At 44.7% G+C, this 63,065-nt stretch overlaps 2 protein-coding genes across 3 annotated transcripts in view; one reads left to right on the forward strand and one right to left on the reverse strand.

The window, feature by feature from the left end:
* Nucleotides 1–19,131, reverse strand: part of LOC124001368 (RING finger protein 150-like) — a 25,160-nt gene extending 6,029 nt beyond the window's left edge. Inside the window, exons 1-7 of one of the 2 annotated variants that reach the window (XM_046308111.1) lie at nt 18,394–19,131; nt 6,841–7,091; nt 5,294–5,365; nt 4,671–4,753; nt 4,309–4,405; nt 3,946–4,171; nt 3,469–3,523 (exon numbers count right to left, since the gene is read on the reverse strand). In XM_046308111.1, coding sequence (XP_046164067.1) covers nt 3,519–3,523; nt 3,946–4,171; nt 4,309–4,405; nt 4,671–4,753; nt 5,294–5,365; nt 6,841–7,091; nt 18,394–18,850 — 1,191 coding nt within the window. In that variant the 5' untranslated portion in view covers nt 18,851–19,131 and the 3' untranslated portion in view covers nt 3,469–3,518. Of the gene's footprint in view, nt 1–3,468; nt 3,524–3,945; nt 4,172–4,308; nt 4,406–4,670; nt 4,754–5,293; nt 5,366–6,840; nt 7,092–18,393 lie in introns of those variants that run through there. The other variant, XM_046308110.1, reaches the window with a different exon arrangement.
* An 11,361-nt stretch (nt 19,132–30,492) lies between these two features.
* On the forward strand, nt 30,493–59,821 carry LOC124001706 (TBC1 domain family member 9-like). Its single transcript, XM_046308708.1, is given in 23 exon segments — nt 30,493–31,380; nt 39,614–39,724; nt 42,832–42,950; nt 43,543–43,771; nt 44,066–44,142; nt 44,256–44,440; nt 45,589–45,796; nt 46,984–47,190; nt 47,549–47,728; nt 48,827–48,977; nt 52,013–52,227; nt 52,956–53,073; nt 53,317–53,602; nt 54,132–54,261; nt 54,514–54,612; nt 54,766–54,834; nt 55,492–55,744; nt 55,887–55,952; nt 56,603–56,686; nt 56,924–56,992; nt 57,585–57,688; nt 57,852–58,222; nt 58,224–59,821. Coding segments are annotated over 23 exon segments (3,699 nt in total). The 5' UTR covers nt 30,493–31,259; the 3' UTR covers nt 58,471–59,821.
* Nucleotides 59,822–63,065: the final 3,244 nt, after the last annotated feature.

Below are 63,065 nucleotides of genomic sequence, written 5' to 3' on the forward strand. Positions count from 1 at the left end.
GAGAGAGAGAGAGTCTGGTGAGGAACAGAGAGAGAGAGAGAGAGTCTGAGACTGGTGAGGAACAGAGAGAGAGAGTCTGGTGAGGAACAGAGAGAGAGAGTCTGGTGAGGAACAGAGAGAGAGAGAGAGAGACTGGTGAGGAACAGAGAGAGAGAGAGAGAGAGAGAGACTGGTGAGGAACAGAGAGAGAGAGATGAGGAACAGAGAGAGAGACTGGTGAGGAAGGAGAGAGAGAGAGAGACTGGTGAGGAGACAGAGAGACTGGTGAGGAAAGAGAGAGAGTCTGGTGAGGAACAGAGAGAGAGAGAGAGTCTGGTGAGGAACAGAGAGAGAGAGAGTCTGGTGAGGAACAGAGAGAGAGAGACTGGTGAGGAACAGAGAGTGAGAGAGAGAGAGAAGAGAGAGTTAGGAGAGAGAGAGAGAGAGGAGAGAGAGAGAGAGAGAGAGAGAGAGAGAGAGAGAGAGAGAGAGAGAGAGAGAGAGAGAGAGAGAGAGAGAGAGAGAGAGAGAGAGAGAGAGAGAGAGAGAGAGAGAGAGAGAGAGAGAGAGAGAGAGAGAGAGAGAGAGAGAGAGAGAGAGAGAGAGAGAGAGAGAGAGAGAGAGAGAGAGAGAGAAAGAAACAGTCAATGTTATTGGGAGAAAGGAAGAAAGTGGAGGGAGGGGAGAAAGGAAGAAAGTGTGTGCCTGCCCCTGTAACCATGACAACCCCATCCAGATGGGTTGATGTGTGTCCAAGGGGGTAAGCTATCACTGGGAGGAGCCAGAACCCTGTCTCAGCACTGCAGACTGGCTCTAGTAGACAGGCAAACACACATCTCATCATCTATTCACACACACACACACACACACACACACACACACACACACACACACACACACACACACACACACACACACACACACACACACACACACACACACACACACACACACACACACACACACACACACACACCTTATCATAATCCTCTTAGAAGCCAGGCTGACAGACCTATGGCTGCCAGGAGCCTCTGTTAGCAGTGCTACCTATCTATTATAACATCACTAGTGTGATCAAACAATTTTATCAGATAGGAAAGACCAGGAGCACTTGGTATGACTCAGGAGGCTTATTTGTCCTGTATGACTCAACATGAACAGCTCTGCTGGTTGTCACTTCAAATCAGAGAGGTATAATGCAAAGCAGGTTCAAGGAGTTAGCCAGCTAACTTGCCTGAATATTCTGAAATATCTTTATAGTTGTTTTTATAAAGATAAACCTGAAATGGGCATGGTCTAACTGAGCCAACAAGCAAAAACACATCTCTAAAAACTTAGCTTTCCTACTGAACCAGAAAATAAACTGTTACTTCTGGTTGTTTATCAAAGTCAGCTGGCTAACTAGTAGTGTACCCCTAAGACATACCTAAGACATACCACTCTTCGAGGGGAGTACTGATCTAGGATCAGTTTAGCAGTTTAGATCGTAGTAAATACCATTATATGTACTGCCTTCCTATTTTGAGACACTGTGAATATGGGCCTGGAGGTTTCTTTCTCCTTACCCCAAATGTCATCCCCCTCAGTGCGCGCCAAGTTTGTTTTACTGCCTATACTGCAGTAAGCTATCGTGCTGGTGACAGCCAGACTACAATAAGGCTAAAGGCCTAGAGTGGCAGTACTGCCGTGCCATTCCATAAGCAATGACTCAGCCCGATTGGGCTCTGCGTTTTGCGCAACCCACAAATCACTCTCCCTGACATCGCAGATCCATCCTGGGGCTTAAAATAAACAGCAGGTGGGGGATTTTGAATACGCTCCGGGATGGAACCGAGAAAGCTAACATTTAACACAAAGGTAGGTGTGACAAGCAATGCCAAGGCTCGAAATGGGGACAAGCTGTGCACAGTTGAAAGACATACAGGCATGTAAACGCAGTGTAAAAAGTGTTCAACTACCTTGAAGGTAGAACATTGACTGTCATTCGTAGGAGCGCAAGAAGTCGGCTTGTGTTATGGGAATGAGGGAGGGATAAATAAAAAAATACAAGGTTCTCCCTAGTTTTCTAATGTTTTAAAGGGGCTTAGCAGGTTGACGCTGTCCAAAGTTTTACCAGGTCTTTAAGGTACAGTAGAGGCCTCGGGAAGCTAATAAGACGCTGTCACAAAGGCAGCATTAATTTGTTCCATTGGCACAAGAGACTCGAGAGGCGAGCGTTTTGGTCGGAGGCCCCGCCAACTGCAGGTGGAATTTCAGCACGGTGGGCAGGACAGGAAGTGGGCCACGCCAGCATCAACACACTCCTGCCCCACTTTCCGGGCCGACTGCAGGCAGACACACACCGCCTAATAAGTTCCATGTGCTAATCAGCTGTTAAACAAACAGGGTAACTCAAAAAACACAATGTGCCTATCAATGGCTCAGTGCTGTAGTGCCTTATGCTAATAAGTTGCTAATAGCAAGCAAGGCAACCTTAAAACATACTCTGATGCTACGTATGTAAACCATGCCAATGCATTTGGGTTAGCTTGTGACTTTGAAAAAAGGGAGCACTATTCCTTCTCTGGCCAGGGACTGGATTCAGGGAACACTAAAGCAGGTGGCTGATGGCTGAGTTCTGGCCCTGGGCTAGCTAAGCCACGCCAGTACAACAGCCCTGGGCTAGCTAAGCCACGTCAGTACAGCAGCCCTGGGCTAGCTAAGCCACGCCAGTACAGCAGCCCTGGGCTAGCTAAGCCACGCCAGTACAGCAGCCCTGGGCTAGCTAAGCCACGCCAGTACAAGGCTGCATTTGAAATGGTACCGTATTACCTATATAGTGCACTACTTTTGACTAGAGCCCTATGACCCCTGGTCAAAAATAGTGCACTATATAGGTAATGAGGTGTTGTGGACGCACGTGTGAAGAACCAGGACATTGTGGTCTGTTAGAGAGAGCAACTGCTCTCTGTTCTGGTGGAGACAGAGAGGACACTGTGGTCTATTTCAGAATACAGTACTCTTATTTCCCACCATAGCACAGCTCTGAACATGACAGGTATGGGGGAGTGTTCTGGTGTGAGTTCACTGGTTTGTGTTGAGGAAGTACAGATTAGTTGAAGAAGTTCTGTTAGTGCTGAGATGGAAACAAAGCATTGGTGTGTGAGAGAGTGTGTTACATGTACAGTGGGGCAAAAAAGTATTCAGACAGCCACCAATTGTGCAAGTTCTCCCACTTAAAAAGATGAGAGAGGCCTGTAATTTTCATCATAGGTACACTTCCACTAGGACAGACAAAATTAGAAAACAAAAATCCAGAAAATCACATTGTATGATTTTTTATTTATTTATTTGCAAATGATGGTGGAAAATAAGTATTTGGTCAATAACAAAAGTTTCTCAATACTTTGTTATATACCCTTAGTTGGCAATGACAGAGGTCAAACGTTTTCTGTAAGTCTTCACAAGGTTTTCACACACTGTTGCTGGTATTTTAGCCCATTCCTCCATGCAGATCTCCTCTAGAGCAGTGATGTTTTGGGGTTGTAGACAGGTGTCTTTTACACTGATAACAAATTCAAACAGGTGCCATTAATACAGGTGACGAGTGGAAGACAGAGGAGCCTCTTAAAGAAGAAGTTACAGGTCTGTGAGAGCCAGAAATCTTGCTTGTTTGTAGGTGACCAAAATACTTATTTTCCACCATAATTTGCAAATAAATTCATTAAAAATCCTACAATGTGATTTTCTGGATTTTTTTCCTAATTTTGTCTGTCATAGTTGAAGTGTACCTATGATGAAAATTACAGGCCTCTCATCTTTTTAAGTGCTAGAACTTGCACAATTGGTGGCTGACTAAATACTTTTTTGCCCCACTGTATATGTGTATGTGTGTGTATGTTGATTCGCATATGTTTGTTTGTGTGTGTGTATGTATGTGTAGGTGTGTGTGTGTGTGTAGGTGCATAGGTGTGTGTCTATACTCACTGCTGGCAATGTGTCGGCTGTCCCCAGCCTGTGGTAGTGTCTCGTGGGCGTCGTGGTAGACCTGAGGCAGCCCTATAGTCCTGTCCATGTCCACCGTGTCCAGCACCACCGAGCTCTCCTCCCCATTCACCGTGATGTCTCTGGCCCCTGTGACTGCGTTGGTGGGCGGGCCTCCCACTGACATCTCATAGTCTGGCGGAGTGTCATCCCCACAGTCAAAGTTGGGCTGAAATCAATCAATCAATCCGATATAAACAAAAACATTTCCAAAAAACAAAACCTTTCCAAAAATAAAATCTCTCCAGGATCAGGGTTGTAAATGAAAGAGAGATGGATAGATGTTGAAAGACAGAACCTCCTTACTGGTATTCCCAGCGCTTTGAGGATGTTCATTTTACACATGGGACAGGTCCGATGGTCCAGAAGCCAGGGGTCCACACAGCTTTTATGGAAGATGTGCCTGAGGACAGAGTCACACACACGAACACGCTCAGCCTTGATGATGTCATCCGTAGTAACAGTCTCCTTGGTAACATAGCATCACTCACCATGCTCTGCATATGCTCTCAGGTACAGAACAGTAAATTATTGTGGCATATTAATGGCTACCAATCATTCCCAATAGACCTACTGCAACACATGATCTATAGGAGACAATGATAGTAATGGGTGTCAATGTGTCTGCTCTCTCTAGTTACACTGACAAATGGGAGAGGCTGTCATACCTGCACGGCAATATCCTAACAACATCATTCGCTTTATAGCCCTCGATGCACACAGCACAGTTGTCAAAGTCAGACTCCGTTTCCTAGAACACCAAACACACAGGAGACATTTGGTTGGTTGTCTAGTCTCCTTTTCATTTCCTGGAAGGTGAATAAAGCAGAGCGGATCAAAAGCCATGCAGCCTGTATAATTCATTCAAATTTAAAACACACACACACACACACTAGCCATGCAGCCTGTATAATTTCATTCAAATTTAAACACACACACACACACTAGCCATGCAGCCTGTATACTTTCATTCAAATTTAAACACACACACAGAAAATAAAAACGAGTCAGTCATTATCATTGGGCTGATGGAAGTTCATTACCAAATGCTGCGCTTAGCAGGAGCGTGAGGAAACGGTTCGCTTCGGTTTAGAACCATATCACTGCTACTTAAATAGGTGCTTTTGGAAACACTTTACTTGAAGAGGGTCTATACATAAGGCATTCATAAACCCTTCATGAAACCAGTCATGAAACCTTTATGAGTGTGGCAGTATCATTCATAACAACCTTCGTAACACATTTATCCAACATCATAGAAGAGGTTCGTAAAGTACGCAGCCAGGTGTACCTTGTCTCCTTTCCTGATGGTTCGTACTTGAAGCTTACTGATGGCCTTCTTGGCTGCATCTCCGAGACGTCTCTGCTCATAGAAGATCAAAGAACAACAAAGAAGGTGGGGGAAAGATAACCTGGCAACCCAACCTGGCAACCCAACCTGGCAACCCAAAAGAGAGAAAAGAATGTCTGGAATTTCCTATATATCCAATAACCGCTGACAAGGCAAGGAATGGACAAGTTTCAAGGTTAGAGAAAGGGCCTGAGATGCACGGTCTCCATCTGAACCATGGTGGACCATATTACTGGTTAATAGATCTGAAGGAGACGTTCTGAGAGGCTGTGTAATGTTTTAACCCGGCAGGATGAACAGTCGCTTAGTGATGTTGACATAGCAGCGTCTCTGAGCTGACAGTTAACCCTTTGTTGCAGACCAGAGCAGAAAACACAGGCCGAGTCAGGTCACAGAGTTGTGCAAGGTACGAAAAAAGGGAAAGAGAGAAAAAGAGGGAGGGAGCGATAGAGAGCTAAATGCACGAGTAAGGGAGAGATTGAGTGGATGATAAATACTAAGAGACATTGAGAGAAAGGTAGGCTGTTAACCCTCGCTATCTAGGTCTACTCACTGTGGAAAAGAACAGCCTCAGACCAGGCCACTGCCCACAGCTGCTCTCAATCAATCATCAAGGAAAGTCATTGTGACATCAACAGAAAACAAATTTGTGGTTTCAGGCCTGGCGAGTTCTTGGAGTGAATCGGAATTCAACTCCAGCAGGTATGAAAAAAATAAAACAATTGTCACCATGGTGCCCATTCCCCTTGAAAACCCATGTGGTTGTCTGTAACATCTGTGTCAACATCGGACAATCTTAGAAAAAGGTTTCTTCAGCTGTCCCCATAGGAAAACCCTTTGAAGAACCCTTTTTAGTTCCATGTAGAACCCTCTGTAGAAAGGGTTCCACATGTAACCCAAATGGGTTTACCTGGAACCAAAATAATTCTCCCTGCAACCAAAAAGGCTTCTTCAAAGGGTTCTCCTATGGGGACAGCTGAAGAACCCTTTAATGTTCTAGATTGCACCTTTTTTTGTAAGAGTGTGGGCCACGGTGTGTGCATTGACTACACAGTCCAACAGGACTACACGGTTGACGGTCCAAAAGGTTTCCGCTAGCAAACCCAGAGTAGACAAATCACCTCAGAGAAAAGCAACTGCTCTACATATAGATATAGAAAAAGTATGTTCATACTGTGGTCAAACTGCTAGTTTACGCTGTCATTACGGTCATACCTTACCTGGTTGCGGTCACGAGTGTTGGCATATCTGAACCGCTGTATATAGTAGCAGACAACCTGTGTGTGATCAGACACACTGAAATACAGTAGGATGACATTACCAACCATGTCTTAATGTTATAATCCCTTCAGACGGTTGGTTACAATGCTACACTCACTATGTTCCTCACATTGACCCAGTACCCCCTGTATATAGCCTCGTTATTGTTATTTGGGGGGGGGGGTGTACAAATGACTATATTCATGTGTCTGTATAGTGAACCGTACCTGATTGCGGTCGCGAGCGTTGGCGTATCTGAACCGCTGTATATAGTAGAAGATGAGCCATGCCAGGGAGATGATCATCAGGACGATGAAGGAGATGGAGACAAACACCACCGACGTTCTGCTCACATACTTCTGAAGGTTCCTCGTCCCTATGGTGATGTGCATGGTCACCGTGACGTTGCGTTCTAGTAGAGCAGCGATCTCCCGACCCTTGGGTTCCGGAATCATGATCGCCACGATATCCCCCGTACCTGTTGGAATAGGAATTTCCAGGTGAACAAAAAGAAGAGCAGTCGTTGGTAAAGTCATTCAAATTCTTATCCGGTTTTTTAAAAGTTGCAAACGGGAGACATTTCTAGAGCAGAGCAGAGAAAATGTCTAAACGGGCCTCTTGGAGATGGGCACTGTATTTTCTAAATCACACAACACCAAAGGTTGTGTGAACACCAGGCTGGTAGGAAGTCAAGAAGTCAGCTGCTACAAAATGTATCCAACCAGGCCTCCCGGGTGGCGCAGTGGTTAAGGGCGCTGTAATGCAGCGCCAGCTGTGCCATCAGAGACTCTGGGTTCGTGCCCAGGCAACGCACAATTAGCCTAGTGTCATCCGGGTTAGGGAGGGTTTGGCCGGTAGGGATATCCTTGTCTCATCATTCACCAGCGACTCCTGTGGCGGGCCGGGCGCAGTGCGTGCTAACCAAGGTTGCCAGGTGCTTCCTCCGACACATTGGTGCGGCTGGCTTCCGGGTTGGATGTGCGCTGTGTTAAGAAGCAGTGCGGCTTGGTTGGGTTGTGTATCGGAGGACGCATGACTTTCAACCTTTGTCTCTCCCGAGCCCGTACGGAAGTTGTAGCGATGAGACAAGATTGTAGCTACTAAAACAATTGGATACCACGAAATTGGGGAGAAAAAGGGGTAAAAAAAATCATAGTAAAAAAACAATGTATCCAACTACTGTAAATATGTTGTAGTTCATTGGAAATAAACTTAATAAAGGATCTTTTGAGACAGCCTACACATCCATATTCATGTGCCAAATTTATTTTGTGTATAGGACAGAGATCTGCAACATGTGGCTGTGGGAGAGCATGTGGCTCTTTAATTGCTCCTTTGTGGCTTCATTAGATCCCATTCATTTGTATGGGATTTGAAATGTCTCTGTGGAGGTATCAGACCCCTATTGTGTATCAGGGTTGAGCTAAACTATAAATAACCTGTATTCACAGAACACTGTCTGTAGAACACAGTGAGTAATTAGCATTAGGCTAGCCTACTGGGAGTTCATTCAGGCAGACACAGGACGCAGAGCTAACAAAACAAATCCCTGACTATCCATGTCTGGGTCAGAGCCCTGTGGTCCTGTTCAGAAGGGAGAAAACGTTACAGATTTAGAACAAGTCTGTATCTGTCGAACAGAAATTATTTGTCTGTCACAGAGTAAGGAATCATATTAGCTGACATTTCTATCAGCAACGTTTTGAACATTTCACGTCACTGGTGTCACAATACCAGACCGCTTTGATAACACAGTCCAATTGACAATTAGGTCAGTCCCAGCTGCCACTAAAAAGGTTTGATCGGTAGCTCATTTAGGGTCAAACAAAGTACAACACACACCCCCCAGACACTCTACAAGGGAACATAATTTCATAGCAAAGCCATTAGTTCACACCACCAGATAGTCAACAGAGTGGACAATTGTAGGTTATTTTAACACTTTCACAACTGAGTTGAAGGTTGTTGAGTTGAATGTTATCAAGGTCATGGACAACAGAAGTGCCACTTTAACACGTTGTGTTTTAAAACTTCAGTTAACTCCTTTCAGAGTTGAAACTAGCAAGTTCTGACAGGGCCTCCCACCAGACATTATTCTCATCCTCACCTCTCATCTAGCCCCTCTCCCTATGGCCTGTGACCTGACACTTCACACAATCCTCAACCGTCACACCAAGATACTAGAGCTTCAATATACCCTTTCTACACACAAAAAATTATAATTACAGTGATAAAATATCCTTCAAGTAGGCTAAGTCCTAAGCTAACACACTAGATAAACACAATCGACACCCCTCAAGATTTCAAAATGGTTGCCATTCACGTTCATAAGGAGCAGGCCAAAAAGCTTCAGCGAGGCAAGACTCCGAGTGCCTTAACTTTCAGCTACAGTATGTACTGCCTACCTGTCTATCAGACACGGACACACTTTAACCACTGACTGAAGCATTGGGAGGTGAGGTGAGAGTGATAGATAGGCTACACTTCCTATCAGAGGTGTCGGAGTGGTTTAAAATCCCAGACAAGAGATTACACTTCATGGTCACTCCATCTGCAGCCACACATTGATGTGGGATGATGTCTGTGTCGTCAAGGGCCTAAGTGACTCATTAGCCTTTGGAACTCGGTGACATCATTTCCTCTAGTACTCTGCGGCCTTGTTACCGTGGCGTCTGTGCGGAGCCACAGGAACACAGAAGCCCCAGGGTGCTTCACTTCCTCACTCCATCTATCAGTAATTTCTAAAGGAGATGCTCGTTCACTCGGCCACCACCGCCGCCCAGGCAGCCCGGCCAGTCACAGGGCATTGTGGGATACCCTCGGCACCCGGCGGAGGTCTGAAAGTGGCCAAGGCCATTATATCACCATACCCTGGGGATGGATAGAGAGAGAAAGAAAAAAAGAGAGAGAGGAAAGTTGGCACCTAGCAACACCATATTATCACTGCAGAACAGACAAAAACAGGTTGGAAAAAGCTGTGACTGAATAAATAAAAGTAGCTGCAAAACTTTTAGCCCAAGAAAGACACAAAGCAAGCACCAAGGCATTCAAAAATGGATGACTACGTCAACCCACTCACTAATGAATTCCGGATTAGAAAAGGAACATTGGACTTTACTCCAGAGACTGAAATATATTCACTAACAAATGCGGATTTAAAACCGCCAAAAAATTGGCAGACGACAGTCGGCGCGTCCATAAGGCTAAGAGCTAAGCTTCCCCTAAAGTAAATTAGCAAAATTATATAGCCTAATTATCTTACTCCTGTCGATACAGAAATTCATTTAAAAAAATCAAAATAAGCTACTACTACACCAGAAAGCATGATTTGGCCACAGAGGATCATTAGCTTCTTTAAAAACATATAAGCTGTGGATCCTCGTAAAACTGACCATCCTACCGATCCTCGACTTCAGCGATGTCATTTACAAAATAGCCTCCAACACTCTACTCAGCAAATTGGATGCAGTCTATCACAGTGCCATCAGTTTTGTCACCAAAGCCCCATATACTTCCCACCACTGCGACCTGTATGCTCTCGATGGCTGGCCCTCGCTTCATATTCGTCACCAAACCCACTGGCTCCAGGTCATCTATAACTCTTTGCTAAGTAAATCCCTGCTTTATCTCAGCTCACTGGTCACCATAGCATCACCCACCCGTAGCATGCACTCCAGCAGGTATATTTCACTGGGCACCCCCAAAGCCAATTCCTCCTTTGGCCACCTTTCCTTCCAGTTCTCTGCTGCCAATGACTGGAACGAATTGCAAAAAAAAAATCACTGAAACTTAAGATTCATATCTCCCTCTCTAACTTTAAGCACCAGCTGTCAAATTAGCTCACAGGTCATTGCACCTGAACATAGCCCATCTGTAAATAGCCCATCCAACTACCTCATCCCCATACTGTTATTATTAATATTATTATTTGCTCCTTTGCACCCCAGTATCTCTACTTGCGCATTCATCTTCTGCACATCTATCACTCCAGTGTTTAATTGCTAAATTGTAATTATTTCACCACTATGCCCTATTTATTGCCTTACCTCACCTAATTTGCACACACTGTATAGACGTTTCTATTGTGTTATTGACTGCATGTTTGTTGATGTGTAACTCTGTTGTTGTTGCTTGTGTCGCCCTGCTTTGCTTTATCTTGGCCAGGTTGCAGTTGTAAATGAGAACTTGGCATCAACTGTCCTGCCTGGTTAAATAAAATGTAAAAAACGCATTGCCTACAGTCAGAAGGCGCCGCAATTTGGGCAGCGCCTGGCAAATAGCCACATAGATGATTGTTGAGTTGCGAATGTCAGTGAAAAGTAGAAGCCCAGTCAGGCATATCGCAATATTTCAAAATCCAATTGAAGGAAAACATAACTTGGAATGCAAATGTCTATTGCTGTAAAGAAAAGACAATGAAAAGACTAATCTGTCTTTTAGTTACCAAAATGCTCAATTTAATTGAGTGAACAGTATAGCCTTTCTTATTAGCACCAGCCAAAAGTTTGTCATATTCCCGGTGAGTGCACATATTCACTCTTTCATGGTTGGGTATGTGCTAGTTGAAAGTTATTTTTGGAGTGAGAATAGGTCAAATTAGAGAGTGGGTGAAAGAGGGTGGTCAAACGACAGAGGGAAGAGATGGAGGAGACAGAAGACAACTCGTTTCTCTGTACTCTCGGTCGGTCGCCATAGCGCCCGGTTTCATGACGCGGTCCTGGAAATAAACAGAGGTATGTGTGTGTGACGCAGGGACTGATCCCCCATGGACAGCACACATTTCTTATGGGAAAGGCGCAATGCATTATTATGCTCATAAATCTCCATATGTAACTAGTTTGTCGTAAGAGACATACAGCCAAAGGTTTATGGGGAGAAAAGAGAGCAGATCAACAGATTATTATTATGTAGATTATCTTTATTAGACCAACTCTTCGTATGGGTCCAATAGCTGCCGTTTTGGAGCTTTTTCTCATAGGCTTAAAGGGCTACTAGCAGTGTGCTTTTTTTCGGCTTCAGATTGCCTAATTGTTTCCAAAAAACTACAACGAGTAGACTAAATCTAATAATACATAGTAGTCTAACGAAATAAGCGCATCAGGAACGAAGAGCTCTGGAGCCAATGTCCTGGCATAGACGAGGCCTAAATCACATTGTGACGTAACAGTGCACAATGGGTAGTAGGCCGGAGGCTACTGCGTTATCCTGCAAATAGGGTTTACACACAGCAAGGCACAATGTATTAGGTCCAAGGACGTCACATATAGGCTTATATGCAAACAAGCGCACACACACACACTCACACAAGTTGGCTGAATTAGCAAAGAGCATTGCAGCAGCACCGTGGTTTGTTCATACATAACGGTAGCCACTCTTAATGCAATCAGCGGCACAATCACCGACTGAAAAACAAGGCTGTGTGTTCACGGTAAACAGATCTCACGGCTGCTAATACTATTATGTTAACACTGAGCCCTACACCCTGACAAATGCTACACAGCTTCAAAAAAACATCATGGGCTTGCTAACCTAACCAGATAACCCTCAACTGATATGCATAAAAAAACTGATATGCATAAAAAAAAAACTCTGGACATGAGGGCACAATCCAACATGGATGACAAAAGATTAGTAGCAACACATGGCCTCAAGGAGTGGATTCACTTCTTCACCTCTATGAGCCTCAAGAACAATATGGCCATGGTAAGGGAACACATTGACAAAGTTCTACGTCTGCAAAGCTGCTTTTGCACACTGGCCATGCTTCAGCTGTTAAGTATGAGATCTAAAGTAGGTAGTGCAGAGTAGACTCAAGGTTTTAGCCATCTTTACCATCTGGGTGGGATTTTGGATTACATAGACTGGTCCCTGATCTGTTTGTGCTGTCTTGCCAACTCCTATGGTCATAGTCACGTCAATAACCATAGGAGTTGGCAAGACACAACAAACAGATCTTGGACCAGGCTAGAAATTACAACCCAGATGAAGGAGACAAGAATACAGACACAAAGATATTCCACAAGGGGCAAGATGTCATACACATGTTATCACCACTGTCTGCAAGTAGTTGGCGAATCCATTTAATTTATTTAGAGAGAAAGAACAAGAAAACCGAAATAGCTGCTTCTAAAAATCAAAGCAGTGTGTAATATCAACCGATGGCCCGACAGAGGCTGAACTGGTCCAAAATCTCTCCTCTTTGTGGACACCCTTTAGCAAGAATGGTGCATAATCAGCCACAATGGTGCATAATAAGCCACGATGGTGCATAATCAGCCACGATGGTGCATAATCAGCCACGATGGTGCATAATAAGGCAAGCCAGGTGGAATAGAGAGCGAGTGAGCAGTTGATTTTTAGAGGAAGGGCGCTAACCTTTTTCAGTGCTGCTGAGGATTAGCTTTTGCTAGCAGTCTTGAGGGCAGCATAACCTGCTGTGTAGTGGATAATAGTATTTGGTTAGCTGTAATTAAACAGCACAAATCCTCATTCAATATATAAAATATAAAATAATTAATACATGTAGCCCCCGAAATTTGCATAGCCAAGATGGCCGACAAAATAACTGCCTAAAAAACCATGGTCAGGAAAGAAAAACTGAAAGGATCTGTCAGAGGAAGGGAGCCACGTCATACAGAAATCTAGTGATTCATTCCAGCTCTCAGAAAATGTCTTCCACGTCGCTCTCCATGTCTACTCTTTCATAAAGATCAGCCCTGATAGGATTCATATGTGTCCTGTCCACACAGAGGTCTGAGTGTTCTCATACAAAAAGGCCTTGTATGCGTTCTTTGTCACAGGTGGGGCCAACGAGAGAGAGAGAGAGAGAGAGAGAGAGAGAGAGAGAGAGAGAGAGAGAGAGAGAGAGAGAGAGAGAGAGAGAGAGAGAGAGAGAGAGAGAGAGAGAGAGAGAGAGAGAGAGAGAGAGAGAGAGAGAGAGAGAGAGAGAGAGACGATACAGTCCACTTCTGTTGGCTCACCGAGAGGAGGACTGTTCTCTCTTGCGCTTTCTTTTAGTCCCCCTTTCCCTCATCATTGCTCCCTCTCTCTCTCCCCCATCTCTGTCTGTTCGTCTCAGGGCTGGGAGTATGAGTCTTAGCAGCCCCAGAAATAGCACAGTCTCCTCTTTTCCGTAGGTACCCAGGGACTTCCGGCCCAATGTACCCTCTCAGCAGGAAGGGTATGTGTGTGTGTGTGTGTGGTGTGGCTCGTATCCACATGCTTCCCAGACAAAATAGTTTGGAAGAGTTAGTGCGTATATAATGTCAACTTTTTGTGACGTTTTTGTTCACTTCAGTTGTTCAGGCATACAACAATTTCTTTGGAGGCAAGCCAAAGTCAGTAGCCGAAGCGTACGCCCCTTTGTCGGTGATTGGTCAATAATAGGGATTCTTCAATAAAGTCTTTGTTGTCATTCAACGAGAGATGACTCATTTTCATGCAAAAAATAAAGAAATAAGAGACAACATCTAACATCTTAGTTAGATGTAAAATTGCGAGACTAAGATCCCCTCAGCAAAATCTTCAAAATGAATAACAGATTTCTTGAGTTCTCTTAGATTAATTTGGACTATTTTGAAGAAGTGCATACTGGCTCTGGCGTCTCAAAATTGACAAACAATACTTGTGCCGCTTTTTTCAAATTTTTCAAACGAGGATCTTTTAAGGTAATATACAAACAAGCACACTCGTTCGGTTCACCTAGCCGAGCTCGGCGCCAGCCAAGCTGAAGAATGCTGACGCCTTAACAGACACATCTCCTGGGCTGTGCCAGCCAAGCAGGGAGGGACCCAACGGGGGTCTCAGAGAGCTCGCCAGGGGTGGCCACCCACCCCTGAAACCCCTCTCCTCGGCTGGCCCCATGTGTCTGAGGCATCTGGTAGGGCCTTCCATCATCTCTCCTCACTTCCCCATTAGGAGCCAGCATGCAGGCACGCCACTGTCCAGTCCAGGAGATGATGCAGATAGGGCTTGGAATCTGTCAGACTGCCAGTGAACGTGAACAAAGGGGTTTATATGAATGTAATGACCCGTTTTGGTCCACATGGCGTAATCCTCAGTTAAAAGAAGGCAAAACGTCAGCAATGGTAACCATTCCATTGATGCCAACCATCATGCAACCCGATCACCTGCACAGCTTGGATGCCCATACAGACAGACACCACTCTGTATTGGTTGGAGGAGGTGTCTCAGTGCTTTTGCAGCAGGCTAATGCAGTTTGGCAGCGTGCTAACAGGGTGATAGGTTATGCACTACCTGTCAGCCCATTGTGAAGTAGGGTGCTACATTTTACAGCACGTCGTCAAACCAGTCGCGCAGTCAGGTTGTGTTAAGACACAGACATGGTTTGTTTAGTTTCAATCCATTAACATGATCCGTCTCAGTAAACAGAGCTACAGTAAAGACAAAGGAGTGTAGCCAAGCTCAAAACGCATGTGGGCAACCATACACACACACACACACACACACACACACACACACACACACACACACACACACACACACACACACACACACACACACACGTCAGTCATACAGTGCTTTCGAAAAGTATTCAGACCCCTTGACTTTTTCAAAATGTTGATACATTACAGCCTTATTCTAAAACGGATTAAATCGTTTTTTCCCCCTCAATCTAAACACAATACACCAAAATGACAAAGCGAAAACAGGTTTACTCAGTACTTTATGAAGCATCTTTGGCAGCGATTAAAGCCTCAAGTGTTCTTGGGTTTGACGCTACATGTTCGGCACACCTGTATTTGGGGAGTTTTTCCCCTCTTCCTCTCTGGAGATCCTCTCAAGCTCTGTCAGGTTGGATGGGGAGCGTCGCTGCACAGTTATTTTCAGGTATCTCCAGAGATGTTCAGTCAGGTTAAAGTCCGGGCCCTGGCTGGGCCACTCAGGGACATTCAGAGACTTGTCCTGAAGTCACTCCTGCATTGTATTGGCTGTGTGCTTAGGGTCATTGTCCTGATGGAAGGTGAACCTTCACCCCAGGCTGAGGTGCTTAGCAGGTTTTCATGAACCATGTCATTTGCCTTTTATTGAGGAGTGGCTTCCGTCTGGCCACTCTACCATAAAGGCTTGATTGGTGGAGTGCTGCAGAGATGGTTGTCCTTCTGGAAGGTTCTCCCATCTCCACAGAGGAACTCTAGAGCCCTGTCAAGGCCCTTCTCCCCCGATTGCTGTTTGGCCAGGTGGCCAGCACGAGGAAGAGTCTTGGTGTTTCCAAACTTCTTCCATTTAAGAATTATGGAGGCCACTGTGTTCTCGGGGACCTTCAATGCTGCAGACATTTTTTGGTACCCTTCCCGAGATCTGTGCCTCAACACAATCCTGTCTTGGAGCTCTACGGAAAATTCATTCGACCTCATGGCTTGGTTTTTGCTCTGACATGCACTGAATTTACAACAGGTGGACTCCAATGAAGTTGTAGAAACATCTCAAGGATGATCAATGGAAACAGGATGCACCTGAGCTCAATTGAGTCTCATAGCAAAGAGTCTGAATACTTATGTAAATAAGGTGTTTTTTTATTTGTAATACATTTGCCAAAAAAAATCTAAAAACCTAAGTTTCGCTTTGTCATTATGGGGTATTGTGTGTAGATTGCTTAGGAAAACAAAATATTTAATACATTTTAGAATAAGGCTGTAATGTAATAAAATGTCGCTCTGGATAAGAGCGTCTGCTAAATGACTTAAATGTAAATGTGGGAAAAGTGAAGGGGTCTGAATACTTTCCAAGGTACTGTATATGAAGACTAGACTGCATGTGAAAAGATAAGGAATGTGGAGAGAAGGTATGGATCATGGATGATCAGGGATAGAGAGGAGAGGAGGGTGTTGCGTGTAGGACGGACTCATAAGATGCCTGAACCCTAGGTTTCTCCTAAGATCTTTTCCTTTGCAGCGATGGTGAAAGAGTTTAGAGTGGCCAGAGCCCACCACCACCAAACTGTCACTTGCAGAGCTATGGGGGCCTACCCAGCCTAGATATGAAAGAGAACGGTCGACAGTGGAAACTTGGCAGCCAGTTAACACCAGTTCTCTCTGTTAAAGCTTTCACTGCTGGCTCCACTATTGGACCCGGACCAGACGGAAACACCTTTGACTGAGGGATAACATACCCAACTGATTAAAATGTCCATTGGATGTGCTTAGGTGGAAACAGCTGACTCAGATATTCCCATGGACAGACTCTCCAAGCTGGCTCGTCTTAAACATGTCCACCCATCACTACGCTGTGATAGTTCAATTAAACGCACGCCACGAAATCAGATGTCTAAGAAAAGTTGTCATAGTAACCGCCGCTTTCTGTAGATGTTCAAGCAAAGGCTAAACAGAGATGACTCAGTAAGTTTGAATTAGTCTGTCAACCCCATTAATACACAAAGTGTATTTATGGTACTTCAGTGTCACCATTGAATTGGGTAGGTTTTACGAAAACAAACAAACACTCTTCTACATGCACACACACTAAGTTGACAGAAGCTGTACCAATATGGATTGCCATTTGAATCTCTTGCAAAGCAGGACTCAGATTTACAACCCAAAAATGTAAATAATTTTGGGTTGAAATCGTAACTGTGCTAAATCCATCTTCCCTTAATATTTATGTCCACCCAAAACTAAAATCCTCCTACTTCCTGTCCCCTCTGCTCCTCTTTGTCCTTGATTCTTTCCTACATGGCTCAGGGTGAGAGCAGGAGAGACAGGCTCTAAATTGTATTTAAAAAAAAAAATTTTTTTAAATCTCTCTCTTCATCTCCCTTCATCTGCACTGATTGGAACATAACTGACAAGTGAAAACAATAATGGTGGAAGCTCATCATGAGGCTGGCTTTCACCTGGTCAGTTGTCAGTGCTGAAGAAGGACAGGGAGCGAAGTGAGGTCAGATTTTGATGCGGTCAAGAATGAGCCGGACAGAGAAATTACAGGAGAACTCTTTAGCTTACACAACAGCCTCAGCCTGATCTGAGCCAGTATCATGCCAATCCCTGACTCAACATTTGGCCCAGTTCAGAATCAGCCAGATTTAGATATGCATTACAAATAGATATAGGCTAAAATGTATAGGGAATGTGTAGGATATCAGAGCTTGACTGATGATCTATCCCAATGCAGTCGGAAACATGCATCAATAGTCTATACGAGCTGGGTGGATACAACTCCCAAAGGGTCATGGTAAGTTCATGCATGGGCTATGCAGCATAATATCAACATTTATATTTTACACAATGGGCCCATTCCCTTAAAATGGTAGGCCTGCAATCCAAAATCTAGTTTTGTGGAGAAAAGTTGATCATTGATCATTATCACACAGCTAGGAGGAAGGAAGAGGGATGCCGGTTTACTGTTGAAAAATAAACAGCTGCAATACATTACCAGTTCACCAAACAATTGTCTTGAGAGACAATGACACATCAAAATGGTTTAGGGTTTGAGGACTGCATTGAGCTTACATCTTGTTCTGATTTGCACTTGTAGGCACAACTCGCAGCAAATGGACAATGTGCTTCTTTGTTGATTAGTTCAATATATAATAGTGGGTTTGACAGTTTTGAGCTTGTAGCTTACATACATGAATGCCTTGCCAGTATTCAACAGCCTAAAACAGTGTGCCATTGCCATAACGACATGATAACAGGGCAGAGCACTTGTAAACTGTCACCAAGTCACAACAGTGACAAGTACAGTGTCTCATACAAGTGATACAGTGCATTGCATACAGTCATGAAAGCTTGATGAATTGCTCCCCCGAAAGTGTAGTTTACCTTGATGAGGCATTGTTATGGTATCGTTGACATTAGTGGAGCCCACGTTATAAATTATGACTGCAGATGCGTTGTGGAGTGCAGCGACGTTGCGAATTTTATCTCTGAATGTACAATTCCCCGCAGCTATCAACGCCATCCAAGCATTGTTTTGATAAGGCAGGGGATACTTAGCGTTCGGGTCGCAAGCTTGTCTCTCTTGCAAAAGCAAAGGCATCAACACTTGCCCTCTTGCTTCTTTCTTGGGGGAGTGCTCGCCATATCTTCCACACTCAGTCTTCTCTGTTTTGATTTCTGAAGTCACGGGATCCACATAAGTAACGTTGACAAACGCGGTGTACCATTCTTCTTTCTCCGCCACCGTAAAGTCCAGACACAGCAAATGCACGAAGCAAAAGGATAGCAGCCATGTTGATAGAGCTAGACTGCGGCAGGCTTGGATGAGGGACATTGCCATGTTCAGTCCGAGGATATAGCGAATGTTTCCCTCTCCACCAAGCCTCAAAGCTGCCTCTCGCTGGTAGCCTCCCCCCTTTCCAAGCTCGACGACTACGATTTCGGACTACCCTGAAGTTGAAATACTTGAAAAGTGATGTAGCAAACCAACTGGTTAAAGGTAGCTTCTGTTTGTTGACATAATTTTTTTTAAACAGTTGGTTGTAGGCGTGCTTCTCCACCCTGCCTACTGCTACCTAAGCGACCGGCCTGCAATGTTGTTATCAGTCAGCTGGACAAGCTTTCTAAACATGTGACCTGGGCGGGGATCACGAAGATAGTCGAACCTGTCCCCCATAATAAAGGCTAGTGCTCGCGGATACAGAGATCGGCAATAGTTCCTCGTGAGAGCCAGTTTCATCATAGCCCTTGATGATGGTTTTTGCGATTGTACTTGAAGAAACTTTCACAATTCTTGAGATTTTCTGGATTGACTGATTTTTATGTCTTAAAGTAATGATGGACTGTCATTTCTCTTTGCTTATTTGAGCTGTTCCTTCTATAATATGGACTGTTTGTTGTTGTACCAAATAGGGCTATCTTCTGTATAACCCCCCCCCCGTATAACCCCCCCCCCACACACACACACACACATACACACACTACATGAGTCAATATGTGTTATTTTATCGTTTTGACGTCTTCACTATTATTCTACAGTGTAGAAAATAGTCAAAATAATGAAAAACCCTTGAATGAGTAGGTTTTGAACTTTTGACCTGCATATATGTATGTATGTATGCATGTATGTATGTATGTATTTCTGTATGTATGTATGAAATATATATATATATATATATATATATATATATATATATATATATATATATATATATATAGGTAATTACAATATTTACCCAGCAGAAGGCAATGTTGTTTACTTGATTACAGGTCACAGATCCCCCCCACACACACAATTTACATTGGGGGTGTCGAATTACAGGTTAATATTGTCAGGTCACGTTGCAGAAAAATAACATGATCATAGCCGTGGGTCTGTGACCTGTAATCGAGTAAACATTGCCCTCTGCTGGGTAAATATTGTGATTACATATTGCAAGCAGTTCTTCAAATTGACCTTAAGAGAGCACTGTATCCTACTACATGTCTATCATCATGCTAGCCTTTGGAAGAGAGAATACAGGATGAGTGCGTCATAGGCCCTATATACGTCCCAATTAATCACATTCTTTCCAATGAATGGATGTCTAGATAAATGCAGTCTAATAATAGTTTCACATAAACTCAAATCAAATGTTATTTGTCACACGCTTTGTAAACAACAGATGTAGACCAACAGTGAAGCGCTTACTTACGGGCCCTTCACTTAGCAGCAATGCAGAAAGAAAGAAAATAGAGGAATAATAGAAAGTAAAACACATAATAATAAAACAAATAATACACAATGAGTAATGATATACCCGGGGTACTAGTACCAAGTCAATGTGCAGGGGTACGAGGTAATTGAGGTAGATATGTACATATAACTAGGAATAAAGTGACATATAATGAACAATACTATATACTACATGTACATACAGTTTGTGTGATAACCAGGTATAATTAGACCCAGGAACATGTACGATACATGACGAGGGATAACAGATATCACACACACACAAACTGTGAATAAGAAACCATGCTCTATGTATTTTAGTGTAAACAGCAACCCCATGAACAGAGACAGTATATTATTATATGCATTGAACTGTATTCTGGAAGGTTCAATAAGTATTTCTAAGTGTCAATCTTATTGTTAGGGCATCTGACCTGCCGGTGGGTCTACAGTGTTGAGGTGGCTCTGGGTAAATCCACACTAGCATACCACCTGAATGCATGCCGAATAGGGCTTCATACTAAGAGATATGTTAGTGTGGATATTGGAACCGAGCCATACAGTCTCAGGCTTGTTGCGTTGCCACTATTGATGTGTAATTATTCTGAACGCCCAAAATACAGCAAGTTATCAATATGGAGTTAGATTTGAACACAAGACTCGTAACAAATGTTTTATGAACCATGGAGAAATGTAGCCATAAAACAACATGTGCTTCTGTGAAAAATCTGATTGACCACATATTTCGTGAACAACGTTTCTGGGCGAGGCTGGATACCAGGAGGATCTGAGAATGACAGACTGTTGTTTAGTACAGTAGCCTACACACACACACCATTGTGTTCATATGGACAGATGGAGATAGATACAGTAAACCTACATGTGGTCAGATGAGAGGGTATATTTCCTCTAGAGAGTATTTTTGTACAGTAGTAAGGTGACAGGTCATTGCATTTCCACAGCACAGCCTTGGGAAGGGAGATTTCACTGGAAATAACTAGGCCATGTCTCCATCTAATCACTTTCCTTACCGTTTTGAAGTAGGAAACCTAGAAGTATTTTATGCCATTGCCACCACATATGAAATTACCAAATCTATTCCATTTGATCTGGATTTGCCAAGACATAAAACTATTGATGTAATACTTTTGGAGTCAATTCAATCAAACGCACAGTGCAGTATTTGTACAAGACCGTATGAATTTGGCCCTCAGTCAGTGGTCAGGTGCCTTGGTAATAGTAAACAAATTGTGAAATATATATCTCTTGCAGTAGCTGACAGCTAGCTGACTGTCAGAGTCCTTTAAGAACAGTGGGTTTGGTGTCCGACGCAGAGAGCAGAGGGTTTGAATACATGTATATTTTATTACCGGAAAAAACGGTCACGCCAAAAACACAAGGCACATCAACTGACCAGCCCATACACAGGACCCAAAATCCCAGAAAAATACAATACAATACAATACAACTAACAGTAAAACAATCCCGCACAAACCTAGGCGGGCCTAACCGGCTTAAATAGGCAAAAATTAAGTAACACAACGAACAGAAAAGGAAAAAGGGATCGGTGGCGGCTAGTAGACCAGCGACGACGACCACCAAGCACCGCCGGAACAGGCAGGGGAGCCACCTTCTGTGGGAGTCGTGACAGTACCCCCCCTCCCTGATGCACGGCCCGCAGCGCTCCACCACCGGCCTCGAGGGCGACCCGGGGATCGAGGCGTTGGGCGATCCGGGTGGAGGCGGTGGAAGTCCCTCAGTAGTGACAGGTCCAAAATGTCCCCCACCGGTACCCAGCACCTCTCCTCCGGACCGTATCCCTCCCAGTCCACGAGCAACTGTAGGCTCCTCACCAGGCGTCTCGAGTCCAGAATAGCACGTACTGTGTACGCCGGGGACCCCTCGATGTCCAGAGGGGGCGGAGGGACCTTACCTTCCTGCAGGGGACCAGCCACAACCGGCCTGAGGAGAGACACATTAAAAGAGGGGTTAATATGATAGTAAGTAGGAAGCTGTAACCTATAACACACCTCGTTTATCCTCCTCAGGACTTTAAATGTCCCAACACACTGCGGCCCCAGCTTCCGGCAGGGCAGACAGAGTGGCAGGTTTCGGGTCGAGAGCCAGACCCGGTTCCCCGGTGTGAACACGGGGGCCTCACTGCGGTGCTGGTCAGCGCTCCTCTTCTTCTGTCCACTAGCATATTTTAATGATTCCTGGACGGCTCTCCAGGTGTCCCTCGAGCGCTGCACCCATTCCTCCACCACAGGAGCTTCGGTCTGGCTCTGATGCCATGGAGCCAGGACCGGCTGGTAGCCCAACACGCACTGGAACTGAGACATGTTAGTAGAGGAGTGGCGGAGGGAGTTCTGGCCTAGATCTGCCCATGGGACGTACCTCGCCCACTCACCAGGCCGGTCCCGGCAATACGACCGCAGAAACCTACCCACATCCTGGTTTACTCTCTCCACCTGCCCATTACTCTCGGGGTGGAAACCAGAGGTCAGGCTGACCAAGACCCGCCGCCGTTCCATGAACGCCCTCCAAACTCTGGACGTGAACTGGGGACCCCGATCAGAAACGATGTCCTCAGGCACCCCGTAGTGCCGGAAGACATGGGTAAACAGAGCCTCCGCAGTCTGTAGGGCCGTAGGGAGACCGGGCAATGAGACGGCAGGACTTAGAAAACCGATCCACAACGACCAGGATCGTGGTGTTTCCCTAAGACGGGGGAAGGTCGGTGAGAAAGTCCACCGACAAGTGTGACCACGGCCGTTGTGGAATGGGGAGGGGCTGTAACTCTAGGCAGGCCCTCTAGGCAGGTGTCGAGGAGCCTTGCTCTGAGCGCACACCGAGCAGGAGGAGACATAAAACCTCACATCCTTTACCAACGTGGTTCACCAGTACCTCCCCCTATGAGTCCGCACTGTCCTCTCGATCCCAGGAAGAACCAAAGAGGGTAGTGTATGGGCCCATCGAATCAACTTATCACGGACACCAAGCCGCACGTACTGAACACCTGCTGGACACTGAGGGCGTAACGCCTGCTCGATCTCCGCGTCCACCTCCCATACCACCGGTGCCATCAGACATGAAGCTGGGAGGATGGGAGTCGGCTCGATGGACCACTCATCGGTGTCATAGAGGCGGGACAGCGCGTCGGCCTTCTTATTTTGGGAGCTTGGCCTATGTGAAATCGTAAAACAAAAACGGGTAAAGAACATGGCCCACCTGACATGGATTCAATCTCCTCGCTGCTCACATTACAATGGTCAGTCCAGATGAGGAAAGGGTGCTTAGCCCCCTCAAGCCAATGTCTCCACACCTTCAGAGCCTTGACTACAGCTAACAACTCCCGGTCCCCCAAGTCATAGTTCCGCTCCGCCGAACTGAGCTTCTTTGGCGTGCTGAGGGCTATGATAGCACGGCTCCCACCCCAGCCTCGGATGGGTCCACCTCCACTATGAATACCATAGAGGGGTCCGGATGAGTCAGCACGGGAGCGTTGGTGAACAGCTCCTTCAGGCGACTGAAAGATCTGCCCGCCTCAGCTGACCAGCGCAAGCGTGCCGGGTCCCCCCTTCAGCCACCTGACCAAAATCCCTGATAAACCTCCAGTAGTAATGGGCAAACCCTAAAAACTGCTGCACCTTCTTTACCGTGGTCGGAGTCGGCCAATTACGCACAGCTGTAACGAGGTCACACTCCATCAACACCCCAGAGGTGGAAATGCGGTAACCCAGGAACTTGACGTACAGGTCATGCTCCAGCAGTCGCCCATGTACCTTGCGCACCAGAGACACGTGTGCGGCGGGTGTGGCAAAATAGATCAGTATGTCATCAATGTACACTACCACTCCCTGCCCGTGTAGGTCTCTGTGAATCTCGTCTACAAAAGATTGGAAAACAGCTGGAGCATTCTTCAACCCATACTGCATGACGAGGTACTCATAATGGCCAGACACAGTCTTCCACTCATCTCCCTCCCGGATACGCACCGGATTATACGCACTCCTAAGGTCCAGTTTTGTGGAGAAACGCGCCCAGTAAAATGATTCCACCGCTGTGGCGATGAGAGGTAGTGGGTAACTAAACCCCACTGTGATGGAATTTAGACCTCTATAATCAATGCACGGACGCAGACCTCCCTCCTTCTTCACAAAAAGGAAGCTCAAGGTGACGGGTGACGTGGAGGGCTGAATGTACCCCTGTCCCAGAGATTCAGTGACATACAGTATGTCTCCATAGCCACTGTCTCCTCCTGGGACAACGGGTACAAGTGACTTTTGGGAAGTGCAGCATTTGCCAGGAGGTTTATCGCGCAATCCTCTCGTTGATGAGGTGGTAATTGGGTCGCCCTCTTCTTACAGAAGGCGATAGCCAAATCGGCATATTCAGAGGAAATGCGCACAGTGGAAACCAGGTCTGGACTCTCCACCGTCATCGCACCGATGGAAACTCCTATGCACCTGTCTGAACACTCCTCTGACCCCCGTCGGAGAGCCCCCTGTCTCCATGAAATCTCCGGATTGTGATTAGCCAGCCAGGGAATTCCCAGCACCACTGGAAACAAGGGTGAATCAATAAGGAAGAGACTAACCCGCTCCTTATGATTCCCCTGTGTTACCATGTCCAGTGGAACCGTGGCCTCCCTGACCAGCCCTGACCCTAATGGTCGGCTATCTAATGAGTGCACGGGGAAAGGTTGGTCTAACGACACCAGGGGAATCCCTAGCCTTAATGCTAGCCCATGATCCATAAAGTTCCCAGCTGCGCCTGAATCGACTAGCGCCTTATACTGTAGAGAGGGAGAAAAACCTGAAAAATAAATTAGTAAGAACATATGGCCAACAGGTAGCTCTGGGTGAGTCTGGTGCTGACTCACCTGGGGTGAACGAGGAGTGCTCTGCCTGACTTCCCTACTCCCAGACGAGCTCCTCCAGCACCGATCGACAGTGTGTCCTCTCCGACCACACCTGGAGCAGGAGGAGCCTCCTCCTCTGGTCCCCCTCGATGCGGCCCCCCCCCGAACTCCATGGGGATTGGAGCGGGAGGGCCTGGAGGTGGAATCAACAGGGCCCGTTCTGGACACCCGCGGGCAGCCAACAGGTTGTCCAGTCTGATGGACATGTCAATCAGTTCGTCGAGGGAGAGGGTGGTGTCCCGACAAGCTAGCTCCCTGCGGACGTCCTCCCAGAGACTACAGCGATAGTGGTCCATCAAGGCCCTGTCGTTCCATCCCGCCCCGGCAGCCAAGGTCCGGAACTCTAGTGCAAAGTCCTGCGCTCTCCTCGTCTCCTGTCGCAGGTGAAACAGCCGTTCACCCGCCGCTCGGCCCTCTGGTGGGTGGTCGAACATGGCCCGGAACCGGCGGGTGAACTCGGGGTAGTGATCCCTCACCGAGTCTGGGCCATTCCACACTGCGTTGGCCCACTCCAGGGCTCGACCTGTCAGACAGGAGACGAGGACGCTCACACTCTCCTCCCCCGAGGGAGTCTGATGAACGGAATCCAGGTACAGCTCCAGCTGTAGTAGGAACCCCTGGCACCAGCCGCCGTTCCATCGTACTCCCTGGGGAGCGCCAGACGCAGGGCACGGATCCGGACGCTGAAGGAGGGGTAGGTGGTGCTGGCAGAAGCGGAGCTGGGGGTGAGGTAGGGAGTCCACTCCTCTCCCATCGGTCCATCCTCTCCATCATCTGGTCCATTGCCGCCCGATCCGGTGGAGAATGGACGTATGATGGAGTATTCGCTCCTCCATCGATGGGAGAGGAGGTGCAGCTGCTCCTGCTGACTCCATTTAAACGGTGCGTGATTCTGTCAGAGTCCTTTAAGAACAGTGGGTTTGGAGTCAGGCGCAGAGAGCAGAGGGTTCGAATACACAGGACCCAAAATGTCCAGAAAAATAAAATACAATCGAACATCCACAACTAACAGTAAAACAATCCCGCACAAACCTAGGCGGGGCTAACTGGCTTAAATAGACAAAAATCAAGAAACACAATAAGGAACAGGGGCAACTAATAAGACCAAACTAACAGAAAAGGAAAAAGGGATTGGTGGCGGCTAGTAGACTGGCGACGATGACCACCGAGCACCGCCCGAACAGGCAGGGGAGCCACCTTCGGTGGGAGTCGTGACACTGACATTCATTATGTTGGTATCAGAGACATGGGGGAACTTTAAGGAAATGACTCAGAACACAGAATGACACAGAACACATCAACAACAGCACAGTTTCTGTTTGAGCCATCTCATGATACTTTGTGGTGGTTACAGCACCTACACAAAATAACCCCATAATGTCAAAGGGGAATTATATTTGTATTTTTTCTACAAATCAATTAAATATGAAAAGCTGAAATGTCTTGAGTCAATAAGTATTCAACCCCTTTGTTATGGTAAGCCTAAATAAGTTCAGGAATAAGAATGTGCTTAAAGTCACAGAAACGGTAGGTTGCATGGACTCACTATGTGCAATAATAGTGTTTTAATACTGTAGTGGGCTAAATCAGGGTCACCGTGATTATTGGTAGTCTTAAACAAATCTACATTGAAACAAAGTATATACCTCACACCCATGGTTGACCTTAAAAAAAGACACCTATACCATGTCAGATATAGAGTTGATGTATTACATTTTGATTTTCCATCCCAATATTACACTTTATATACATCACAGAATACTTTTAAAATATATATATTTTAATTTTACCCCCTTTTTCTCCCCAATTTTGTGGTATCCAATTGTTAGTAGCTACTATCTTGTCTCATCTCTACAACTCCCGTATGGGCTTGGGAGAGATGAAGGTCGAAAGTCATGCATCCTCCGATACACAACCCAACCAAGCCGCACTGCTTCTTAACACAGTGCGTATCCAACCCGGAAGCCAGCCGCACCAATGTGTCGGAGGAAACACCTTGCACCTGACAACCTTGGTTAGTGCGCACTGCGCCCGGCCAGCCACAGGAGTCGCTGGTGTGCGATGAGACAAGGATATCCCTGGGTGGGAGGCCCCGGTGCACAACTGAGCAAGAGAACTAGTAAATTAGAGTGTCTAGTTTGAGAAACAGACACCTCACAAGTCCTCAACTACCCGCAAAACACCAGTCTCAACGTCAACAGTGAAGAGGTGACTCCGGGATGCTGGCCTTCTAGGCAGAGTTCCTCTGTCCAGTGTCTTTGTTCTTTTGCCTATCTTAATCTTTCCTTTTTATTGGCCAGTCTGCCTAGAAGACCAGGAATTTTAATTAGGAATTTTCTATTACTGTATCTGTACTTTTACAGAATTATGACAATTGGATACCCTTTCCACCACTGGTTAGAGGTAATAATACAGACAACAACAATAACACATCATCTTCAAGCAGGCCGACTGTTCTCTTTCTTCAAGGCTTCACTATTCGACCCGTTTCATCTGCATGTGGTCTTTTCCATTTCTCAAAAGCCCCCTTCATTCTTTGAATGTGGAACGAATCTTTCAATTACCAATAATAAACTGCCCTTTTAGATTTAGGTTCCCTACACCCAGTGGTGGAAAAAGTAGCAGTTGTCAGACTTAAGTAAAAGTTTAGATACCTTAATAGAAAGTAGAAAGTTCCTTGAAAGTCACCCAGTAAAATACTACATGAGTAAAAGTCTAAAAGTATTTGGTTCTGAATATACTTAAGTGTCAAAAGTAAATGTAATTTCTAAAATATACTTAAACATCAAAAGTCAAAGTTTAAGTATAAATCATTTTAAATTAATTATATTACGCAAAACAGGTGGCACCATTTTCTTGTTTTGAAAATGTAATGATAGCCAGAGGCGGATGACCACGTGTTCTCTTGATAAGTGTGTGAATTGGACAATTTTCCTGTTCTGCTAAGCGTTCAAAATGTAACGAGTACTTTTGGGTGTCAGGGAAAATGAATGGAGAAAAATGTACATTACTTTCTTTAGGAATGTAGTGAAGTAAAAGTGAAAGATGTCAAACATATAAATAGTTAAGTAAAGTACAGATACCACAAAAACCTACTTAATTAAGTAGTACTTTAAAGAATTTGTACTTAAGTATTTTACACCACTGCCTACACCCTAAAAATAGCCTAAATATGACATACCCTAACTATGCTATTCTGGGGTGCCCAGGTAGCCTAGCAGTTAAGAGTGTGGGGCCAGTAACTGAATTGTCTCTGGTTTGAATCCTGAGTCGGCAAGATGGAAAAATCTGGTCTTCTGCCCTTGAGCAAGGCAGTTAAACAACAACTGCGTCGATGACATGGGATAAGGCAGCCCCTTGCACCTCTCTGATTCAGAGGGGTTGGGTAAAATGCAGAAGACGATGACATGGGATAAGGCAGCCCCTTGCACCTCTCTGATTCAGAGGGGTTGGGTAAAATGCGGAAGACGATGACATTGAATAAGGCAGCCCCTTGCACCTCTCTGATTCAGAGGGGTTGGGTAAGATGCGGAAGACGATGACATGGGATAAGGCAGCCCCTTGCACCTCTCTGATTCAGAGGTGTTGGGTAAAATGTGGAAGACACATTTCAGTTGAATGCATTCAGTTGTGCAGCTGACTAGGTTTCCCCTTTCCTTATTCAGTTATATACTGAGGAAATCCTTACTTTAGGTGTTTTCTCCTTCAAGGAGTGTTTACCGTAGCACCACTGTCTTGATTTCGGGGTTTTGACAGCTCACAACAGAACAAGGAGAGGAAAAGGAACATTTCCTTAGAATGGGAACCCTTGTTTCAGTTCTGCTTCTGTTTTTTTAAGGGAAGGACTGCTTCTAAAATGGGGATATGAGGATGTGTTAGATGCAAAGCTATGGAACAGATAGTTCTGTTTTGGTTCTGTGATGGTAAGAGAAGGCAGGGAGGAAGGCCCTACTGCCAAGCAGAAAGCAGCTCTCCACGATCAACTCAACCATGAAGGGTTTAACTCGACTGGGACTGAGAGTGAAGCTTGAAAGCCTCAATCCCTGATGTCTGCCTGACAATAAAAAAACATTGAAGAAATCCCCATCTCTGTCAGGAGAGCTTGTCTCAGTAAGAGATGGAAGTCTAAGCCATTTAAACTGACAACTATTTCAGTAATGGGATGAAAAAATCTAACTAACTGGTTGGATTACTTTAGAAAAATGTGTTATTTACCTTTGTGTAGCATAACATTTAATCAACTCTACACATAAACCTAATCCAAATATGAATGAATTTGCCCCTCTGCCCACTAAATGGCAGAAAGGTAAGCCTCACTTGAATCCTGCCCTAAATTTAAGGTGCTTTTGAGTGACATCAGAAGAAAAGTTGAGGCAAGAAACACAAAAAGTTTTGTAGATGAAACAGAGTGAAACTAAGAGGGACTTTGACACTGACTGAACAGAGCCCCTGACATAGCCCCGCTGTGGTTACTGGTGAATAGGTGGAGGGTAAAAACAAATAGTGCACTATGCACATCTGCTTGTCCCTACCTTCAGCCTCAGTCTAAACCGACAACAACAGAAAGTGTAGTGACAAAAACAGAAAGTGTAGTGACATCGGTCTCGTCTCTGCAGCTCCGAATCCCTTTTACTTAATGTGGTCTGTGAGGGAAAGTCGAGCAACCTCAGACAAGGTCTCCCACGCGTCGATGGAAGCTGTGAAACCTTAAAGTGCAGTCAGTTTAGCAAAGCTAAACCCACACATATATATATATAAAAAACAAGCACAGTTAAGGCCTTTAGCAGACCATGGACCACATACTGTAGACAGAGAGACCTTGTGGAATATAAACCATTTCTATCTCCATCAACTTCCACATATTTACCTAACATGTTGACACACAAACATTTGTTGACTCATGTCTGACAGGTTTGTGGGTGTGTGGTGTTGAAGGAACTGATGTTTGAAACTGGATATTATTTTCGTGTACCTTTTCAACCCTCTGACTAACTGGGAATTTACTAATTCAACGTTTTCATTCTTAAACACCCCTTTCTCAAGATTTTAAGAAACCCCAAATGTGTGTGGCATGTCATTGTAAAACTCCACCCACTGGACATAGGTGTAAGTTATGGCAATTGTATTTGCTTATAAAATTGCTTTGATGATATTTGCATTAAAGAATAAAGTACATATGAAAGAAACAATGGAAACCATTACAATTGATCCACTAATTGGTAACAGGTGGCAAAAACAACAAATGCAAAACAGCAAGAGCCAGCAGTGACAGCTTTGCGCCTGAAGACAGCTTCGAAACCTGGTATTTGTAAACAGTAGCCAAGTCATATCGACGAACAACTTTAGTCATTTGAATTATACTTTATTACCACGTAGCGCCTAGGATATAATTATGCAAACAACTCCCACAAAGTTGACGTAACGATGTGGCCACTCTATGACGCGTGTTGTTGATACAGAGCTGTGCGGTAGCGGCGCTAGAGAGTGGGTTGCATTAAATTACATTGTTGTTCGATGTGGAGGCAGGCAGCATACATATATGTTGGATAGTAGGTTGTAAATAGCCTAATGGATATAACGTGCTTGTGTCCACATTATTTAGCGTCCATCGCTCATTCTGAAATATCTGACGACCGATGAACGAGGACTCGTCGGCGATATCCACCTGACAGCGGTTACAACACAGATAATAAACAACAAAGACCGAACCGAAGTGTCGCTCTCAGATCCATCCCTACAGAAATCTGTCAGATTCGGTTGTTTTAGTGCGAAACCTGCTTTATTGTGCCACGTAGTAATTTAGTTCCACTGATTGTATTGCACACATTTTTTTGCATATTTGGCGTACACGGCTGGAATCCAATCACCTCTCACGCGGCCGTGCATGGAAGTTTGGAGAGCGTGTTTTTAGCGAATAAATAGGGTCTTTATGCTCTCATAATTCTATACCTACACTGTAACCAAGTTGTCCTTGTCCAATTGTACGTGTTATTCGGTGGACCTGCATCGAGCCTCAGCCCCTGGACTGACCGAACCAGCATTCCAGTTCATTTGACAGGCACCGCCTGAATCAGCTGGATTTGATGTGCTTTTAGAATCCGCTGGACGAAGATGTGGGTGCACCCTGAAGAGGTGTTGCAGGCGGGTGCGTTGTGGATAACCGAGCGAGCAAATCCGTATTTCATCCTCCAGAAACGCAAGGGCCACGGGGACGGCAGAGGAGGACTAGCGGGTGAGATACATATAACTGTCTCTCTCTCTCTCGGTCTCTAAATCATGGAATATTGTAGCCAAGCATAGCTGAACTCCACGAATGTTCTATCGTCGAGTTCAGATATACTTGGCTAGGATTATTTAACGCTATTACAGCTGTGATGCAAGCAGTGCCAAGCCAAATGATTGTTCTCTGGCCGGGTCTCTCGCTTGGTTTGGGAGATATCAAAGGGATGACAATGGCATGAAGGGATGTAGACCTGTATGAATGAATAGACACGTGACCCTAATAGCCCCTACTACTATATTTTATTTATTTAACTAGGCATGTCAGTTAATAACGAATTCTTATTTTACAATGATGGCCAAACCCTCCCATAACACGGATGACGCTGGGCCAATTGTTCGCCGCCCTATGGGACTCCCGATCACAGCCGGTTGTGATACAGCCTGGGATCGAACCATGATCTGTAGTGACGCTGCTAGCATTGAGATGCAGTGCCTTAGGCCGCTGTGCCACTCGGGAGCTACAATAACTAGACAAATGCAGGTGTGATTTTATCTGAATAAGGTTTTAGACTCAATAGTCATAGGGCCATTGTTGTATGCTTATGGACCACCTCTCATAGAACTACATACAATGGAGCTAGTGGGCATTCAGCAGCTAATGTACCCTATTGATCAGCATCCCAAGATCTGGGCTATTTATGTAGGCCTTGTACTTTAGGTGATCCTGGAAAATTGTAAAGAATATTGTTGCAAGAGTAAGCCTTCTATATACCCTTTAAACCATTAACAAAACAAGGAATGAAATGCATAGATTTGTTAAATAGATAATCATTGACTGTGCTTAGTTCACTCCAATTGTAATCTCATTAGGCTACTAGCTAGCTAACATAAGGCTGGACACATCTCCCCTGACAGGGAAGACAAATTCCAGCACTTGGGACCGTTAAAAGGCTCCAATAAATGGAAATGAACCTGTGATTGATTAGAGCCCAGCACGCCCAGGGAATGTTAAAATGGCTGGTGATGTGTCATACACCGTACTGAATTTTGAATGCCACCGAGACAACCCATACACAAGGAGACACGCAGAGCAAAGGCACACTCTTTCTTCCCGGCAGGAGTAGTACATGCTGAATCATCTCTCCCTCTCCTTTCTCTACTCATCTCCTCTATTCCTCTTCGACTTCACTCACTCCATCCAAATTAGTCCACAGTCACTAGGAGGACTGCTACATCAGGGAGGAGCAATCATTTTATGGACCGTAAGTGGTGGCGACTGTCTGCATCTGAAATGGTGCACTATTTCCTATGTAGTGCACTACTTTTGACCAGGGCTCATGGGGTTCTGGTCAAAGGTAGTGCATAATGTAGGGTATAGGGTGCCATCCCAGTCAGGCTGACCTGGATTCAGTCTGTCTGTTGAACTCATCGCAACTCTGAGAATGATGTGAATGATGCTACCTTGTTAAAAAAAGGATAGAACATGATCAGTTGAAAAGTCAGTCGGGTTCATTAAAGGTACAGTAGATTCAGTCCAAGTCTTTGACTCTGAGCCATAGAGATGACTCTGTATGAATATATCTATAGCCCTCTCTATACAGTATCTATGTAGCCCTGCTTTGACTAGACTGGCCGTCGCAGTCATGGTGGGTCAAAGAGAGTTGAACTGTGTGCTGCTGTCCTCAGTGCCAGTCAGTCACTCCCTCTTCAGTGTCAGCCAGCCAGTAATGAATATGACAAGGGGAGCCAAAATGGCCTGCAAGTATCTCACTTCATTGGTCAGAAACAAGACATTTCGCTGACATTTTACTGAAGGACAGCGATATAAATTTTTCCCGCATGCCAGCGACTGAAAGTTAGTCCCCGAAACAACACTCTGCCTCTCCCTATTGTCTCGGGATAGCGACACAAAGCGTGCGGTGGTGATATGTGATGATGTCATTGTTATGTGAATACTGAGCGGACCGTGTGGTGTGCCAGTTGGCCTGCTGAGGAGAAGAGAGAGCTTGGGCACAATGACTGGCACTGCCCAGTAAACACCCCTTTTCAGCGGGCAGAGAGAGAAAGCCAAGCGAGCACCTGGTCCTCCTGGGGCATATGGAAGGGCACCAGGGCCAACTCTTTTTGATTTATAGCCATATTTATGAGGCTACTTGATATGAGGAAAAGTCAACATTATCATTTTTTAAATTTAATTGATTTATAGAGACTGAGAAACAGAAAAAATAGTACAGTTTCATTATAGATGTCAAGTTCCCCTAAAATCAATCTTAAATCATAAGATTTGAAAAATGTCAAGCTTCAATTGTGAAATGTTGACTATGGTAATTTGGTAGGTGCTTATATTTTTTCTATTTCCCTCTTGTACAATTGTGTATTAATACGCATGTGAATTGGAAATGTTTGTTTTTGCATATCTCCACTCTCCTTGAGACACCCTCAGAGAGTGGTGTCTCTGCCAGGGTCTGCCATTATCTACAGCGACACTGGAGCAATTTGGGCTAAGTGCTTTGCTCAAGGGCACATGGGCAGATTTTTCACCTTGTCGGTTCGGGAGTTAGAACTAGCAACCTTTCGGGTGCTGGCCCAATGCTCTAACCGCTAGGCTACCTTCCACCCCAAAAGTTGGATTGGAGCTTATTCACCATATGATACTTTCAATGCAGAAATTACACTAGCCAAGGGACAATAAGCTAACCTATATTACCTAACATTTCACAATAGTGTGACATTTTGGAGTCGTTATGACCTGAAACTCTACTAGGCCTACATGTGTTGGGTGACTAACATCACGTAGACCTGATGACATCGCCCTCAATAGACACTTGGACTAGACTTCTAACCATCGACCTCTTTGACCATCGAACATTACCCACACTATCATCTGCTGCTTTACGTCATCTATCTTATCTGGTGACCTCTGACCTGGAGGTACACATTGAGACTTGGGAAAGAAGAAAAGGAATAACACTACAGCTGTGTTACAGGGGGTTAGGTTAGAGAAACATGACTTAAAATAACATGTATGGTGTTACTTCGTATCAGGTTCTTGTTATTTGAAACAATATTGATTCTCAGCCAGTGGGGTGATTAGGTGCAGTGTCAGTACTTGGGAGAATATAGACCAGTGTTTCCTCTGTAGCCATTTAGCTGTGGTGCTGCTCCACAGTAAAATCATTACCGCCACGTCCAAAACAATATGGAACATGAGAAAATATTTCTGCCAATGCTAGAACAGTCCACATGTACTTTTCCTCTGCAAACAAACAAGTCATGAATATAAAAATTGGGTAACCCCATAGTAGAATAGCTAATATTTTATAGTCTGCTTGTTTTTGTGTGTTCTATACAAGATTCATATTATTCTCATGGCACATTCAAGTTACAAGTGCCATAAGGAGGGAAACATGCATTCTGACAAGCAGTCGATGCATGTGTATTTCTCAACTCCTAAATATGCACAAACTGCACCAGGCAGTTTTTAGTGCATGGGGGATATTTGGGATAAATGTAACACTGGTCAATTGTAGGATAGTTTTGAGGTAAAACACCACCCTACCTCAAGTACAGGCAGGGGGTGTGTTACCCTACCAGGTAGCTAGCTCTACACTATATTCACTGTGTTTATGCATAATAACTAGTTACCATATTGGGCTAATCATTAACCAATTAGTTTAACTGCAGACAGGTAGTCCCATGCTTCAGCCTATTTATTTGCTCTTCTCTGCATCAGTTGGGCTACAAGTGATAATGCTTATTGCTAATAGCATACCTGATAATATGGACCATGCATAGACTATATGCATTGTCCAATATGTTAATATGTTTTTCAAAATAATTTTAAAAATGTGTTATTGCGCTCATTTCTGGAGGTGGAAATTATATTTGAAATGGTGTCAGCATAATTGTATTTTTGTTCATTTTTGCTGTAGAAAGTCATTTTTTAATAAGTCACCAGTACTGAGCTTCTAAGTCCTTCTCCATAAAAAAAATATCTGGCAGGGAACCCAGACCCCCAAAGCAAGGGTGGGACCCTTCCTTCAATCCCCATCGGAACTTCCCCTCCACTGCTATATATTTTTCCAGATGAAACACTGAAATAGACCCAACAGAAAGCAGGATGGAGACCGATTGTTTTTGCTCTAAGATGGTGTTTTTTTCCCCACTCTTGAGTGGAAAGTAGGAACTAGCCGTCTCAACTGAACAAAGAATGGAGCTTTGCTAAGTAACAATAGGCAGCCCAGCTTCTGACCTTGTTTCTTGGGTTCTCCAATCTATAAAAAGTCCAAAACATCACATGATGCTGGTCTGTTCTCCAGTCTACTGTATGTAGACTCGGGCTCGTTTCTTTCCATCCCCACCCACAACAAAGGAAGCATTTCTCATCATTGGAGCTTAGTTTCTCTACATCTTGTTTTTCTTTGGTCGTGTGTGTGTGTGTGTGTGTGTGTGTGTGTGTTAGTTACGTTGGGGGTGTTGAAAGTACAATCAAATGTATAGGAACATATAGTCACAGACAATTGTGTGGTTTCCCAAAGTTCATGTTATGGATTAAAGGGTCAACACTAGGCTATAGGTCTGGGGTCCTTCTCTTCACCATATACAAAACACCACAGTACAGTAGCTCATGTTAACTCTTGTTATTATAGCATGGTGGAGGATCATGTGTTCTGAGGGGGAAAGCAGGGAAAGTAGCCCTCTGATCAAAACAAGTAATATTGTCACAATGATGTAGGGTGCACTAATTCCTTCATAAAATACTGTGCATACTAATCCTCTCCATTGCTGTTGATCTTAACTGTGCAGATGATTTGGAGTGAGCGGTTTGAGCTATAGGTTGCATGTAGTCGTGGAAGTCACAGGATGTTGTGGGTGTCATCCTTCAGTGGGTCTCACTCGTCAGTGGTCTCTTTTGTTGTGCTTGACACCTGTGCTTCCTGTGTTAACCCCTAACACACATCCCTGCAACACCGCTGGGTTCAGGTCATGCCCTGCCTATCCAACTGAGAGGTGCTTCACAGGTATTTGTTCAGTGTTCTGCAACTCCATGTCTTGAGGTAACCCCCATGGTTGCACATTTTGTTCCAGACTAGCACACTCAATTCAACTAGTCCACTCATCATGTTCTTAGTTGAATGTGGTGTTAGTGCTGGGCTAGACCAAAAATGTGCAACCCTGGGGGTGCAGAACTGGATTTAACACTGTTCAACAGAAACAACCGGTTGAAGTTTGAAACTGAAAATGTCCTTATATGCCCACAACATGTTTGCCAGAAAGGCCCAGATCCTGTATCCTTGCATTAGCCAGCCCCAAGTAACAACAACCGCTTCGGTGTCTGTGCTAACCCTTTGAAATGGAGGCTAACACACAAACCTTTTGCATATCGGCCAAGCTGTTCTGTTCACTCCCATCTAATTAATTTTCTGCTTCCCCGTGATTTCGTACTGTAGCTCTGTGTTTGTTCTGCTTTTGCCATTGCAGTTAACACTTGAAACAAATAAATATGATTCTGTAGCTCAGTTGGTAGAGCATGGCGCTTGTAACGCCAGGGTAGTGGGTTCGATCCCCGGGACCACCCATATGTAGAATGTATGCACACATGACTGTAAGTCGCTTTGGATAAAAGCGTCTGCTAAATGGCATATATTATAACGTTTCTGTACAGTTATCAATGGTGACTAATGTGAAGATACAGTTGAAAGTGTGTCTGTTGGGTTTTGTTCACGGTGAGTGCAACTACAGGTATAGGCCTAGTTCAGATGGGAAATCTCAAGCCCTTACACCTGTCAGAACCGACGGCCATATTGATTACGACCATCCAGTGTGAAACCTGAATTGCCCTTACTGCTTCTTAAAGGCCCACACTGTGATCTATACAGCCATTTTTGATCATATTCAATTAACATGTTAATGATATATTAATTATCTATTTGCCTTTAATCATTATTTAAGCACTTCTCATTGAATTCGTCCTAACCTTTGATTGCGCCCTGCATAGGATTAAAAGAGAGAACAGGAGGGAGAGGGAAATGAATCCCCATAGATGTAATTGTATTCAAATGTCTTTATTAGAGCAGCTAGTGGAGATGAGTGGTATCCCAGAAGTCCTCCAGCAGACATCATGTATGGATGGAAGAATATCATCCAGACAGCCCGTTTTGGATTCTCTTGCTCCCTTTCTGCATGTCTGTCTCTGTCCCCCTCTCCCCATATTGCTCTTTTCATCTATCTCTGTCTGTGTGACTCATAGAATTCTATGCGTCTGATGCGCCACTGGCAAAAAGCTGTCATGGTAAAATTCCCATTAGGGAATAGTTTCAGGGTGACTGGGGATTATGGCAGTCAAAAAGCTTCTTTCTATCAAAGGTTGAGTTTGTTGGAGTGTCATTTCCACTCAAACTTTGATGACAACATATTAGTGTAGACCCCAAGATATTTAAAAAAAAAACTAGACTTATCACTATTCACAACAAAAGCCTTTCAGCAAGACTAGCGTATTCATCACTTAAGAAGTTTTTCCTCCACTTTAAAAAAAATAAATATATGTATATATATATTTTTTTTTTGGTGGGGGGGGATTGTGGTACCAGTTTCTTCTGATTTTATGATCTTGTGATTTACAATAGACAGTAGCTAGACACTAGTCATGTATTATTACTGTATCAGAGATAATGAGCATTAGTAATAAAACAACTCTTTAAAAGAGATGGGAGTTATTGGCTTCTTTCAGCTGTCATGAGTCCATAATCTGTCCATTTTATCTCTCCACTTCCCTCATTCATTAGATTATAGGGGATTCATCCCTCATTCATTAGATTATAGGGGATTCATCCCTCGGTCATTAGATTATAGGGGATTCATCCCTCGGTCATTAGATTATAGGGGATTCATCCCTCATTCATTAGATTATAGGGGATTCATCCCTCGGTCATTAGATTATAGGGGATTCATCCCTCGGTCATTAGATTATAGGGGATTCATCCCTCGGTCATTAGATTATAGGGGATTCATCCCTCGGTCATTAGATTATAGGGGATTCATCCCTCGGTCATTAGATTATAGGGGATTCATCCCTCGGTCATTAGATTATAGGGGATTCATCCCTCGGTCATTAGATTATAGGGGATTCATCCCTCGGTCATTAGATTATAGGGGATTCGGTCATTAGATTATAGGGGATTCGGTCATTAGATTATAGGGGATTCGGTCATTAGATTATAGGGGATTCGGTCATTAGATTATAGGGGATTCGGTCATTAGATTATAGGGGATTCGGTCATTAGATTATAGGGGATTCGGTCATTAGATTATAGGGGATTCATCCCTCGGTCATTAGATTATAGGGGATTCATCCTTTTTATTCCAGGTGACTTTACTCTCACCTTCTTCTCTCCGCATCGATCTGTCACATGGGAAATCTGAGCTCTGTGCCATCTGCCCATCCACCCCACTTCTCCATACAAGAACATTGATACCACATTCACACATTAGTGCCAACCTGAACCGTACTGTGCTGGCTGGGATATTTCTTCATTGTGTCTTTTCCAGCACAGTTCCAGCAACTATGGTGGATGTGTAACCAGGCCAGCCCAGACCCCATCCACTAAATGTCTCAGAGTAGGAGTGCTGATTTAAGATCAGGTCCCCACCTGTCCATATAAACATATCTAATTATGATCTAAAAGGCTAAACTGATCAGAGTTCAGCACTCCTACTCTGAGATGCTTTGTAGATACGGGCACAGCCCTGGTTTGTGGCTCGGTTTTGTCCTATAATATAAATTGGGCATGAAGCAGTCAGGACAGGAAAGCCACAGCTGCCCGTCAGCCCTAAATACCACTTCCTCGTCCCTCTATTTCATAAGTGGTGATCTCATAGCCAGAGGGCTCCATCAAGGGCCTTTCAAGGAGAGCATAAGTGGTCTAACAAGGGTTAATGTCCCAGAACGGTCTGCTGTCTCACATGGTGGAGGGGGCTGCTTTGTTACGTGTCTGAAATGGGCTAAAACAGAAACTCTTTTGTTGGGTTTTTGCTTTGAAGTATATTTTTTTTAGGGGGAGGATTCATGACTTGTTTGTATTTGCTTTTTAAGTTCTTGGATCACTGACAGGTTTTATTTTCCATCCTCAAGACAATCAATGCATTATCTATTCAACGTCCAAACAATGTTGTATAGACGATCATGATATTCCCACAGTGTCTCCCTCCCTAACCCACGGTATTCCCTGCTCCTCCCACCACAGGTCTGTTGGTGGGAACACTGGACGTGGTGCTGGACTCCAGTGCTCGAGTGGCCCCCTACAGAATCCTTTACCAGACACCTGACTCCCAAATCTACTGGATCATTGCTCATGGTGTGTACTGTGTGTGTCTAGTTCTCTCTCGCTCTTTCTTTCTCTCCCCCCTCCCCTTTTCACACAAGGCCCTCTCTTCCTGCACCATGTTCTCACTTCCTGCTAATGCCAAGCATCACGTCATGGCCCACTGCTCTTAAAGGGCTAGACTGGGGAGAAACGGATACCAGGAATGGGAATCGATGGTGATTCGCTCAAAATACGAGGGGCTGTCATGCTTTTTAAAATTTAATTAGCTAGCATGGTAAATCTTACATTACATCTGCTGACTTCATCTGTTAACACTCTCTCTTTGCATGTTGAAGGGTTAACCACCCTAATGTCCTATATGGAAAAGCTAAAAGGTTAACTCAGGGCTGTAAATGTAAGATACTGACACGATCTCAATCAAATGGGCTATCTCATCACACCTCTTTTGGCTAGTTACAATGGTTTGTGACATCACAGAAACCCCAATCTTCCTCTTTCCTTGAGCAGTTATGTCACACAAATAATTTATTACTCTGGAGGAGCCATAATGCAGTACCACGGACCCATGACAAGCGGACAGGAAAGAAAGGATTTATTTTTAAAGAGGGATCATTGTGTAAGTAAGGAGAGGCTTCAGAACTATACTCTCCAGATGTAATGAACAATGGCTCTGTTTTTAAATGAATGGCGAGAGAGCGGAGAGACACACGCACACTGCAACGGTTTTGACTATGACTCCTGAGTTTAGTTTTAGTTAGGGGGTCACGGATGCCAGGTAGGTCATGTTTTGATTTCTCATTTTTGTTTGTGAGTCAGTCTCATCTGTCAGACATATAGTCTAGACCAATACAAAGGACTGATGACGAAGTCTGTATTAGAATGTAAACTTTTATAACATTGATAGAAATAACTTTTATTTTACATTGTATGACCCAAAATGAAATGATCACGGAAATAATAAGATCAAAACACAAATTGTATCACAACAATTGGACTGTTCTAGTCACAAAATAATATAAGTTGACTTAGGAAAGTCCTGCACACACACAGCATCCATGATATAATAGAAAGGCCTGTAGCTCAATCTGGCTTTATCGGGGGGGTCTTGTGTTGGAGGACTTTGAATAGTGTGTGACTACGAGCATGTGTATTTGCCTTAGTGGGTGGTCCCATATGGAAAAAGGAGTAGGGGAAAGAAACTGGAGAGAAGACCCTCTCTGAAATGGAAGCCCAGAGAAGAAGACTCCTGAGGGCTGGCCTTGAAATGGCAACCACTCCTCCCTCCCCTCTCCCTATCCGCCCATCCTCCAGCACAGAGGGAGCGTGGAGCAGTCTGTCTGCCAGACGTCATCACTAATGTAGCTAAGAGATGAGCAGCAGTGGGCTACTTACAGGGGAGATGGATGACGGATGAGGCCTCTAACGGTAGTGGACACTGAGGTTTCTGTGCTAGCAGGCTCTGCCTGGACTGGCTCTCAGATTTCACAACCACTAAGTGGTCCTTCTGTAGCTCAGTTGGTAGAGCATGGCGCTTGTAACGCCAGGGTAGTGGGTTCGATCCCCGGGACCACCCATACGTAGAATGTATGCACACATGACTGTGTCGCTTTGGATAAAAGCGTCTGCTAAATGGCATATATTACAATATTATTTATTACAAGTAGCTGCTAACAAGTAGCCACAGTAGCACCAATAAGGATTTGCCTGCCAATACTATTCAAAATTCTCGAATTTAAGGTGTGCTGTATTGCAGGGCATTATTATTTCACCTTTTTAAGTAGGATCGTAACATATCTGAAGCTAATTAGCCAATAGCGCGCTAGCCATGAGCTTATCGCCATATGTGTGGTAGTAAATGTAGGCCGAGCATAGGGGATGGCCAAGTAATGTCAGTGGCTGGGCTGTCTAGATTTAATCAAACTTGATTTATATAGCACATTTCTTACAGGATGTGTTTCAAAGTGATTAACAAATAAAAGGTGAGAAAGATAGTTATTTGTATTTAAGACAATAAAACATTTAAGAGAACTTAAAATAACAGTACACATGAGACTAATGCATTAAAATACATGTGATTATATATGGGAATATGATTAAAAGAACCCTAAGTAAAAGCATGTCTAGAGGCTGTTCTAAAGGCCAGGACCATAGTGGCTGAAGGCAGCCTCACCAAACGTTGTGGTTCTGAGTGACCTTTGGAACAGCTGAAAGGCCAGTGACAGAGGATCAGAGGGACAACCCGGCACATATGCTTTTAAGATATCAGACATGTATTCAGGTGCAAACCCACGTAGTGCTTTAAAAATCAATAAAGCAATTTTAAAATCCACTCTAAAACTAACTGGCTTACCAATGCAGTGACTTTAAAATAGGTGGTGTGTGTGCTCTCCTCCTGGCCTTTGTAAGCACACGTGCTGCTGCATTCTGAATTAATTAAAGCTGGCCAATGTTTTTTTGTTGAGGGGAGGGACAAGAGACCAGACAGGAGTGTATTGCAATAATCAAGCCTGTCAGTAATAAAAACATGCATTAGTCAGTGTGGGCTTGACAGAGGAATAGTCACACTTTGACAATATTTCTAAGGTAATTAAAAAGCTGAACTGGGCACATTTCTGATGTGGGCCAGTAAACGAAAGGGTGCTAGAGTCCCCGAGCTAACAGTTTAAAAATCTGTTCTGCCCCTGAACAAGGCAGTTAACCCACTGTTGCTAGGCCGTCATTGTAAATAAGAATTTGTACTTAACTGACTTGCCTGGTTAAATTAAATTTTTTAGGTCAGTCTAAAATAACACCTAGGTTTATAGCCTGGTGGGTTGTCTAGTAGTCTTGATTAGCCGTCTGAACAGCTTGTTACTGCTCTCCGTACTGTCTGTCACTGGTCCTGAATCATGTACCTCCATACTACTTAGTATCCAGAAGAGTAGGTTTGGATTCCAAGTATGCTAAATATGTTACATTTGCATACAATTGTAAAAATGATGAAGAGCGTCTCAGTCGACATGCTGTAATGTCTCAAAGAAAATGAGGGATGGGTGAAACTCCATGCCTCCACATTCTCCTGGGAGCCTCTTGTAATAAAGTTCCCTGATGCACCCCTGTCTCCTCCTCTGTCTCTTCTCCCCTCCCTCGTTCCATAGGGTGCTCCCGTAAGGAGATCACAGAGCACTGGGAGTGGCTGGAGCAGAACCTCCTGCAGACACTGTCCATCTTTGAGAACGAGAATGACATCACTACCTTTGTCAAGGGCAAAGTTCAGGTACTGTTTAGTGTATATATGAGTCACTTAGCAGATGCTTGTCTCTAAAGAAACAGTATGGACTTCTCTGGGATTTGGAAGGTTGGTTGTGTTTAGAGTGATTGCATGGTGGGCTTTGTGGAATTTCACAAATCTTTTTGTAATGGTTTTTGTGACAATAGTAATGGTGGTTGTCAACAATTCATTTTGACAGTTTGGATATTGAAACATATCACTTTTGACTGTGAAATGTTCGTCATGCCAGGTGTAATATTAGCCTAGCATGTAGTCAAAGTAGTATTGTCAAAATAACTCCTGCCAGGGGCGAAATAACAAAGCCCGGCTATATTTACTATTGTAACCTAAGAACAGGTCCAGCTACTGACACAGCCTCTAAATCAGATTTTGTATGTATCTGTATGCCGATAAAGTAGTTCTTACTCAATGAATAGATTACAAAAGCTAGCCAGATAAGATTTATTTTGCTCTCTCACTTTGTCTGCCACTCACTCTCTCACTTTTTAGCTATCTCTATTTTAAAATGAATTGTTGAACTTTTATTGATTGTCTCTCTCAAAGTCCTTCACTCAGTCTATTTCTCTCTTGGCCCCAGGGTATTATCGCCGAGTACAACAAGAATCACGACGTGAAGGAGGACGATGACACTGACAAATTCAAGGAGGCCATCTGTACGTTCCGTAAGCTGTTTGGCATGCCTGAAGAGGAGAAGCTGGTCAACTACTACTCCTGTAGCTACTGGAAGGGCCATGTGCCCCGGCAGGGCTGGCTCTACCTCAGCATCAACCACATCTGCTTCTACTCTTACCTGCTGGGGAAAGAAGGTAGGGTCCACTGGCATGCTGGCACAGGTACACACACCACTGCATACCTGGTTAGTACTACATACCGATTATGCATAGCTTTTGAAGACCCTTCATAAGTCCCAAAATAGTACAGCCCCTTGATATTTTCTCTGTGTGGATACAATGTCTTTTTTTAAGATGAGGTGATGTATATTTCAAACGATCGGCTTTTATGCAACCCAAAAATGTATAAATGCAACCATCTTCAATTTCTCTTTCTCTCGCTCGCTCTCTCTCCGTCTCTCTCTCCGTCTCTCTTTCTTCCCTCCTCAGCCAAGCTGGTGATCCGCTGGGCCGACATCACCCAGCTGGAGAAAAGCGCCACACTCCTCCTCCCCGATGCAGTCAAGGTGAGCCTTGTAAATCATATCAACTATACTGCATGTCACCATCGCTTTAACGTCTCTTTATCCATCCATACACCCCTCTAACTTTCATTCATGCTTCCATTCCTCGGGCCAAGGTGAGCACGCGGGTGGCTGAGCACGTCTTCTCGGTCTTCCTCAACATCAACGAGACCTTCAAGCTGATGGAGCAACTGGCCAACATCGCCATGAGACAGCTCCTTGACAACAAGGGCTTTGAGCAGGACCGCTCTCTGCCCAAACTCAAGAGGAAGACACCCAAAAAGGTGTCTGCCCTCAAGAGGTGAGGTTTGGTGGAGGGGGTTCTGGGAAGGTTTAGTGAGGCTGGATGTTGTAGTTGATAGATTTTTGTTGGTCTCCCCTCAATAGGTTCAGTTGATAGTTGAGAAGGATTGGTTTTCTGGGGAGATGTAGTCATTTCTAATGCTGCACAAAAATCTTTGCTGCGGATGACTTATAACCATTCACAGCAATTCCATGTGGTTGCATGACATTGTAAGTTTTACACAGTTTAATAAACAATATACCACAACTTAACTAAATGACTACATAAGACCACCAACAAACAACAAAAATGACTTCAGAGGAAAGAAATGTATAGTCTGGTTCCAACGTGCCTGGAGGAAAACCAGCTGAGGAGGCATTAGTAGTATATTTAAACTGGGTTCCTTTCTAGTAGTTTGGCTCACAGACACTTTTGCATTCTTTAAATCTACAGCACGACTTTGTCATCATTGTAGGTACAGCTGAACTTTTACTGGCGCTATTAACTTTGAACACCCAAGTTTGCTTCATTAGCCCAAGACTTTCAAATGTATTTCCCTCAAGACAGATTCCAACTCTCTAACTACTACTCATACTGTTGCCCTATATAGATGTCTATTGTAGTAGGAACTGTTGCCCTATATAGATGTCTATTGTAGTAGGAACTGTTGCCCTATATAGATGTCTATTGTAGTATTATACTGTCATACTTGGTTGCAAATTGCTCTTTCACTACAATGACCTGATTTTATTTTTCATCCAAAGGAAAAAAAAAACATTTTAATGTGTGACATACATTTGTAAAGGTATTTGGAATATATACATTTGTATGGAAATACACTGCGTACAAAACATTAAGAATGCCTGCTTTGTCCATGATATAGACTGAAGTGGAGGAGAAAGGTTAAAGAAGGATTTAAGCCTTGAGACAGTTGAGTCATGGATTGTGTATGTGTGCTATTCACAGCATGAATGGGCAAGACAATAGATTTAAGGGCCTTTTGAACAGGTTATGGTAGTAGGTGGCAGGCGCACCGGTTTGTGTCAAGAACTGCACCGACAGTCTCAATTTACTGCTGCTATTTAAAGACAACAGAATATGTTCCGAATTAGATTCGTGACCATCTCTAGACTAGACAATCTCTTGAACCTTGTTGTCTCACCCAGGGACCTGGATGCCAGAGCTAAGAGCGAGCGTTACCGGGCCTTGTTCCGTCTGCCCAAGGATGAGAAGCTGGACGGACACACGGGCTGCACCCTTTGGACCCCCTTTAACAAGATGCACATCCTGGGCCAGATGTTTGTCTCCACTAACTACATCTGCTTCACTTCCAAGGAGGAGACCCTGTGCAGCCTCATCATCCCCCTTAGAGAGGTGAGTCTGGCTGGGTACAGGCTCTGGTGATAGTCCTGGAGCTTAGTGTTGGCCCGGAGCAGTAGTCTGCACTGACTGGAGCTCTCTGGGATTTCGGGTTGGTAACCGTTGAACTAGACTTGTTGGATGATGCCAAGACATAAGTCAATGTGGGACCACTATAGATTTGAGATTTTCCATCAGGAAAGAAAGGTTACCTTTGACAAGTTGTGCTGTGTGCTGCTGTAGGGGGTTACTAGCAGGGCAGTTGGAAAGAGCAGCAGCCGGCTTAACACTCTGGTAGGGGCTGTCACTCCCAATCTGCTTTAGTCACTGGCTGCCCCTCGCCCAGCCATTGCCATGTCAATCAGGACCCCATCGCCCCACCCACCCTGTCACATCCTATCCCCATCAGCCATCTTAAACTACCAATCGCTGGCAGGGCAGAACGTGGATCGACTACTAATGTCTAGTGTTACGATGTGTGGCACTGAATCAATTCAGTCACCTAGTATGTGGGTTGATATGGTGAAACCTATTGTGTGCTTGGTATGTTGGCCTTAGGTCATTGCACATGAGAATATTGACCTATGTGGTTAGATGGTGAAATAAATCAATACACATGTGATGGGTTACTGTAATTCGTGTTCTACATCGAACACTTTCTCATATGAAATAAGATATGAGGATGCAACATAAGATATAAATCTCCTATGACTGACATGTGACTGGCGTATCTGTTGTCTGACACAACCGGGTGGTAGCAGGCTAGCACCCGATTACTCAACCCTGCACCTTAGAGGCTGCTGCCCAATATACATGGAATCACTGGTCACTTTAATGTTTACTTACTGCGTTACTCATCTCATATAATATATTTTATACTGTATTCAATTCACTAGTATTTTAGTCAATGCCACTCTGACATTGCTCGTCCTAATATTTATATATTTCTTAACTCCATTCTTTTACTTTAGATGTGTGTGTATTGTTGTGAATTGTTAGATACTACTGCACCGTTGGAGCTAGGAACACCAGCATTACGCTACACCTGCAATAACATCTGCTAAATATGTGTATGTGACCAATAACATTTGATTTGTTATGACTGGCATATCTGTTGTCTGACATATGGCTGACATCTATTGTGACTGACATATGAAGGACATATCTGTTGTGACAGACCTCTGTGTCTCTGTCCCTCCCAGGTGACGATAGTGGAGAAGGCAGACAGCTCCAACTTTTTCCCCAGCCCAGTGTCCATCAGCACCAAGAACAGGATGACCTTCCTGTTTGCCAACCTCAAGGACCGGGACTTCCTGGTCCAGAGGATCTCTGACTTCCTGCAGCAGACCACCTCCAAGATCTACTTCGAGAGGGAGACCACCGGGAGTGTGAACAGCTCCGACGATGAGGTGAGGGCACATCTATGTCATTGTATATCTAGGATGTTGTACATCATTTAGGTCTATACTCTTCCACAACTGCTCCCCAAGTTTGCTGATAAGTCTCCCTCTACTCCAGGTCTTCAGTAAATACTTAGCATGATTATTATCACAGGTCTCCGATCAGCTCTTATCATAAAGCACACTGCATTAACTATCCTTACCCTGATCCTGGACTTGTTCTGCTCTCCACCAGGTGTATTCTCAGTATTATTAGTTTGTCATCTCATCACAAGTCTCAGAACAGTTGTTATGATAAACTCATGATAATTTGTTGCATTACAATCTCCTAATTCTGATCCTGAATCTGTGTCTCTCTCTCCTCTAGGTGTACTCCCAGCAGGGCTCTCTCCTCTCCAGCAGTCCCCAACGTAGCAGTCTGGGCTCAGAGGGCTCCTCCGAGGGTGAGCGCCAGTTTAACCTCAATGACAACAGCGTGCCCACCGCCACCCAGGCCCTCATGACCATGTACCGCCGCCGCTCGCCGGAGGAGTTCAACCCCAAACTGGTACGGTCATTGAATGTTCTGTTCACATGTTGGGGGCTCCCGAGTAGAGCAGCGGTCTAAGGCACTGCATCTCAGTGCTAGAGGTGTCACTACAGACCCTGGTTCGATTCCAGGCTGTATCACAACCGGCTGTGATTGGGAGTCTCATAGGACAGCGCACAATTGGCCCAGCGTCATCTGGGTTTGGTTGGGGTAGGAATGTCATTGTAAATTAGAATTTGTCCTTAACTGACTTGCCTAGTTAAATAAACATGTGGTCGAACACAAGAAGATGCTATAGTAGAGAATTGGAATGATTGCACATGATTGATGGAACTGAACTTGGACTAAATTAATTGAGTTGAATACATTTAGTTACAGTGACACAATATTGTAACAAACTGTAATTGCGTGTATATACCTGCATGCTGAATAAGCCATTGGGAATCCAATTTCTGCATGTAGTAACCTGAGGCTTTTCCCAAGCCTCAAATCAAATTGTATTGCTTGCCTACAACTATTTAGCAGATGTGATTTAGGAGCCAGAAACAGAGCGGCCATGTCTGTCGGGTGCCATCAGTGTCTCAACCTTGATCTAAAACAGCTTGGCTTACAGTCAGTGTGTTCTGTTCCTGCGCTAACCTCCAGCTGGCTTTGCATTGCACAGTTCAAAGGCCTGCAGGGAAGTTGCAGATGTAGACCAATGGAGGGGGAAGTGTGTGGAAAGTATATTAAATCAAAGTTAATTGAAGTAAATAAAGCCCTAATGAAATTCTTCAGAGACCTCTAGGGGAGTATTTGTGCTGCATACGTCTGTGTCGAAAGTTAGAAATATTGTTTAGGCTTTGAAGGCTCTCTGGCTCATTATTTAATGAGGTGGTAATGAGTTTTTTGCCTCCTACGAACCATCCTGATCTCGCTCGCTTACATTCTGCGTGTATTAAAACAATTTAAGCATGTCTACTTTCTTTCTCTCGCTCTCTCTGTCCTTGAACATCATTCTGTAGTTCTCTCTAAGGGGAGCTTTACTGGCATGAAATGTGTCTCTTATGACATTTCTCTTTTTTCTTTTTCCAACACATGCAAGATTATTAACTGCCAATTTGTATTTTTCCCCAGGCCAAGGAGTTCCTGAAGGAACAGGCGTGGAAGAACCACATCACCGAGTACGGCCAGGGGGTGTGTATGTACCGCACAGAGAAGACCAAGGACCTGGTGCTTAAAGGCATCCCAGAGAACATGAGGGGAGAGCTGTGGCTGCTCTTCTCCGGTGAGGCCAACAGTCGCACGCGTTCTCACAAACAGTCCGTGGGCATGATCTCACAATGCACTCTCACATTCACTGTACATACTCATTTGTATATTACATTATGCCCCCCGATTCTTGACATTCATATACTCGACTTTCGCTCATTCTGTATCTCCACAAGCCACGCTGACACACACTCAAAGACCACAGATCGACAGTACTACGTGCTCATACACCAACTCCTAACCTGCATTCGGCATCATGTGGTGGGACCACACATCTCATTACTATAGTTATTGTTATCACAGGAGGAAAAACAACAGGAAAAACACATCAGATTTTAGTTTTGGGTTTTCCCAAACCCCCTTTTGTGGTATGAGCACAGAATGGTTCATCATCCAGGTGTATTAGAATTATTGATATTAGTCAAATATGAGCTTTTCTTTCAGTGTACTTATGGATTTGGGTAGTCTCATTAAACATGCATTAGCTTGGCCTTGGCAACGTATTCCATTCCCATCTCCTGCCTGAGCAGCAGTATCGTACTGTATCTAACCTGTAACTGGGCCGCATGCTTCACGTCCACTGCTACAGCATACAGTGCCTTGCGAAAGTATTTGGCCCCCTTGAACTTTGCGACCATTTGCCACATTTCAGGTTTCAAACATAAAGATATAAAACTGTATTTTTTTGTGAAGAATCAACAACAAGTGGGACACAATTATGAAGTGGAACGACATTTATTGGATATTTCAAGCTTTTTTAACAAATCAAAAACTGAAAAATTGGGCGTGCAAAATTATTCAGCCCCCTTAAGTTAATACTTTGTAGCGCCACCTTTTGCTGCGATTACAGCTGTAAGTCGCTTGGGGTATGTCTCTATCGAGAGACTGAAATGTTTTCCCATTCCTCCTTGCAAAACAGCTCGAGCTCAGTGAGGTTGGATGGAAAGCATTTGTGAATAGCAGTTTTCAGTTCTTTCCACAGATTCTCAATTGGATTCAGGTCTGGACTTTGACTTGGCCATTCTAACACCTGGATATGTTTATTTTTTAACCATTCCATTGTAGATTTTGCTTTATGTTTTGGATCATTGTCTTGTTGGAAGACAAATCTCCGTCCCGGTCTCAGGTCTTTTGCAGACTCCATCAGGTTTTCTTCCAGAATGGTCCTGTATTTGGCTCCATCCATCTTCCCATCAATTTTAACCATCTTCCCTGTCCCTGCTGAAGAAAAGCAGGCCCAAACCATGATGCTGCCACCACCATGTTTGACAGTGGGGATGGTGTGTTCAGGGTGTTGCTTTTACGCCAAACATAACGTTTTGCGGACCTCTGAGACTATCACAGTGCAGGTGCATTTATACGGAGACTTGATTACACACAGGTGGATTGTATTTATCATCATTAGTCATTTAGGTCAACATTGGATCATTCAGAGATCCTCACTGAACTTCTGGAGAGAGTTTGCTGCACTGAAAGTAAAGGGGCTGAATAATTTTGCACGTCCTATGTTTCAGTTTTTGATTTGTAAAAAAGTTTGAAATATCCAATAAATGTCGTTCCACTTCATGATTGTGTCCCACTGGTTGTTGATTCTTCACAAAAATATACAGTTTTATATCTTTGTTTGAAGCCTGAATTGTGGCAAAAGGTCAAAGTTCAAGGGGGCCGAATACTTTCGCAAGGCACTGTATTACAGTGAGAGCACACATTCTATAGTCTGCTTACTGTACGCCAAACTGAACACTGTCAGTCTGGTTTAACCAGGCTTTACAAACACAGCAGCTTATGTAGGGGTTGTGTTAGAGACGTAGGCCTACATTGTGACCACCGTAGCTTTGAAAAGCTGACCTATATAAATAAACTTGAAGAACCAGTTGGCCTACAGGGAGAGTCACTGCTGAGATCACCAAACAATGTTTTATACTTCAGCCTCTTCTTCCTGGAGGAAATGTCTTGCACCCACGCGACAGCACTAACAGTTAGCGACTATCTACCTGCTCTTTCCGTCCCCTAGTGACCTACTTGTGGTACCTTCCGCAGTCACCATGGCAGCCATACATCTGCACTTCCTGGAGGGACTGGTGTGTTTACATGTTAGCCTAGCGTCTCTGTTGGCGAAGCTCGCTAGCTGTGTTTTTATGTGGAAGAAGATGCAGAATTTGAATGCAACCTCTATACTTTTCCCTCTACTCACTGTCACAGTGGGAACTGTTGATAAGCCTGAGTTTGACTGCGCTAGAATAGTGAATTTGAGGGTGTTATGATTCAACAGACTTTTACCCAGGACCCCCCCCCCCCCCCACCCCTCCCCTCTTATTGGTTTAGCCTATGTTGTTGTTGCTGCTTCCACAGCTGGGAGTACAGGAGTGCTATAAAGGCACTAAGGTTTTAGTGTGAAGGGATTCTGCCTAAAGTGAGAGTGGAAGGCTTACCTCTGCATGTCTACTAGCTGCTTGCCGCATCCCACCGTTAGTAGAGATGGAATGAGCAATGGCTTGAGTTCTGGTTTCATCACTCCAACCATTTCTGAAACTGATTACATTGAATATGCAATGCCATTGCAATGCTAGCCTAATTTATAATAATAATAATAATAATATATGCCATTTAGCAGACGCTTTTATCCAAAGCGACTTACAGTCATGTGTGCATACATTCTACGTATGGGTGGTCCCGGGGATCGAACCCACTACCCTGGCGTTACAAGCGCCATGCTCTACCAACTGAGCTACACAGGAATTTAGCCAGGTGTAAAATAAACGCCTGGAACTAGATCCCCTATTATGGTCTTGAAGAGAATCAAAAAATAACTGTTGGGGGGAGGTTCTCTGTTCAACCAATCCAGTAAATGTGGAGGAGTTAAGATGTTGCGTTAACGTCCAAATGTGGAAGTCTCATAACAGGCTCTTTCCATTTCCCCCTGAAATCTTAGGCCTGACATTAACTTTGTTTCACCAGACCAATTTTTTAAAATGGCAATTGGCTGATGGTCTGGTGCCAATGGACCTCGTTTAATGCTATACTAACTGTGGTCCCTATATCCCGCCCCAGGGGCGATCAACGAGATGGCGACCCACCCTGGCTACTATGAGGACCTGGTAGAGAAGTCTATGGGGAAGTACAACCTGGCCACGGAGGAGATCGAGAGAGACCTGCACCGCTCCCTCCCTGAACACCCAGCCTTCCAGAACGAGATGGGGATCGCTGCCCTACGTAGGGTCCTTACTGCCTACGCCTTCAGAAACCCCAACATAGGCTACTGCCAGGTACACACATGGTATATAGTATACACGCATGGTATATAGTATACACGCATGGTATATAGTATACACACACAGACGCACCAGTCCTGTCGCTCTAGATCCACTGCCAAAGCAGAATGTCATGAGATTACTTCAAAACCGGCCTCTAGGGGCAATGTTGGCACTATTACCTTTAAGTCCTGTGGACAGGGATGGCGGATGGGCGTAAGCTGCGAGCTCCGGCTCTGAAAGTCGCGTGTTCAATCCCAGCGCTAAGCACTATTTTTGTCTATCCCAAACCTTAACCCTTAACCATTCAGAATGCCTAATCTTCAAAATGTTATGTTTGTGGACAAACATCTGATTCTGCAGTGAGATCGTGAGAGCTTCTACACACACACACATTTATTTTACAACACAAACATTCACACTGCTCTTCAGTTTATAAATGGTCAAGTCACATAGTAGTTTACCACTTCTATAGCTGTCCTGACTCCCCCACGGGTCCCTAATCTTGGTTCCCCCTGCGGGTCGAAGCCATGTGGTTCCCTCTTGACTGCCAGTCCATCTGTTGGCAGCTTGAAACTCTGAAGGCATTTAACTCAGGCTGAAAACTGTAGTCCAGACCTACTGTCACATAGCTGTTTAATTTGATTCTTGTTTTGCTTTTTGATGGGCTTTGAGATTCTGTAAAGAAAAGCGCTATAGAAGTTGAATGTATTATTCTGAATAATCTTGGTGGTTCTTCCTAGGCCATGAACATTGTGACGTCGGTACTGCTGCTGTATGCTAAAGAGGAGGAGGCCTTCTGGCTGCTGGTGGCTCTGTGTGAGCGGATGCTGCCTGACTACTACAACACCAGGGTCGTAGGTCAGTTGGAAGCTCCTGGAATGAGGCTGTAGTAGGGCAATGGGTGGCTTTGTGGTCGACTGGTGTGTGTGCCTCTGCGTTTTTAACTTGGTCTCAGTGTCTCTATTTTATGTTTTGTGTTCAGATGTGTGTATGTGTCCCTCGGTCTTTGTGCATATCTGTTGGCATCGTTCTCCCTCTTACTGTATCAGTGTCCGCATAGGCCTCTTCTGTCTTGCTAACCTCCCACTTCTCCTTCTCCAGGAGCTCTGGTAGACCAGGGTGTTTTTGAGGAGCTGGCCAGGGAGTACGTCCCTGAACTCTACGACTGCATGCAGGACCTGGGAGTCATCTCTACCATTTCCCTCTCCTGGTTCCTCACCCTGTTCCTCAGTGTCATGCCCTTCGAGAGTGCCGTGGTGGTGGTCGACTGCTTCTTCTACGAGGGCATCAAGGTCATCTTCCAGCTGGCACTCAGCGTACTGCACGCCAACATCCACCAGCTGCTGGGGGCCAAGGACGATGGAGAGGCCATGACCGTGCTGGGAAGGTGAGGGCGGGTGGGGTGGAAGACCGACAAGGGGCCAAAGATACTAAAACAGGGCTTTTAATTTTCGGTCCTGGAAGGCAGAAACACTTCTTGATTTGTTTCTACCTGGTAGTTAATTGTATTCACCTGGTGCACCAGGTCTGATGAAAACCAGAAGGGTTTTTATCCCTGCAGTACCAGAATTCGAACAGCCCTGGACTAAAGGGACATGATTGGTAGGCCAACTCATGACTGGAACCCTGCACCTAACCTGAACTAAAACCCTAACCTTTGCCCTGACCTTAATCCTAACCATAACCAATTAGGTCATTTAACATGGGTTTGCTGGTCAGTCATGGTACTTTAGTTTTTCACTCAAAGAGCAGACCCCATGAGTCGGGTCAAAAGTCAAATTGTGTTGGCGGAAGTGACACGAGAGATCATCTTGTTTTGAAACACTGCAGTAAGAACACTTCTTAATTCAATTAAAGCTTGATATTGATAAGCTGTCAATATAAAGGATTTGGTTGTGTGACACGTTTGTGTGTAGGTACCTGGACAGCGTGTCCAATAAGGACAGCACCCTGCCTCCCATCCCCCACCTGCACTCCCTGCTGACTGACGATGGGGATCCCCACCCGGAGGTGGACATCTTCAAGTTGGTCCGCAGCTCCTACGAGGTGAGTCTTCTCAACATGACCAGGACACCGTCATTCAATCACTCCTTCAATCTGTCAGAGATGGGGTCAATTAAGTTTAAATGTAATTCAGCCCAACCATGCTTCCTAGACCCAAGTGTATTCACTGGTAGAACTGTCACTCTGTTTTGACCTTTACTCTGGCTGGTGATTATGCAGTCTCAGTGAATATCCCAGCCGTAGGATAGCAGCAGTGTTGACCTCTCTCTCTCGGTCCCGTGTGGCTGTTTGTAGAAGTTTGGCTCCATCCGGGCAGACGTGATCGAGCAGATGCGCTTCAAACAGAGGCTAAGGGTCATCCAGACCATCGAGGACACCACCAAACGCAACGTGGTAACGACCCCTGCTATTACACACACTGTATGGTACACCCGATGTTGGGTGTGGAGGATTTCAAGTCATTTTAAGCAATTGTTTCTGATTGTATTCAATGCTGGTTAGTTCTGATCTCCTCACACAGCTCCTAAATCCACTGTTCTCTTTCAGGTCAGAACCATTGTCACGGAGACTGCCTTCAGCATCGACGAACTGGAGGAGCTCTACGTTCTGTTCAAGGTGAGTGACAGCCATGCTGTAGCCAATATGAACTAAATGGAACTGACCTCTAACCAATAGGAACTTAAAGGAACTAATCTCTTCCTGTATTGCTTTTCCTCAGCCTCCCTTTCTCTTTGGCAGGGCGTCTCATTTCTCCTAGCTCTCACATAGTGCCCTGCTGCCACAGCAACGCTGAATTATGGGCTATAGTTGGAGCCGGTACTTAATATCCATAGAGACAGACCTAAAACCCTGGCAACAGCATTTTACTCCATTAACACAACGGACGCTCACTGCTCAGTCCTGTTAGAGGACATGGAGAAAGACGGATGAGTCTTCAGCACAGTTCTAATGGTCAGGGGTGCTGGTATAAGATGTTAGAAGTAGAGAACTTTTAATACCCAATGTTGTGCAATGTTCACATTATTCTCTGTTTATCAAGTACTTATCCATTAGAAACATTGTGCAAAGCAATTCAGCTGTATCTATATGCATTTCCTCACCTTGGGCGACCACATTTTCCCACATTTAGCACAGGTATCACCATTTGGTCTCATTCCACCTCGCTTCTTTATACTTAAAATTTTTCTAGAAAACTGCTACATAAATGTAATATATTTATTTAATTCACATTAAAAGCCTGATGAATCTATTTCTACCATCTTCATTCTCCAGGCGGAACACCTGACCAGCTGCTATTGGGGTGGAACGGGTGGCAGCAACCCCACGGAGCGCCACGACCCCAGCCTGCCCTACCTGGAGCAGTACCGCATCGACCTGGAGCAGTTCAGGGGGCTGTTCTCCCTGCTCTTCCCCTGGGCCCCTGTCAACGGGGCCCATGCAGACCTCCTGGCCCTGCGCTTCTTCAGGCTCCTGGACCATAACGGAGACTCTCTGATTAATTTCCGGGAGTTTATTAGTGGACTGAGTGAGTATTGGTGGAGGTGGGTGAGGGGGTGTATCAAATAGAAGTTGACTAACGATTGTAGCAACTGGTCAAAATGGATATTAAGTATATATAGACATAATGAAATGTTATGACAAATTATCACATCTATGGTGTATTTCAGGTGTTTTATGCCATGGGGATCTGACTGAGAAACTGAAGCTCCTGTACAAGATGCATGTGATTCCTGGTAAGTGTGTGTGTGTGTGTGTACTGTTCACAGAGGGAAATCTATACTCCTTATATGCTGTCATAACTGAGTGAGGGGGAGGATGTTTTAAGGATAGGGGATTGGATTTATTTACTGTAAAGGAGCAAAGATGAATTATTTTGTTCTCTCCCTCGCTTGGTTGAGCATATGGAGAAGGGATGGTGCTCAAGACTCACACAGCAGTATTTTAACTCTGCTGGAAATCTACCTCTCAATCAGAAGAGCTTTCATGGATCTCTGGCTCAGGTCGCGTTAATTCCCTGTATAACAGCAAAGCCTGAAGCAGCTATTGTTTTGGTTCTCGGAATGATGGGGTTAGCTTTTTTCCTTTGCCAGCCACATGGAAATATTGTCTCTGGCAGAATGATATATGTTGAGAACTAACAGATGTTTAGCGAGAGGAGGATACAGAAATGACTTCAGACTTATGATCAAACATTGGGATGTGTGAGGCCTCGATGGAAAGATAATGATAAATGGATACACTTTATATTGCACTTTTTCAACTGCAGTATTTGAGGCGTTATGATAACGCCCCTTACAGCACTTGGAAAGGCGCTATATAAATGCTCTCAATTATAATAACAATGGTAAGGCCTAAAATGTTGTATCTTTCTGTCCCCTCCCAGAGGTGACCCATGAGCAGGAACCAGACTCTGCCTTCGAGGCCACCCAGTACTTCTTTGAGGACATCACCCCGGAAACTTCCAATGGTAGGCCATGTCCTCATCAACACGCCAGAGGTTACACAATGTTTCCACCCCAAATTGCACCCTTTTCCCTGTATAGTCCACTAATGTTGACCAGAGCCTTATGTGCCCTCAATTACAGTCACACTCCACTCATGGCATGCATCAACCTATTTCAACCTCCCACTTTTTTTGTCTTCTTCAGATAACTTCCTAATGTGTCCTTTGACCTTTGCACTCTTGACCTTTCCCTTCCTCCAGGCCTTGACCCCAAGTGCAAGAGCGAGAAGGATGATGGCTTTGTCAGGGTCACGTTCAAGACTGAGAAAGGTACGCACTGCTATAAAACAGTTATGAGACATGCGTATCTATCGCTAGTTTGTAAATGCTCCAATCTAAATGATAATACCTTAAGCCACAAAGTCTACCGTTCATGTTCCTTTTGTTGTTGCAAAGGCCTTTATTTACTGTACCTCAAGAACACTCACCTCACTGTAAGGAACTTAGCTGTAGCTCTCTAATCTCCATACACACACATCCCAAAAGTCTGGGATGAAAAGGGGAAGCACTGTTACTTTTCTATGTATCATGTTTTCTTGGAGCAAAAATGGTCTACGGTCGCTGATTAGGGACGATATACTGATTTTCCAGACAATAAAATTCCCATTAAAGCAATAGATTCCTAATAGAATTGAACAGTCTCAAAGTGCAACTGGGAGTGTTGTGTGTTAAATGGTCCCCAAGCTAGGCCTGCATGCCACTTCAGTTTATTGAGGGCATTATTGGTGCATGTTCTCTTATTCATTAAACACTTTCTCCTTGACAACGGCACATACATTAGTTGTTGTTATGGCCTCCTATAAATAGTCAGTGTGCCAGGCTGCTAGCTTTTAACTCTTAACGGCCACCTCTGTTTCTACAGTGAAGAAACTACACACCCCTGACTACCGCCACTACCTGAGGCTGTGGAACCAGGGCACCAAGAACAAACTGGACAACATGAAGGATCTGCCCAAACTCAACCAGGTAAGAGCATTAAGAACCACTCCACCTCCCCAGGGGGAATCAGTGGAGTCCACTTGATCAATGTGGCTGTGTGAGGCTATGAAATTGTGTGTCGTGCCAATGAATCTACCTCATCTTCCATCCCAGGCTAACCTGTATGTCTTCCACTCTCTCTCTCCTTCAGAGCCAGTTCATAGAGCTGTGCAAGACACTGTACAACATGTTCAGCGAGGACGCCCAGGAGCAGGAGCTGTACCACGCCACGGCCACCGTCACCAGCCTGCTGCTGGAAATGGGCGAGGTGGGCAAGCTCTTCTGCCATTCCAAGGACCAGGAGGAGCAGGACCAGGATGATCCAGAGGAGGCCAAAACCAGTGGGCCAGCCCGAGATGGAGGGACCAAGCCTGGGGGTGTCTTCCAGCAGAGGGGCCAAGGAGAGGGGGAGAAGGAGAGCCAGGCCAGGCCCTGTGGCCCTGTGAAGAGGGATGACAGGGGCGAGCAGCTGTCTGCCATGGAGGACATTAAGCTGGAGGACTCGTCCCCGAAGGACACGGGGATCGTCCTCCATGCTCATCTCAGATGACGAGACCAAAGACGACACGTCCATGTCGTCCTACTCCGTGCTCAGCGGCGGCTCCCATGAGCTCGACGACAAGCTTCACTGCGAGGACATTAATGACGACACGGTCCTGGTGCGCAGCAAGAACGGGCCCCATGGTGGAGGGGTAGGGAACAGGCTTCACGGTGAAGGTGGGCCCAATGGCAGAGATGGGGGGGCTGCCTCACAGCACCAGCATAGATAAAGACTGGGCCATCACCTTTGAGCAGTTCCTGGCATCGGTGCTCACTGAGCAGGCCCTGGTGCTTTACTTCGAGAAGCCAGTGGAGGTTGCCGCACGTATCACCAATGCCAAGAATGTGAGGAAAGTGGGGTGCTCCCTACTGTCCGCTAGCGACTATGAGATCTCCCTGTCTGGGTAACTAATGCCTCAATGAAAAAGAGAATTTACAGAGACAGATTCTTGCTCTATAGGTTGACTGCTTCGGAAAACAGGGAAACATGTCATGTAAATGTACAACGTGAAAAACCCAGTCTTCTCCTCTTTGTTGGGTGACAAGAATTACAGTCTGCTAGAACTGAAAAGTCTAACATTTGTGTGCAATACTATAAGAGTAAAGAAATCAAATAAATACCTGCTCTTAGCAATGTATTTTACCAGATGTCAACAACCTGTTTTATCTTTAGGGTTAGAAGATTCTGTTCAGCAGAGGGACCAGGGAAGGACAAAAAGGGCTTTATTGACCTTTGACCTCAAAAGTAATTCAGGCAGAGCTGTGGTGTGTGTACTGTACATGTTTTTAGCTGTGCTTGCTGTACTTTATATGAAGTCATGTATACATGTTACTACTAATAATCGCTAAACCAGTTGGACTACTACGTATCATGATGTTTAAGTCTTACAGACCACCAGCCCAGTCCAGGAGTGGCCTGTCACAGTCCCAGAGGAACACTGCTCAGTCGTTGTAGAGTTCTGTTAGCCGCTAACTCATTAGCCGCTAGGCTAATTGACTAACAGCAACCTGTGGGGCAGTTGTACTCACTGCTAATCTATTAACCGCTAATTTACACTAGAAACAATGGTTAAGAGGGGTAGCATCCGTTAGCTACAATGAAGAAGTGACTGTACTTCTAGAGTTGGGAAGATTAGTTGCTGCCGCTTCAGGATAACCCACACTTGCACTGGAATGAAATATGAATGGTGGTGAAAGCTTTCTGACTAGATGTACTTCAGTAAATTCACTAAGGAAAACACTGTTTAGATTTCATTTGTGTGGTAGCTTAGCCTGCATACTGAACTGTAGAGCACACGCACTTTGTTTTATCAGGAAAAAATGACATTTACAACATCTTTCCTTTTAATTCCATAAGCATGTTTTCTGCCTTTTTTCTGTGCCACTCCTGCACTCGTCGTCAGCACACTCCAAAAGCGTCTTTTTTTTTCTTTTAAACAATGTTTTTGAACTTTTTGCTCTGTATATTTTTATGCTGTTTTATATATTTTTTTGTTCCAATGTGAATGATTTTGTCATGTACAAAGGTCATGATTTTAAGTGTACCACTTCAACTAATTAAAAAGTGTAGAATGAACAGTCTTACGCTACATATTAAAAATGTCTCATGTCTCTTTATGGGATTTATCCATTAGGGTTGCTCATACTGTAGCTCATACTCATACTGTAGCCTGGGATAAATATTGATACGCTCTGTTTCGACATTGAGAGGGGAAGACAGATCTATACAGAGATGGAGACGGAGCACCCTCTGCTGGAGAATAGAATGTTCCTGAATCAGACCCAAAATCCTGTAATGCCACCAAAGATAAGGATAAATGAGGATGCTTTCATAAGGCTGTTTTATCATTGAAAGAATGTCAGTTCCTGTCTACTTAAGGAGGTGGCTCTCCCATAGACACCAATGCGATAGCAGTTGGGTCTGGTCTACTCAGCTCCATTTTAAACAAGAAAAAAATGGGGTTAATGGCTAACATTTTTGCAGGTCTCTAGCTTTGACAATGGTGCGCAGTGTCAGCGTGGGAGACATGCTGAAATAGAGACTTTGTCACATACAGGTTGTTTGTGAAATCTCTCGCTTTCTCATCTGCTGCTCTGCAGATGCTTGGGGGTGTGGTTCAGGTTGACCAATAAGAGCTTGCCATTGTAATGCATATGGGAACATTCTCTAGCAATGATTAATCCATTAACGTAGTAATGGATTGGGTTGAAGTGTTTACTGGTCTGCTAATACGTCATTCTCTGTCCTCCTTTGACTGCAGTTATGTAATAATTGTTCATCCCAGGACCTGAGCAAATGCATCATGTCCCTAAATTATGGAGTCAAAGGTCATTAGAATGTAGAACAGGGTTTCCCAAACTCGGTCCTGGGGCCCCCCTGGGTACACGTGTTTGCCCTTGCACTACACAGCTGATTCAGGACCGTCTTTGGGAAACTGATGTAGAACACTGGATTTTAATTCATGTTCTGTGTTTTTAGGATAAAGAATGATTAATCTAATTAATCATGTGATGCTGAATGATAGTGTTTATTTTTTTTACCATTCACCCCAGAGCCTACACTGTCTTGTGTGGTAGCAAACAATGTCCCCAATTCCCTCTTGCTTTTAGGATTATTTTCTGTTTAAACTCCAATCACCATTTTTTCCTTTTTGTCCACAGGGGTAATATGTTAACCAATGATGTTCTGTTTATCAAGTCCTCATTCCTGTGTGTTTACCATGAACCTGGGTGGTCAGCCTAACCGCGCTTCTTAACATCCGGAAGCTAGCCGCCCCAATGTGCCTGAGGAGGCACTGTTCAACTGACGACCGAGGTCGGCATGCAGGTTGCCCGGCGCACCACAAGGAGTCGCTAGGGTGCAATGAGCTAAGTAAAGCCCTCCCCCCAACCCGGATGATGCTGGCCCAATTGTGTGCTGCGCTATGGGACTCCTGTTCATGGCCGGTTGTGATACAGCCTGGGATCGAACCCGGGTCTGTAGTGATGCCTCTAGCACTGCCTTAGTGCCTTAGACCTCTGCGCCACTCGGGAGGCCCAGAGTCAGTTTTGTCTTTTACATAAGAAGGTGGCGTTTCTCAGGAGCTGAGCTGAAGAGGGAGAGAGGGAAAACACCCTGCTGTTAGGCAATACTCTTATCAGCCCCATTTGACCTTTAGTCCCTAGTTCACGTCACAACCCTCCCACTTCTGTCACCTCTGTATATTTACCGAGGCAAACTCTTCACTCCACATGTATCAGCATTACGATTTGAACGGTTCTGGGACATCATTCCATTCCAACATGTGCTCAAACATTTTGTCCCCCTAAAAACACCAGTGACATGTAACTTATTGTAGAGAATTAAGGTAGCTGCTAGCATGGTTAAACCAGACTGAACACTACAGCCTGGTATGTTTAAACGTCTCTATCAATAGGTAGCCAATCGAAATAAAGCCAACTATCTCACCTGGTCTGTCACAATTTCATCAGGAACACCAGTTATCTTTTGACAGACTGTCATGAATCTGGCTGTTAGCCAATTAAACTCTCCTACCTTAAGCCCCTGTCCTTCACACCCTAACTCCTATTGGCTGAGAGCTTAGACAAGCCTCTCGACAGCTGGTATGATGGGTCCCCTGCACGTTACTGATGTTATTACTAGAAATGTTGTAGATAAGCAACATATTGTTGTAATGAAGTGAATGATTACATTCAGTAAACCCATCTTCGTGTTACTGATACTTCTGATATTCATATAGGTCTGCTGGTAGCTGTGAGGTGAACAGATTAAAAGAGCCCCAGTGGTTCCAAATACTCTGTAGTAGATAGCTATGTAAACTCAGCAAAAAAAGAAATGTCCCTTTTTCAGGACCCTGTCTTTCAAAGATAATTCGTAAAAATCCAAATAACTTCACAGATCTTCACTGTAAAGGGTTTAACAGCTTCCCATGCTTGTTCAATGAACCATAAACAATTAATGAACATGCACCTGTGGAACGGTCGTTAAGACACTAACAGCTTACAGACGGTAGGCAATTAAGGTCACAGTTGTGAAAACGTAGGACACTAAAGAGGTATTTCTACTGACTCTGAAAAACACCAAAATAAAGATGCCCAGGATCCCTGCTCATCTGCGTGAACGTGCCTTAGGCATGCTGCAAGGAGGCATGAGGACTGCAGATGTGGCCCTAAATTGCAATGTCCGTACTGTGAGACGCCTAAGACAGCGCTACAGGGAGACGGGACAGACAGCTGATCGCCCTCACAGTGAACATCACACCTGCGGGACAGGTACAGGATGGCAACTGCCCGAGTTACACCAGGAACGCACAATCCCTCCATCAGTGCTCAGACTGTCCGCAATAGGCTGAGAAAGGCTGAACTGAGGGCTTGTAGTAGTAAGGCAGGTCCTCACCAGACATCACCGGCAACAACGTCGCCTATGGGCACAAACCCACCGTCGCTGGACCAGACAGGACTAACAAAAAGTGCTCTTCACTGATGAGGTGCAGTTTAGTCTCACCAGGGGTGATGATCTGATTCGAGATTATAGTCGAAGGAATGAGCATTACACCGAGGCCTGTACTCTGGAGCGGGAGCGATTTAGAAGTGGATGGTCCGTCATGGTCTCGGGCGGTGTGTCACAGCATCATCGGACTGAGCTTGTTGTCATTGCAGGCAATCTCAAAGCTGTGTGTTACAGGGAAGACATCCTCCTCCCTCATGTGGTACCCTTCCTGCAGGCTCATCCTGACATGACCCTCCAGCATGACAATGCCACCAGCCATACTGCTCAGTCTGTGCGTAATTTCCTGCAAGACAGGAATGTCAGGGTTCTGCCATG

This window comes from Oncorhynchus gorbuscha, linkage group LG17 (assembly GCF_021184085.1).
Source record: "Oncorhynchus gorbuscha isolate QuinsamMale2020 ecotype Even-year linkage group LG17, OgorEven_v1.0, whole genome shotgun sequence".
Lineage (NCBI taxonomy): Eukaryota > Metazoa > Chordata > Actinopteri > Salmoniformes > Salmonidae > Oncorhynchus > Oncorhynchus gorbuscha.